The sequence below is a fragment of the Lytechinus pictus genome, chromosome 10 (genome assembly GCF_037042905.1).
Source record: "Lytechinus pictus isolate F3 Inbred chromosome 10, Lp3.0, whole genome shotgun sequence".
In the NCBI taxonomy this organism is placed as follows: domain Eukaryota; kingdom Metazoa; phylum Echinodermata; class Echinoidea; order Temnopleuroida; family Toxopneustidae; genus Lytechinus; species Lytechinus pictus.
In genome coordinates this window covers 13,514,331-13,586,419 of record NC_087254.1, presented here as the reverse complement: position 1 = coordinate 13,586,419, position 72,089 = coordinate 13,514,331, and the positions used below count along the sequence as shown (strand labels likewise).

The 72,089-nt window shown below is 36.3% G+C and overlaps 2 protein-coding genes across 2 annotated transcripts; one reads left to right on the top strand and one right to left on the bottom strand.

Annotated features, from left to right (window-relative positions):
* The first annotated feature begins 8,829 nt into the window (after positions 1-8,829).
* LOC129269869 (G-protein coupled receptor GRL101-like) lies at positions 8,830-27,062 on the top strand. Its single transcript, XM_054907327.2, has 14 exons — positions 8,830-9,094; positions 10,928-11,050; positions 14,091-14,201; positions 14,660-14,831; positions 15,893-15,964; positions 16,133-16,204; positions 18,428-18,499; positions 18,910-18,981; positions 19,706-19,777; positions 20,250-20,324; positions 20,695-20,766; positions 22,944-23,021; positions 23,571-24,375; positions 25,138-27,062. The coding sequence occupies exons 1-14, from the start codon at positions 8,875-8,877 to the stop codon at positions 25,426-25,428; spliced, it is 2,307 nt and encodes a 768-aa protein (XP_054763302.2). The 5' UTR covers positions 8,830-8,874; the 3' UTR covers positions 25,429-27,062.
* A 6,473-nt stretch (positions 27,063-33,535) lies between these two features.
* Positions 33,536-64,476, bottom strand: LOC129269868 (methyltransferase-like protein 27). The gene is made up of 6 exons (XM_064105366.1): positions 64,141-64,476; positions 56,296-56,424; positions 55,403-55,531; positions 46,309-46,447; positions 40,199-40,294; positions 33,536-37,139 (listed from the first exon to the last, which is right to left on the bottom strand). The coding sequence occupies exons 2-6, from the start codon at positions 56,392-56,394 to the stop codon at positions 36,934-36,936; spliced, it is 669 nt and encodes a 222-aa protein (XP_063961436.1). The 5' UTR covers positions 56,395-56,424; positions 64,141-64,476; the 3' UTR covers positions 33,536-36,933.
* Positions 64,477-72,089: the final 7,613 nt, after the last annotated feature.

Genomic DNA, 72,089 nt, shown 5'->3' with positions numbered 1-72,089 from the left:
CCTTCAGCCTAGGTTCGGATATATTCACTTATTTGTAAGTACAGTTATTTTATTATTTTCCTTCTCATTATGTTGTTGATAGAGGAAAGAGACTCTGTCTGGATGTGGTCATGCTGCATGGAATTCATTTTCATGGATTTGACCCGCGGTGCAGCTAGCAGCTGCATGCGTTAATTGGTAGCGAATCGGCTTGCAAGTTGAATTGTCCTACTCATCATCACCGGCGTAATTCCCTTAATTTACCACCATCCACGTCACTTTGTTTTTCTAGAGTTAGAAACTTTATCATCATTCTCTTCATCTGCATAATCATCAATTTGAAAATCCAAATCTAGATAAACTTCTGGGTTTTCTTTCATTTCATGATCGAAGTATTCAGTGTCAGTGTGGAGAAAACGTACCCTCGCAACAGGTTTTGCATGCAAGTGGAGCTTGACGTGGGAGAGCCAATCACGCCTCTCGTACAGACAGTGACGTCATCAAATTCGAGTCAATTCAGAGACCGATCGATGCGAGGCATATTTCGGAGAGGCATTTTAGCGCTTTTTAATTGGCGATTTCCACCTTATGTATTATTTTCGTTATTTTTGAATGACCTAATGGCTATCCTCACATCTTTACCTCTCCACTGATATATAATAAGGCCATATTCATAATCAATGTATTTCTCCTTTAAGTTTTTAAAATGTCGTCATAACTTCGAAAGTGTATGGACTTAGTTCATGAAACTTGGACATAAGGGTGATAGTGTATCATTGAAGATCCTGCTTAAGTTTCAGGTCACATGACCAAGGTCAAATGTCTCTTAGGGTCAACGAACTTTGACCATGTTGGGGGTAGTTGTGGAATCGTCATCATAACTTTAACATTTTATAGATTTAGTTCATGGAAACTTGGGACATAAGAGTAACCATGTATCCCTGAATATTTTGTGTGTGTTTCAGGTCACATGACCAAGGTCAAAGGTCATAGGGTCCACGAATTTTGATAATGTTGGGTTTTTTTGTGGAATTGTCATCATAACTTTAAAAGTTTATAAATCTAGTTCATGGAAACTTGGGACATATATGTAAAAGTAACCATGTATCCCTGAATATACTGTGCTTGTTTCAGGTCACATGAACAAAATAAAAGGTCATTTAGGGTCAATGAACTTTGGCCATGTTGGGGGTATTTGTTGAATTGGCATAACTTAAAAAGTTTATGGATCTACACATGTAGTTCATGAAACATAGACATAATGGTAATCGAGTTGTTTTGCACATGTCTGAGGTCACATGATCATGGTCAAAGGTCATGTTGGGTAAATGGACAGAGTATTTTATTATCATATGAGTGTTTTCTTTTATGAATAATTATTTAATAGTCTTTTCCAAAGTCAGCACTGCTGGTATATCAAATCGCGTAACGCAGGCGAGACTGCCAGAGGCGTTCCACTTGTTTATAAATTTTGCCCCTCACGCCACTGGCCCGTCATAATTTTTGGCTCATTATGCAACACTAGCCCCCTCCCCCCTCCAACAAAAAACCTCTCAGAGAACTAAGTTTGGTCGGTCACCCGCCCCCCCCCCCCCCCCATCACGTTCGACACACTTTTACATACCAATCGTGTTTGTGACTTTATTCAAATAATTCTCTTAATCAGGGATTCTCATATGGCGGCCCACTGAGCCTTGCGGAGTGGCGCGTTGGGAGCCGTTATGGAAAAAAAAAGGAAAACATGGCGAAATCAAAGTTTGATTTACTAATAACCTGGGATTAAGTTTTGATCATTTTATTACATACGGAAAACAAAAATTCGGCTATATTTGAAACTTTAATGCTAATTAATTTTCTTAGATTATGTTTGACTTCGCACTCTATAACACCAAAATGGAAGATCGATGGCGTTCTTCTTCTTATTTATCCTATGCTTGGTGTATTCATGTACGGCTGGTGCGACTACTAAGTACATTTGTGAACATGTATATTGTAAACAGTACCTTTAGTATGTAGGATTCATGGTAAGGTTTATTTACCCGGGCATTCACTTCATTAAGGAAAATTTTATGTATAGCAGCAGGCTGCGGAACGGTTTTGAAAGGGGGGGGGGGTGATCATGAAAAGAATTACAATCAGGATGTAATTCTTACGCTTTTGTACGCGGTTTTGGAAAAAAAAGTGGGGGCGGGGGCTCAAACTCACCCAGCCCCCAGTTTCGCGACCCTTGTGTATAACATTTTATGTTGTTACCACCCTTCTTCAATCTGAATGCTTTTCGCTAAGCAAGAGGGCAGAAGGTCCCATCTTTGTAAGTCTATAGGCAGTGGCGGACCGTGACCCGGAGAAGACATAGCATTGGAGGGGCACAGCGTTGTTCACAAACAATACAGTGCCCCTCCAATCAATTGTCTCCTCCTGGTGACGGTCCGCCACTGTCTAGTTATAGGTATGACTTGACCGGGGACTGGACCCACGACCTCCCGTTCATGACACGGACGCGCTACCATTGAGCCCCCGGAAGTCTAGCTTTCTTTTTAGACATTTATTTATTTATTTATTTATTTATTCAGTCTTATTTTAAAACAGGGTGATCCTTTCAGAGCCAAGAGGCCTGCTTTTCAAAAGAGCCCTGGTACATAAATATTACATACAAATGAGAACTTATAATGTACAAAACCATAGAGATAGAACTACACAAAATGATACAACACATATGTAATTAAACTAAATTGAACTAAAATAAACTAAACTAAACTAAAAATTTAGCTAAAAGCATAACAAAACAAGACATGAAAAAGGAAAAGGAAACCGGTAACCAGCACGACATAAAAAGTTTGGCTTCTATTAGTACGATTATAACAGAAAATGAACCAGGAATTTCCTGCATTATTTAAAAATGAAATATTATGGAGTGCCATCATTGTTCAATATAAGCGGAGCTATTGATTTCCCCATGAAAACGACGAGAAAACGGCGAATGTGAAGGACGAGGATCCTGTTAGAGGAATGAAGATACTGAAAGAAAACGGCTGATAAACGGAGAGAAAAGGGCGAGAAAACGGAGACAAAAGGGCGAATGGGGAGTAAGGCGCGCGTTGCATAAAACGGAGAGAAAAGGGCGAGAAAACAGAGACAAAAGGGCGAATGAGTAGTAAGAGGTGAGAGCATGAAATAGAAAAAAGGTTAGAAAAAAAGAAAAGGGCGAATGGGTAGTACGAAGTGCATTGCATAAATCAGAGAAAAGGGGCGAGAAAACTAAGACGAAATGGCGAATGAGTGAGAAGTGCATTGCATAAAATGGCAAAAAATTTGAAAATGTGTGATAGGCCTATGCATTGAGAAAAAGCGACTACAAAACGTAGAATATATATTTGCAATATTTCTACCAACTTAAGATTTTCTTAAGTACTCCTTTTGGAAATATTCTCTAGTTTTCATGGGTAATATCTAATAATAATTCTCATTTCATTCATGTAAAAAAAATTGTTATTTTACTTTCGGGGGGGGGGGGTACGCCTTCTTTCATAAATCTTATTTACATATTGTATAGGCCTACTACATTCATTGTTTTATTTCAACATTTTTTATACTTCATGTGGAATTTGATAAAATGTCAATCAGATGAAAATAAAATTTAATTGAATTGGATTGAAACTTCTTTGAATACTTTATTCTTTACTCTTATTTTCCCTTCTTCATGGGCGGGAACCCGAGGGGGACGCGTCCCTCACTTTTTGGAAAGGGGGGCATAATATCAAATCCCCCTCTACTATTTGTGGTCTCTTATGATGGAGAACAATAAATCATTCAAAGTCGAATGTAGTTAAAGAGCTAGAATTCGCCCTATTTACTAAAAAAATGCAAAATTTCTCGCGCCGAATATTGGCACGCAGGTTGTCAGGGACGTAATCTACAAAATTGTATCGTAATTTGTTTCATGCAAATCGCTATTAAGTAATTATGCTAATTCATGCGTAATTAGTATGCAAATTCATACTTTTCCCTCTAACTCCCTTTATAAAGCTCAGAATGTTCTATTTTTTGGTATAAGAACTCTTTGTCTACATGAACAAAATTGCGATATCAGATCAATTTCTTATGTCTTATTTTTTTTTGCAATTTCGTATGTATTTCTTTTGTTTTTTTACTTTTTGTTTTTCATTATTTTTTCAATTAAATTTGTTTGGGACTCTTCTGAGATCATAAACAGCATTACATCTAGACCAGCAAAACTAAAAGTAATCATACATTTATGTTTTTTGTTGAAAACACAATTTGCATTGACTTTGTACACGAAATCACATTTTTTAGCAATGTTTGTTCTGACATGCACTTACATAATGTTGCGCAAGACTTGAAAGTAAAAATTTAGCGAGCGGCGAAAATATTGCGCGAATTGTTGAACGGGGGAGGGGGCGGCCTAGATAGGATTAATGGATTATTATCTGATACCAATGACCAGTGGCGGACCGGGACCCGGAGGAGACAAAGCATTGGAGGGGCACAGCATTGTTCACAAACAATATAGTGCCCTCCAATGCTTTGTCTCCTCCGGGTCATGGTCCGCCACTGCCAATGACTTTTAAATGTATTACAAATTTAATCATGAACCAATAAAATCCTTCGAATAAACTGGCATGAAGTGATGGGGCACATCCAAGAATCTGTGTGGAAGTGGGCAGGGGCGGATCCAGGATTTTCCAAAAAGGGAAGAGGGGGGGGGGAATTTTTCGGGGGAAATTTTTGACAAGCCAAAAAAAAAAGTCTTCAATTCCAAAGGGGGGGGGGGCACATCTTGCTTTCAAATGGCATTTTTACTTTAAAAAATTTAATTGTCCTTATCAAGGGGGGGGGGGGGCACGTGTCCCCTGTGCCCCCCCCCCCCTGGATTCTCGCATGTAAGTGGGGGTATTTTGTACATATATATATAGCCATACCCTCGCAAGTTAAGTGTACGATGAGTTACTGATGACATTGACCAAATCAATGTCGTTAACAGGGTGACCAGATTTCACAAAATGAAATACGGGACAATCGACAAAAAAGATCAACAAAGAAGGCTACACAGTGTTAGACTTGTGAAAATAAAATATAAAGAATTGGAAAGGAGGGTGAACGAAAGAATGAAGGAGAGAAAGAAAATACGAAAAAAAAGAGATGAATTGAGAAGAAAGAAAGAAAAAATGAAGGGGGAAAAAAATTAAAGAAAACAATAAAAAAGAACAAAAGAAAGTTAATAAATAAAAGGAGGATGAAAGAAAGAATAAAAGAGATAAAAAGGGATTCCGTCATTCTTTGAATTGAATATAGAAAGAAAGAAAGGAAGGGAAGATGAATAAATGTGTGAAAGACAAAATAAAGGAGCAAAAGAAAAAAAGAGAAAGTAAGAAAAAAGGAGGAGGAAAGAAAGAATGAAGGAAAGAAAAATGTTTCCTTCATTCTTTGAAAGAAAGACAGAAAGAAACAAAGAAGAAAAACAGGAAAGGAGGAAGGATGGAGGGAAAAGGGAAAACTCAATAACTTGTTCCCCCGATTACATCTCCAAATCAGTAATCTGAGAACCCATAATATAATTATACAACTTTCCTGCCGATTTTGTGATTATTTTGGTATAGAAAACTGTTTATCATGTCATTGTTTGCACCATTGAGAATCTGCTCCGATCCTATACATGCCTAGCTAGTAGCCTGCCACACACAGGCAGGCCAGTTCGGTTTGCAATGTATTGGGTTAGCAAGAAAATCACCGCAGAACTTATTGTTGTCTCTGCTTCGTCATCTGTTGGTTATTTGATGAAAATTCATCACTTTTAAATGTATTAACTACATTTTGTTCAATATTCTGAAATATGGGACAAATAGGCGTCCCGGGAAGGGTTTGTCGGGACGCCGGGACAAAGGAGCAAAATACGGGACGATCCCGGGAAATACGGGACGTCTGGTCACCCTGGTCGTTAATTTTTCATTTCATTTATTGGTTTTTGCAACATTTTTCATAACAAAATTCTGGACAAGAAAATACATATCTGAAACTTGACATCAAGATAATGAACAATAGTTTTGTATATAAATCCTCAAACATATCTTACATAAATAAAAATCATTAAGTGGTATTTTCTGTTACACAATAAATAGGATGGTTGCAAGGGTCGTCACAAAAGCAAAGCTTGAAAACACAGAAATGAAACACAGAGGCAAATAAGGGCAGCAATATTAATTCCCACAATTCATTTCATCCGTTTATTATACTCAAAGGGCACTGTAAATCACATCCCATAATAAATATTACATTTATGAATTTGGCTCAGAATTTTGAATGTTGCATCTTTCTCCAGTGGTTCTCTATTGCGCTTTCTGTCCTTAATTTCATCTACGAACACACTGACCCCTCCTAAAAACTTCACCCCCGGTATGCACTTGCCTCCCACTTGGTATTTTGCCATTTTATATTAATTCAAATACTTGCATGATAATATGCAGAAAGGGACTTTTCATGGTTCGATCTCGTTGGTATATTGGTCAAAACTGTGTTTTATAGTGTTAAAGACCCCAATGCACTTGAGGAAAGATAACTCTTAAAATGTATAACAGAAGCTTTGGAGTGAATGCCCTAGCTGTTGCGACTTCAATGGGTCAATTAATTACACCGTCTCGCACGTTTTGTGAACAATGGAAGGTGTGAATGAAGGTGTGAAGATTGCCGTTAACACCTAACAATAGGAAGAATCTGTTTCAACTTAAGTTACGCAATGATCTCTTGTGATCTCTCGTTGTGTTTCTTCAACCCGGATGAATCCCCCAAACCACATTGTCCAATCACGGACCTACTACAGTCAGCGTTTGTGAAAACGGAAAGATAATCGAGGATGATAGTGTATTTGTGATGTAAATAATGATGGTGATGATAATGAAGGGGGATGAAGAGGAAGAAAAGGACGAGAATGATGGTAGTGGTAATGATTTTGATGGCGGTGATGATGATGACGATAACATAATTTTTTTTTCTTAATAAACATATGTGTGTAAAAAAAAAAAAAAAAAAGAGGAAATTTTCTTTTTAAGAATATGGATAAGGTGCATATTATATTATATTATATTATCTTTGTTTTGTTTTTTTCTGCTTTTGTGTTTGATTTGTCTCTATTGTTCTGATTACAATATGCATGTCTATATATCGTGATTTCGTTAATACCTTTGTTAATTCAACAAAACACATAAATAAATTATATATGATACAGTGATTATGTATGAGCGTTATGGTTAACGATTTTGCACAAGCTGGTTATAAAAATGACGCTAGACGATTTTGGTAATAAGACCCGCGTGGCTTTAGACGAATCGGCATATCATGTACAATGAATCAATTGTAGCTAACTCAATAAAGTATCCAGGCACATAGGGCTTAATGGGACAAAATAAAGTACTCAATAGATCTTTCATTAGAAAAACAAAATTGAGAAAAGATCAAAGTCGCGAGGTTATAGCTTTACTCAAATGACTGTCATGTAGACCTCTATATATAACTATAATGTATTTTATTGTTTTGAATCATCTCTAATCATTGCTTTGGTTTTTAATCAATTATTTTTTATGTTTACAAGCTGTATACTTTTTAATATGTTCGGTAATATGTTACTGAATAGCATATTCAATGAGTATTACGTCTTTATAATTATCATTATATAGTGGAAAAAAAACTGTGAGCTTTATTCAGCCATTTTTTAAAGCTTAATATTTAGTAGGTATTTGTGATTACTTTATGGTGGAAGTTTGATGAATTTTAAGAAAAGGTTTGATATGAATTATGATTGAAAAAACTGAAGATTGTTCGGTATTATCCACTACCATACATTATGGTAGTATGAATTTTATTCCAAGTTGTGTGGTACAACATTATTTGCTGATTTGTACTTGTTTAGTCCTATTTATTATTAGTTTTATTACTTTTGTGCCTTTCGTCATTTATTAGCAGTTTTGAAGGTTTTTTTTACCGATGGGGGTATTCACCCTTATATTAGCTGTTATGTAGCCATTTTCCACAAGGAAGGTATTCGCCATTTATTAGCCGTTTTGTAGCCATTTTCTCGAAGGAGGTATTCACTGTTTTATTCTGATGAAAATCATTGTTGCATACAGTTAGCTTTCCATAGTTGGTACACTTTTTTGTCGCCGTTTTTTAGCCCTTTTCTAGCCCTTTTCTAGCCGTTTCCTGTTGGGAAAAAGGGAGAAAAAACGGCGAATCACCCAAACCAGTCTGGCTCACTGTATACATTCAAAGTAGAATGCAACAAATACCTTCATAGAGTGTTCAATGGTTTGCTATTCTAGTCATCTCTATTCAATTTCTTCATCCTGCTATGTAAGGCATCCTTACGTAATTGCTTTGAAATCTGCCGACTAAGAAATGAAAGGCCATTTGACCAAAATTGTCCATGAAGTAACTACGAACTGGTTTATACTTTGCTTAAGCTTGTTTGTGTGTTGGATGGTGGAGTAATATGGAACTTCAACAAAGTAATTGAGAATGGCTGCTCCAAATGTCCCTTTTCAGGCCAGTGTATCGGACTGAAATTCCATTTTCATTAGATCCATTTAAAAACAACAATGCTTCCTTTAGCGACTGGTATTTTCCCACTAAGCCAAGTACAGCTAAGATCAGCATGCTATGCATTTAAAGTAGAAATAGACATTTGATGTGCTAGTCTAGTCACATGGTCTTTGCAATTTCTGCATCATATTAATTATATCAGAAATGTTTACGTAAAACCTTGCTTTGTTATTTACCTAACCTAATGAATGAAAGGAAAGGTGACCTGTACAAACTTTCCTGTATGGGGAAACTCTGAACTGGATTATTCATCAATTACTTCAAATTCTCTCGGAAATTACTCAGATGATTGTCTTCATAAACTACCTGGACATCGAGCACCCGTGGGACACTCTGACGTTAACCCATTCGGCTCCTGGTACCAATCTAACACACATCCCATTAGTGAGTGGAAATGTGATGTCGATTCGTCTACCGGGCGGAATCGTCACCATCTCCTTTTGCAGTGATCTTGTCCAACAGCAAGGCGGCTTTTCATTGGATTTCCGATTTTACGATGCGAATGGTACGTTTATAAAAAGAATACACGTCGATCTTGTCTCCAAAAATGTCTATCTTACGAACTGCTGAAATTATTAGAAAACAGGTGCGGTATTCTGTGAAAGCTCAATTAGCATTTTGGTATTATGAAAAGTCACTTAAGTGCCCCTTTCCTTATTTGGCAGGGTTGACAATGACAATGACATTAATTCCCATGACATTTATTCCAATAGTACGCGTTATGACCTCGCGAAGTCTTAATTGGTAGTTATGAGACTTGGTATTCTGAAAAGTCTCATAGCGCTCAATTAGCGGACTTTCCAATGGGAAAGATAATGGTGATAAGAGGTTCATTAAGTCTCATCATCTCTTGCTAATTGTGGCTTTCATTTCTTATAAATATCATCACAAAGGATTACTACTGTGACCAAAAGTAGGAGGAAGATAATTAAGGAGAAAGGTATAAAAAGGGAATAGAATAAAGGGAAAGGCGGTTTTATAGAAACAAGTATAGGCCTAAAATAAGGAATAGGGAATATATTTGGTAATAAAGAAATTATAAAAGAGGGAAAAAGCAAACAGAAAGTGTGTACATGGGGAAATATGACTATTTTTTTTCTATATTTTCTTTTATTATTAGCATCAAACAGTATTTCATTTTTGCAAATTATTTTGACAGTTTATAGAGATTGTCAAATTACGGTAGGTGCAGCAATGTTCAGGGATGAATCAAACTTTGTTTCTGACAATGGAAAAATAAGAATAGACACCTCTAGTATTTAAATGAATATTCTCTCATGGAATAAAATACCCCCCCCCCCCAAACAGAATTGTGAGAGATGCCATCGTTTTCCCCATCTATAAAATGTCATAACTTTTGTACATCCGATTTTGATAAAATTTCGGCTTAATTATGCTTGTCTGATTTTTAAATCTTTTTATTCAAATCAGCATTTTGCTGGAGAAGATTTCCCATATACTAAAATGAAAAGTTTATTATTTTTAAAATAAGCAGGAAAAATCCCCCTCCCTCGAGCAGGGCCTCGAGACAGAGGCAAATAAAATTTTGTTAAAGAAAAAAAACAAAGAAAGCTACAAATGGATTCAAATGGGTGGATGTGAAAATCAGAACGCGTTCGAAATTTAAAAAAAGAAAAGAAAAAAAAAATAAAGGTACAAGAAAAATGAGAGAGAAAGAAACAAGGCAACAGTTAACTTCAACAACATAACGAAGTCTAATCTCTGATGCAAAAACATTTAGCATTATTTTTCAGCAAAAATTCTAATCTCTGATGCAAAAACATTTAGCATTATTTTTCAGCAAAAATTCTTTGTATCAAGATCGTGACGCAGTGCACCTGCAAGCAGCTGGGCGCTGCGCTGCAAGCCAGCAAAGTGAAGAGACACTGCGCGCCAGTAGTAAATTTTCCGTTGTAAGAGCGCATATGATTGGCCAATTTGGCTCAGTAGGGGAGTGGCTTAAAGGGAGTTAACTGAGCGCTAATATAGTTTTCAGAATACGAACTTGGAGGTCTATTAGCGCTTCATTAAATGGGTAACTTATGAGGAAACTTATGAGACTTTTCAGAATACCCCCTCCCCAGGGATTTATTCCCAATTAAGTTTTATAGGACTAGCAAGCCGACAAATTCAAATTCAGGCCGAGGATGAGATGTGTTTACTTCGAAGCATGTCATATTTCTTAGTCATTACTTTTTTTCCTCAATTTATTTTCTATTCCTAGAAATTGAAATCTTAGGCTGCAATTAATAGCTGCTAATTATATTCAACCATACAGTATGATAACTAAATATATATTGTAAAAATGCACACGAAAAATATGTTTCTATTGTTACAGTCACAGACTATCTCAATGAGAATGCATTTGAATGCCATTCAGGGTTTGAGCTCATCCGCAACGAGGCCCGTTGCGATGGAGCCATCGACTGCCACGATTATTCAGACGAAATCAACTGTGGAGGTAATTCTTATTTAGCAGGTGTTTCTGCATTAATTTATTGATAATTTCGATAAATGAATCACAGTAATCATAACGCATATAAAAACACAAAAATAAATGATAAAATTACAAATTGTGACAATTACATAATGGTAATAGATAGATACTTTAGATAGAAATAATAATAATAATAATAATTGGCATTTATATAGCGCTTTATCAATCTACGACTGTTCAAAGCGCTTCACAATTATTATTACCCGGTCACTGGATTCATAGCATTTCAAGCAGCCTGTTAGGCGCACACCTGCTAAACCAACCACAATGACGTTTGTTTCCTACCGGTACCCAATTAGCACCTGGGTGAGAGTGGCGCTAGGCCATGGTGGGATTCGAACACACGACCTTTTGATTACAAGGCGAGAGTCAGAACCGCTACACCACGGCGCTTCCACATCGTACACATAATTTACATATACATAAACAATAACAAATAATTATAAAATGCAGTGGCCATCAGCTATCGTAAGCAAACTGCTTCTGAGAATAGCAGCCAGGGGAAGAGAGCTACATGAAAACCATAGGCCTAATTGTAAAAAAATCACGGGTGTATATTATAAGTGATGTGGAAGCGCCGTGGTGTAGCGGTTCTGACTCTCGCCTTGTAATCCCTAATCAGAGGGTCGTGTGTTCGAATCCCACCATTGCCTAGCGTCCTTTGGCAAGGCGTCAATCCACAATTTGCCACTCTCCACCCAGGTGTTAAATGGGTACCCGGTAGGATGCGAAAGCCTTTTAGTATGCCTAGCAATTGAGTCTTGGAACTCTTGTTGGAATGCTCCCCAGGGAGTGGAGAAGGTGCATACATTGTATGTGGGCATGCAAGGATCCGACGACCGGGGTAATAATATTTCTGTGAAGCGCTATATAAATGCGGAATATTATTATTATTATTGCATTATTTTAAATGTTAGAGCATCGAAATTCACATGATTCTTATTAATAATTAATCTAAATCAGTGAAGGTTTCTTCAAATTCTCTTGTAGTTCAAATAGATTCAGGGCCAAGTAACACAAAAGTTTATAGTGATCAATCGAATCGCTAAATGAAATGGCCTATCAAGATCATCGTTACATGTGCATTTTGCTCAGTAGACTGACTAAGAACCAATCAGAAATGTTCTTAGTTAAAGGTCATCGATTAATCGCTCACCTTTGTGTTACGGGGCTCTGGGAATGGAAGAGAAATATATGTTCAAAGAATGTTTCACGATTTATCCATGGAGAAATATCGGAGCATTATCTTATCTGCTTCTTATTTTCATAACATACATGTTTTTCATGTAATGTCAAACCGGATGCTTTATGGGTTCCATGACATTTGCTCCGGTGACAATTGCTCCGATGGAAAATCTACACATTAAGCAAAACATAAAACCTAACCTCCAAAACTAAATAAACCCTAATCATAATATTTACATTATTCTGAACCAAAAACTATATCACAATCCTAACTCTAATCCTATGCCTTCTGAGATATTAAGACCGGAGCAATTGTCGCAGGAGCAGATGTCGTGTCACCGCTTTATGACGTTCCAAACAAAGGAAAATTCATGAAGTGACACAGCAACGTACCTAAATCGTTGCATAATGTATTGTGTGCACTTTTCTTTGTGAATTATGTGGTTAACATGTTATGAAACCCTTCAGGCAGTGGCGTAACTACGGGGGGGCATGGGGGCACGTGCCCCCCCCCCCCCAATCGGCTGACCAAAAAAAAAAAAAAAAAAACGGGGAAAAGGAGAAAAAGAGGGAGAAAGGAAGAGAAACGAAGTGGGAAAGAAGACATTATTGTTCATTATAATGTTATATTATATCATAATTATGTTATGTTATATTACATAAGAAACATTTTTTTTTATAACTTTATGAAACATAATTATCTCAGGGCCTATGTCCTCATTGTTCCTGGTGCTCGCATTGTCTGTTTACCGAGATATATAATCTTGTTATACTAAAACCTCCCGTTTTCAAGTCAATATACACCAAACTGCCAAATATATTTCCTCGCACTTCGAGTTATTGTTTTATGTACAATAGTATGCTTCTTTTTCATGACTACTTAAAGTGATTGCCCCATTTTAAGGTCTTGATATAAAACATTTCCTGTCCGTGCTTACGTTCGCAGTAGTGGATTGGTGAAACATGTCTGCTCTCCATGGATTCCTAGAATCAGTCCTTAAATGTCCCTCTTTCTAATCTGAATATCAAAAATTTTCAGCTCGCGCTTCGCGCACGCATCATTTGGTTAGTGAACTACGTATGGTCTTCGTGAATTTCTACAAACAAGCCTTAAAATGCCCCTCTTCAGGTCTGAATTTCCTAAATTTTCAGCTCGCGCTTCGCGCTCGCAAGATTTGATTAGTGAGATGGGTATGTTAATCATGTTTACAAGTGCTTTATGTGCATGCTTAGATGTAATTCTAACAAAATCAGCAAGCGCTTATTGGCAATCGCATTAGATGACTATGGTGAGATGTGTATACTCTTAATGCATTCCTAAAATATAGTCCTTAAAATCTTCCTGTTTTGGGGTCAATATTTACAAATATTTCAGCTCGCGCTTCGCGCTCGTATTATTTAGCGAGACAGGTACATATCATGATTACAAGAGATTGATTATAATGTCCCTTTTTAGGTCTAAATATCAATTTTTTTAAGCTCGCGCTTCGCGTTCGCATTATTTGACCAGTGAGAGACATATCCGTTTAATGGCACTGTCCTTAAAATGTCTCTATTAGGTATACCTGGCAGCTGGGCGCGCTTCGCGCGCTCACTTAGTGACTCAAAACTTTTGCTGGTGCCCCCCCCAATGCCGTGACCCACGGTACGCCACTGCCTTCAGGTAACGAGTAAATTATTTTAGAGATAATTGGACCTGAATCATCGCATGTAATAGCCAACAAGTGCTTCAGTGCTATTGAAACCAAATAAAATATTTTTCTATAAATCATACATTTTCAAAATGTTTGTGACGCAAATTCAATTTCATTTTGTGAAGCTTGTGACTCAGAATCTTTCCTGTGCCGCGGAAGTGATATTTGTCTTTCAGGCAGTAGGCAATGCGATGGCTGGAGTGACTGTCCATTGGCCGATGATGAAGAACAATGTGGTAAGAAAACGAAAGAGATTTTTTTTGCAATAATAAGGTTTTAACAAGACGGGGAGGAGGTAGAAGAAAAAAAGTAAGGTCGAGGATGAGAAAAAGATAGAAATTGAATAGCAAAAATTGGGGGGGGGGGGGGAATAGTTTAAAACCCTTGTGCTAATTGCTTTATATGATATGCACGCATATTCAGCGCATATCGAGTGATCTATAATTGATTCTTGTATCTAATTACCAATGTTCACAGCTCAAAACGAAGACTTATGTATTCATAAAATAAATCTGAAATTAAAATGAATGATGTGTTGGACAATAGAAATCAACAAAAAGCATATGCGATAGCGAGGTTGGTTTCGATTTCTTTCATGATAGACACTTTGATTTTCCTGACGGTTGATTTTTTAAATGGAAGTCAACAATTATATCTTATAGCAAAATACGTTTCAAAATCTTTCATGATATAGACACCGAGAAATGTCCTGATGGTTATTCGTGTGGCGAGTCCCCATACAACAATAGGCATGGGCCAGTACCATCAGCCTGCACTGGGCCTGAGTGGGTCCCATTCTGGGTGAATGCATCAGAACCATGGAGCGGACGACCCTTGCAGAATGTTGCACCAAAGGCTACATTGCTGTGAGTACATGGCCAAAGACTGTGCTTCGTGGCCGCGAGTTTTAGTAACGACTACGCAGACACTATCTGGAACTTAGAAAATCTATTGTCAAATGCCCTTCATGACAATGACGTCTTTGTCGAGGGTCGGTGAATCGAAACAGCAGTTTCGTCCTTGACTCTGGGCAAAATGACGGTATATGCGATTTTTTTGTCATCTCTGAAACGTCGAACGAAACTGATTCACCGATCCTTGACAAAACTTCATTGATCTGACTTGCATTTTCAATGCATTTGCTGCAATGTACCCTGTAAAAACGCTGCTTAAAATTTTAAGCAGCGTTTTTAAGTGGGTCACTCTAACAACTATTGTTTGAACGTTTCAAACGAATGTTTAAACAGTGTGCTATTGTTGTTATTACTGTGTTTTCATTCCGCGTACATAGATAATATTTCTAAATTCCTGAATGCCAGAGATAAATAACATTCATGAAGAGAAATTTCTGCTAATATGTTTATATGTTTATTGTTATTAATTTTGACAAATAATTTTTGTTGGATATCAAAACATTGTCAAACATATGAAGCTTAATGAGTTTTATGCTTTGATGTATTAACCCAGCATGACTACTGAAAATAGTCTCGACAATAACTCGAAAAAATATTATGTGAAGCACCTTAGTATTTTTAATCATTTTAATTTATCAATTCTATTTTAATAATTCTTCATTCAACCCTTTCAAATACAAATTTGATATGGCATGCTTCTCGAGTGTAAAATAGGATCACTGTAAGCAATATTGAAAGCTAGATTTTGTGAAAGTTGCTATGATAAACATTTACACTTATATTCTTTTTACTTGTTGTTTGGTTTCTCCAAGATACCGTTCTTTATACCTTGATGTATGTATTCATTTTTACGAGTAAGGTTATTTATTCCAAAAGTCTTCATTTCTCGCATGTCACAAAGTAACCATACATAAAAGGAAACCACTCGTCTTATCTAATCCTTATTACCCTATCTGTATAAAACTGCACTGTACTGATGAAATTTCTCTATCAATTTCCTTGTACCATTCCAGAAATTTAAATGGTTTTCCAGTCAAAATGTTGAATCATAGTATATTTGACGGAACAACGAACCTTCATACTATGTAAGTATTCACAAAGTGTCTTTTTATACGTTTCCATTAACATTCTTTTGTGTTATTTTTGTATATTTCTATCAACGCTGATAAAATAAACATTTGAAACATACTCTTAATGAAATATGTAAAAACAAATGTATTTCATAAAATTGATTTTTTTTTTCACTTATATAGTGACGTTGCATCATGCCAATTAGAAAGCTTGCCAGCAGGAGTTTTTAGTAAACTCTCACGCCTGTGGAAAATGTGAGTATGGTCAAAGTTCTTAAGCACTGCGTGTTATTGGTATTCCCAGAAAACCCGTTTCTTGATGTCTTAAATTTGTTATGAGCTAAAGAGCACTCATCATATATTGTTTGAAACGCACTTGTGTCTTTGTATATCTAGGTAGTGCCTTTTAGGGTTGTCACTTAAGTTCATATTGTTCTACACGCATATTCAAACTTCATTTTATTGCATAAGTACTTGGATTATTATAACTATTGACATAATTATTCAAATATCAATTAGGATAAAGATTCAACTTCAAAGAAATACAAAGTGGGTCATTTGTGTTCTCCAAAAAAAATAACACGTACTGCAGCCTAATCTTTTGCTATTATTGTCGATTCTATGAAAAGAATTCAAATATTGATTCCTGATTACATTTTTTGTTAGAAGTGTTTATTCAATTTTGTAAAAGCTGTTGTGAATTGGTCAATGGCACTTTGTGTGAATAAACCTATTTCTTGAAATAAAGATAATCAATTTTATTTCATTAAACAAAGGTATGTGTTTTGTTTATCTTTTACACTCTTACAGTTCATAAGAGTTTTAAAAAATCTGAGGAGAAATATTCAAAAAACAATTTCCAACTTTGACGTGTGCATCACAAACACTTTCTTCGAAACTCCTTCTTTAGTGTTTTTTGTATATTAATACTCAAGTCGAAAAAGACCACTTCAAATACATACATCCCATTTTATTTGTACTTTTATAATCAGTTGCACAGTGCAGCCAGGATTAGAATGTTAGAAATATTTTCAGACATGTTTTTTTTTTCTCAACTTAAAAAGTCCCTTCTCATGACGGGAAATTGATTTTTTAAATTGTCATTAATATTATATAGCGTTATCTGTAATCAATTCATCCCTTTCTCAATATTTCTCCTGTTATCTCTTTAATAATCCATGTTAAAATCATTTAATGTATACATGAACTTGTATTGCATTGTTTGTAATCTTGTTCTTTATTTTTAAAGAATGTTGACATTGTCTTTTTCATATGTAACAATACATAAACATGTAAAAAAAAAGCAAGATAGATAGATGAAATAAAAGGAACGGTATTGGTAGTATACTACGCTCTTACTTTTCTCATTTGAACGTTATGGAATAAAGTGATGCATTCAACATGTTAGGCTATTTTCTTTCGCTTCTGTTCAATTACATTTTGGGAGGAGACACAATATATTTAATGGAATTATGTCCACGGGTTTGTCAGTTTATTTATTAGGAATCGTTTTAAAATATTACCAGCCCATAATGTAAAAAAAGATAACGACGAAGTTCAAAGTCCACCATAATATAATGTTAGGAATATGTTACATTGTATCGCTTTCTTCAATTATTCTCATCTCTGAAAAAAGTCTATGTCACATATTATATTTGTGGCTGCCTCTTTAGAGTATGTTTTTATTTCTTGAATGACACAATCCAGCTTGGTTTTATACCCTTTCAATTCTGTAAACACCCATATAAATATCTTATCACTCTTTAAATGCACGAGTTTATGAAAATGCATGTGTTATGTTCTCCATACACTACCATTTGGGAGTTTTCGCAACAGCTATGCCGACTCTTTCTGGAACGTAGAAAATCTATTGTCAGATGCCCTTCATGACTTTAAAGTTTTTTTCGAGGGTCGGTGAAGCGAAACAGCATTTTCGTCCTTACCTCTGGACAGACGACATATTTTGCAATTTTTCGTCAGTTCTGAAGCGTCGGACGAAAATTCTGTTCCGATTCACCGACCATCGACAAAGACTTCATTTATTTGACTTGGAATTTCAATGTATTTGCTGCGCGGTAGGATTGATGCTGCGTCGAAGTTCGAAAATTCCCTATTGAATATTTGTAATTTTCCCACACAGTAGCGTCCGCAGGGGGTGGTTACAAGGGATCAAACACCCCTTCACTTTTTTATACCCAACACCCCCCCCCCTCCCAAAAGAATTGAACCCCTCCCCCTGAAATTTTGTTGAATACCTTTTTTGGGGGGAGGGGCTTGTCAATTTTTGTTGGGGGGGGGGGTAGGAAACGATCTAGAACTGGTGAAGACCTTTTTTTTTTGGGGGGGTATAAAAATTTCATTCTGCTTGAAACCCCCACCCCCCTTTTAAAATCCTTCGTACGCAACTGTGCCCACATATAAGATATTATCATAAATAATTTCGACGATTGTTCTTTATTACCGTTTCCTTCCTTGCAGTGTTGCGACCAACAACAGTATTACCTATCTTGAGAATGGCACGTTTTCTGGACTGATAAACTTAAGATTGCTGTAAGTGAACACAATCGTTAAATTATCATCATCATTAAAGTGTTCTTTTCCCTTAATCGTGATAAAAAGAAACCAAATTAAAAAAATATGGATGATCAGTCATTTATCATTATCATCTTAAATTATGTAATAATTATTTCATCAGATTACATTGTTAAAATATAGGGGAAAATCTTCGAACAAAAATCATCTGAAGCATACATATTTCCAATTATTTCAGAATACGCAACAGAGTAAATAGCAAATTTGAATACTGCAAAATAAAATTCAGATATTCGTAATGTTATAATTGCACCTCTAAATAACAAGAGTTTACATTACAGCAAAAAGAAACGTATTCATTATCAAAATAAAGATTCATAGATGAAATAATTTCAAGATGTACCTTCGATTTTTTTTTCTTCAAATAGATACTTGGATTTTAACCAGATAATGCGTCTTGACGAGGGATGTTTTACAGATCTTGGACGTCTCTTTTTCATGTAAGCATATATCGGTAATGTCTAAACAACTTTAATAAAGGGGGAGGCATACAGTTCTTAACGTCCTTACGGACGACTTAATTTGATGAGATGTTTCATGGAGTTAATAATTTCTTAACTGAAAAAACTTACATCGCGAAATGAAGTAATGTGCTTGGTCATGGGGATTAATATGCCACCGGCCGTATTTGCCTCCTCTATACGAGCTAGAATATATGAATAAATAAATAATAATTAGTAGTAATGCATTGTTAATATCTAATAAAAGATCGCAGTGTGTAAAACAAATTATATCAACATATGTAAAGTATGATTTTTTAGAATCAAGGTAGACTTGCAATTAGTACAAAATATGGTTATAAGAATATAAAACATTCTTTCTGCGTGTTTTCAAGAACATCCAAAATATGGCGATGCTAAATCTCATGCCCGTTGAAAAAGGAGTGGTTCATTACGACTCTAATAATCCATCTTTAATTTATTGTTCGAAATTGAAATCTGAAACAGAAATACTCCGAAAATTCGTTTTGCCCAATTGATCGTGGGCCCGGCAGCCACTGTGCAGCGCCAAATCAACGTAGCTATATCCCTTCAATCGTTGAACATCAAACAGGGTAGCAGCAACTCCCATATTTTAACGTCTTTTGGTCTGATATATCTCCAACGTGCCCCAATTGAATTGATTATTACATTAAATACTAATTTTGCATTTGCTGTTTTCTAGTGATCTAGCTAATAACCAGCTGTCAGAGATTCGTCAAGGTGCATTTAAGGATTGCAGTTCTATGGAGAGACTGTAAGTATACATTCAATTCTCATATCAGAATGATTCTAAGAGACGTGCTCGTTGAGGCTTTCATTCAACGTTACCTGTTGCAAAAAAAAATGATAACGAAAAAGAAATGAAAAGAGCTTTATAGTATCTGTGCATCTGTTCCTATTATGGTTATACCCGTTAAATCGCATTCTCTACTTTCCATGATTGCTTTTTAAAACTTGCGCTGTAAAGGGCGTAATAAAGGTATTGATAAAAAGCTTTAGTCAAAGACAATAACTAATCTGTTGGTGAATATGTGTCTGACAAAAAAATGGTCAATATCAACCAGAATCCTGGTAGATTCTACCAATATGTCGGTTGATTATGATCATTTTCGCCAGAAGTGCACTTTACCCACATATAATTTTGGTTACTGTCACCGAACTAATTGAAGGGTATATAAAGTACTCTTACTTTCACAAATTGAAATTGATTTATTTTCTTTCCACAGAGTTTTACCCGAGAACAATATAACACAAGTGAACAGCTCTATATTTGAAGGAATCAAAGAACGTCTGAAGATAGTGTAAGTATATATTATATTAAAACACAACTTTCCTCCTTTGATTCGAGAGTACTTTACTATACAAAAATCATTGATGACATAAGTTTTTAATGATTTCACAATCCTACTGCTATACTAATAATCGAACGCATCCTCGAATGAATAATAAAATGCTACGCTTTGCAATCTGACATGAGAGTTGCTAGATTATGCAACAAACTCCACCAGTTCGAGTGTTTTCCCTATAACCTCGTATATACCTTTGTTCTATTTTTGAAACAATGAATATATTCAGCTAATAATATAGCTCTACTGTAGTTCGGACTCATCACAAACCAATTTATGATGTTGATTTGTCATTGTGTTTTCTCTTTCCCGCTCCTAATTGCAGCACTTTTCGAGATAATCCGCTCCACTCCATTGCCCCAGGTACTTTTCTCGGCCTCACTCGACTCGAAGACCTGTAAGTACATTTCCTGAATGTTTCCCACCATTGTCGTAATCTTGATAAGTTGACAGTACCGGCCTCAACCATTGTTTCATTGGAAGCTGCTCAAATTGCAGAAAATCCTTGAGAAAAAAAGATGCGTTTGTTAAGTGGGCTATTCCAACCCATTTGAAACTTAACCTTATTGTTTGTGGTAATGATACATTGTATTATCGTAATGTAAAAGAACATGTACTTTAAATTGATGTTTATTTTGACTTGGAAAGCTTTGACTAGAAGAATTGAAGACGTGTCTCAGAAAGCTTTTTATCAATCTTAAGTCGTCTTCTAGTGACTCCATTTAAAAAAGAGATGCAATCTGGCAGCCATGTTGGTTTTGGCTACCATTTTCTTTATCTGAGCGCTTAACACTCGAATCATTTTGTTTTTCTATAAACCCTTACCTTCAATTTCGTATCAAAATCAAAACTTGTAAATTAACCCATTTAAATCTTAACCATATTGTTTGTGGTAATGATACTTTGTATTATCGTAATGTAAAATAACATGTACTTTAAATTGATGTTTATTTTGACTTAAAAAGCTTTGACTAGAAGAATTGAAGACGTCTCAGAAAGCTTTTTATCAATCTTAAGTCGTCTTCTAGTGACTCCATTTAAAAAAGAGATGCAATCTGGCAGCCATGTTGGTTTTGGCTGCCATTTTTATTTTATCTGAGCGCTTAACACTCGAATCATTTTGTTTTTCTATAAAACCCTTACCTTAAATTTGGTATCAAAATCAAAACTTGTAAATTAATTCGAAGTGACTGAAGGCCGGCCGGGCGCCGGGCATCATAAAGGTTTATCATTTGATTTTTAGATGCCTCAATTCCCGGCTTGCTTCCAATTGTATGTATGCATGTATGTATGAATATATATATATATATATATATATATATATATATATATATATATCATTTTTCTCACCTCAATCCTATCATGTCTTGTATTCCAAAAAATCATTCTTTATAACTAGGATAGCTGATGCCAACCGTGATTTAATTCACATTTTGTACTGCATCTGTTCTTTTTTTAATGCGACACTGTAGAGAAATTTATATTATTTATATGAATGAATAGCCTTTATCTCTATGAGAAACACACAGACATTTAATAGTTTGTGCACTGTTATCATTTTCTTCGTTTCCAATGACTGATTTTTTAATAATTGAATTGCATTATTAAAAATCACAATTTTCGTCACTCCTTACGGTCTTTCCTCTTTTTGTATGGCAGGCCCAGCTCCTAAACATTGTTTACGTATTACAAAAATATTTTGCTTGGCCACCTGTCCGCGTTGAAAACACAAGTGCAGACCTGGTGATTTCAAGTTCAGTGTTGACCTTTTGGTGTTGGTGTTACGTCATTTTTTACACGATTAAAACACCAAACATAAAATGAAGATGGTCCCGAAAAGTCACTCACTGGTTGTTGAGATGTCAATAATGTGATCTGAATAAGTTTTGGAGCTAGGGGAAGCAATCCAAAATTCAACACCAACACCAAGGCCAACACTTGAAATCACCCATTAATACAGACTCCCACGAATTGAAATGGATGCGTGTGTGCGTGAGAGAGTGTGCGTGAGCGTGTGGGTGAGATAGATGGTGGGTGTGGATGGGTGTGTGTGTGTGTGCATACAAGTGTGGGTGTATTATTTGTAGGTGGATGTACAATTTAAGGAATACTATTACATTAAATATGAAAAAATCCCCTTTTGTTATGCATGCCGTCGAATAATAATAATAACAACGGTAAGCCACTTCAGTTCCGAAAACTGTTCTCCCAGCGGGCCCTGCTATTATTATTACCCCGGCTAAGCTAGGCCACCTATTCAGGTGCACACAGCTTTTTGAGGAATTACTCCCTGCCGGTACCCATTTACCCCACCTGGGCCGAGTGCAGCACACTGTGAATGAATTCCTTGCTGAAGAAAACTACGCCATGGCTGGGATTTGAACCCACGACCCTCTGTTTCAAAATCCGGAGACTATTCCACTGGGCCAAGAAGCTCGAAGGTTTCAAGCTCTTATAAGCTTCCTTATATTGATCTACTCCTATATAACGTATGTTTTAGGTGGGAAGACCTCGCACCGCCGGTGAAATACCACTAATCTCATCGTTGTATCTTTTCAATTTTCATTTATTCAGACACATCATGTCTGTCTCGTCGGAACACATTCAACTTTTCCCGGAAATATTCCAGGGACTGGAAAATCTGATTGCGCTGTAAGTAATCTCTTATATGTCTCTTATACTTATTCACTGGAGGGAACCTTCAAGCTTGCTTGCTAAAAGTTTATCCCATTTGATTTCATGATGTAGTATCTTAACTCGATTTACTTTGTAATCTTGTCGAAAACTGAAATTAAATAGATTCGTTATCAATCACTCAAACAATCAATTTCTGTGTGTTATGAGTATTCATGTTTTTGGTCTTATCATTGGCCCCGGGGGCACTGCCATTGACAATATCAAGGGGTATACTTTTCATCGCTCGCATGCCTGTAAAATTACAGAAAATTCGTGTTTGGTTTATGAAACCTTGGAAATTTCTTGTAATTACTTTTGTCTCTTTTTTTAATCGACCAGCCTGCTCTGTGAAATTAAAGAAAATATCCTTTACATCAATTTACAAAATGATTATGTATCTTTTCAATATTTCTTTTCTAACAGTGTAACAAATCGTATACCTATAAGAACATAATGTAAACCGATGATGAGGGAAAGACAGTGAATTATTAAAAGTAAAACGTACAATATTTGTTGTTTTCTCAGGGTAGTGTATGACTCCCGGTTTTGTTGCATCGCACCAGAGAGGGCCACGTGTGTTGAACGAGTTCCATCCCACCCACTCTTCACCTGCAGGAAGACCTTCCTCCAGAACCTTTTCATCAAAGTCTTCATATGGATACTTGGCATCAGCGCATTAGTAGGCAATGCTTTCGTCATACTGATGCGTCTGCAGCGGACGGAAGCTACGTCGGTGGGCACTATCCAGTCCATCTTTATCACCAGTCTAGCCCTCTCCGATTTTCTAATGGGTGCCTACATGATTATCCTAGCCACGATGGATCTCTATATAGGGGATTCGTACTTCTGGGAGGGTCGAGCGGAAGAGTGGAGATCAAGTAACGTCTGTCAGGTAGCCGGGTTCATCGCGTTCTTGAGCAGCGAGGCTTCCGTGTTCCTCCTGACTCTCATCACCGTTGATCGCTTCATTTGCATCCTCTTCCCATTCAGCATCGAGTACCACATCACCACCACCAAGGCACGTATCCTCAACGGTGCTATCTGGATGTTCTCTCTCTTTCTCGCTCTTGTTGCCATCTTCATCAACTACCTCTACCCCGATGCGTACAGCCTGAGTGACGTATGCGTTGGTCTTCCACTCATCCGCAAGTCCGTGGACCTGTACGCCAAACTTGACGTGAATACCCAATCCCGGTATGGTGTTGCGACCTTCAACACTGTTGCATCCTCCACAGTTTCTACCTGGCAGTTCTCCATCGCTGTCTTTCTGGGGATCAATCTCATTAGTTTCGTAGTAATTCTTTTCTCCTACATTGCCATCTTCATAACGGTAAGCCAGCATACCACTCTATCGTTTGTAGAGAAACCTATGTCACTTCCGGTGTCACTTCATGAAGAGACAATTCATATTTTGTGTTATCCAAATTCTTCACTTAAGTGGGTGTTATCCATTGCCAAATCATTCGTGCATTGTTAGAATAGAATTTGTTGTTGTTTGACCATTTCGTCACTTGTGACCAGCTTGTATTTGCATTATTAACATTCGATAGATTTTTTGATAGGACGGTTTGAAATCTCATCTTATGTGACACTAAACGCTTATTGAAAATACAATGGACAGTTATTTACTCCATTCTTGGTCATTCGCTTCACCCCATTAACGGTGAAAGGCCAAAAGCATTTTCCATTCACGCAAAAAGAAAGTCATATGATACTTTTGGTTTATTGTAGACTATATTACGCCTACATTAAGGAAATTGTTAACCATTTTCTTTACATACATTCCAATTGATTGAATAACTCAAAGCATTATTATTTTTATTATTATTATTATTATTACTATTATTATTATTATTATTATTACTATTATTAATTTGGTCATATTCCACGTCAACCTTGTGCCCAATGTGGATAAAAACTTGGTAATGGTGGGAGGAAATTTAAGTTAAAAAAAATGTGTAGTAACTGTTGATTAATGGCTCTGAGTGTTGCTATATAAGACTAGTTGACGCCGTATGCGTTCGTTTGATATAACGTCCCGGCGCCACTGTGGACTAAATTACATGGTTCCCTATTTCCCTTTAACGTCTAGGTGCGTTTTGCACGAGATCGAGTCGGTCGTAAAGATAGAGTGGCGAATGAGGTGAAGATGGCGCTGAAATTTTCCTTGATCGTAGCGACCGACTTCTTCTGTTGGATGCCCATCATCATCCTCGGGATCCTCGTTCAGACCAACCTCATTACTATCTCATCCGATGTCTACGCCTGGTTGGTGGTCTTCATTCTCCCGATCAATTCCTCCATCAATCCTTACTTGTACACCATCACCAAAGACGCATCTTCTAGGCCCAAGTTAACGAGAAGCACTAAAGAAACTAAGTGATCTTTAAGAGGTAGTATTAGAAACATACATATCCAAAAAAAAACAGAAAAATAAAAAATAAACAATAAATCGTGGAAGTGGTTTGCCGTTTGCGTTGATTCCTAGAAGGACTAAGGAAAGTGGAAGTTTAGGAGTGTGGATTGACGTAGAGGCGAAACGATAAGTCTTGCTCTGTAACTCCACTCGCCGACTCCAGACAATCTTTCATTTTTTTTGTCCAACTTACCAAGCCTCTCAACTGTTTCCTTTTCCGGTTTAAAGTCCTTTGAAGGACCGCACTTTATTTCAGAAAAGAATACTCTACATTCCAACTCCCACTTACACGTATATCTATTCACCTTTACCTCTATCCATTTCAGTCCTTCTAGGACTTACGGTGTGGGGTCCAGAGGAAGAGGCAAATGTGATGCTACTTGTTGATACAACGTGCATGTTTACTCATAACATTCCAATGTTAAGTTGATTTACATGTTAAAAGACAAATTAAACAAATATAATTCTTCAAAATGTAAAAGATGGATTCTTTTTCATATTCGCTTAAAAGAAGTGTGAGAAAGGGCGCTGTTCTTTTTATTGTTTAATTTATATCGTCTCCATTTTTTACGAATCTGGCGAAGATGAATTCAGAGGACAGAAACCAATGAAAGCGTTTAAATTTAACTCATGTTTTATAGTGATTTTGCAGGGCTAAAAGTTCGTTAATTCATGTTCTTTTATCATGCTAATACAGTATCTTTTATTGAAATGTATTTATTCAGGAAAACACAAGATCAGTATAAAAACGCTGTCTAACATCAAGGTTCTGAAAAGGTTAAAATATTACATCAAAATTCAAAAATAAAAACTGATATAAGAATACGACCAGCTGCATATGATGAGCTAAAAAAAATGACAATGACAGTCGGTATTTACGCAATTTATTAAAAATCATTATTTACAAGTTAAAATGAGAAAGAGAAGAGGAACCTGTCTAAAGGACCGAGACCATTGGCCCTGATCGCACTGGGCTCTAATCCGCTTCGACCTTTCGCGCGTTTATCTATATACAACGTGAGCCGCAGCGAAGTTTCAATTTTTTGTGTCGCGATGTCCATACAAGCACGAGCTACCAAACTTTCGTGAAATTTTGCACTTGCATGCAGGACTAAAACTGTTCAAAAATATGAGGACACATTCACGTATGTGGTCTGTTATCTAATAAAGCGAAAACTTTGATCATCTTTTATGCAATTGTGAACTTATCAATAGAAATCATATTGAATGTCATTATGGAGTAAGTAACAAAAAATGTAAATATGTGTTCGATTATTTTTTTTTCTTAAATAAGTGCGCACAGGAATGCGTATGGCTTAACCATTTGTTTTATAAAAGAGCACTGTCGATTAAAATACTTTGCGGGCAGAGGTGCCGCGGCCAGGGATCGAACCCCCATGATGGCCATAGTGATCATCTTGATCACTGCCAGCATCAGAACAATAACGCACATAACGGTACTGTTCGTAATTGCATCTGCTTCAAAAGTGTGACACATGCATATGCATATTGAATCAATGATCAGATTAGTTTCAAAGACATCAAGGTCAGTTCCGTTTTCAGGAAAAAGGCTCCTAGTAGATGTCAGAGAGACCCCCCCCAAAAAAAAAAAAAAAAAAAAAATCACAGATTTCAAAATCGAGACACGGCCATGATGAACTCAATAAATGACATGATGATTAAAAACACAGCAACATGACTTGGTTAAAATTTGAGATATCGTGTTGAAGAAATTTTAGGGGTAATGAGGAAAGCTCGAACAAAAACTGTCTATTCCGAGAGCCCACGTAATATTCAGCTTTTAAATAGCGCTTGATTCATTGAAACATTAATTGCCTCTACATCATAAACGCTAATGAAACAGAAAGATTTGACAATCATGACAAAGGGGCATCCAGTATCCCCTGCTGTTTCATCAACATTTTCATCCGACAAGTTGTCAGGTCTGACAACGTTCCTTGATTATGTTTGGCGGAGAGGCAATATATTGCTAATAGTAACTGTCGGATAAAACAGTACTTGTCGGATAAAGCGTCTGACAGGTCCTTTCATGAAACGCTCCCCGGGTCGATGTTGCAGGCATTGGCAAGGAGGAAAGCAGCTAGAGCACCATTAAGAAGATCCAATAAGGGATGGTAAACTTTCCCGAGATCTTAACAAAAAAGTAGACTCCAATTTGAGCAAACCTGCATACATTCTACCAGGATCAGAGATTATTATTGATATGAATTATTAGTTTCTATTAGTTTTCCGTAATTGTTGCTGACTGAGATTCTGACCATTGTATTGTTTTCGTTTTTTTATCATGTATATTGATTGTACTTTTGTTAATGTTTTGAATGTGTATATATTTATATATTTTTTGTTGCTTTTTTAGTTCTTATTCTCTTATCTCAAATCTTTATTTTCATCATGTACAATGTAACTTATATCTGTTCAAATGTTTGTACATGTATTTATTATTTTGTTCATGATTTATAATTTATTGTTTTATGTTTTTCAACTTTTATGTACGGACTTGCTGAAAAACAGCCTTGCGGCTGATAGCAGGTTTTTTTTTCCGTATTTAAATAAATAAAACATACATACATACATACATGAATGTTGTCGGAATTACCACTATAATTTTCATTGTCGCTGTTTTCGTTTGTAATATATTTGTTATCATCTCCATCGTGTCCATCGTAATGGAAGATCATTACTATTTTGTAAAACTATTGCTTACAGAATTGTATATTTCGCAAGAGTGTGAATCATTAATGTAATATGTGCGACTATGTCTGTTTGGTATGACAATTTATGATCAAATGTAAACTGCACTGGTATTACTGTAAAGCGACTATTCCAATTACCAAAATGTTTTTGTTCATATTTGATGTACTATTTCATGTAATGGTACCTGACAGTGAGATTTGTAAATAAAACTTCCTTTGCCCTAATTGGGAAGATATAAAATCACTTTGGAACTATTTTTTGGCTGGTGGAAGAATTAGGGCTATTTTACTGTTTCAGTTGATAAATTTGATCCCATCACAGTTATCTTCATAAATTGCGATTTATTTTTAAAATGAGCTGGCTACGATACTCTTCTCTGGTTAGATATGGAATGTCAGATGTGTATCCTATCAAATGGTAGTAAACATTCGACCGTCTAATTTCACGTTATTTTTTTATGAATTTGAAAGTGCCAATTAACACACAAGTCTATGGGGAATGTTTTACGCGCGTGACGCCTATATGTAATATAGGGGAATTCCCTAGTAGTGGATGGAATACCTGCCCAAACTCCTCAGTAGCAAGCGATTTCTCACTGATATCAATATGTTTAGTCATCAAGTGGTGCAAAAAATTGATTTATTGGCTTAGCAAGGCTATAAAGTTAGTAGGTCTGTGTATGTAAGCCTAGGAATGTATATAGACTGTTCAATGAGAGTCTAGGCCTCTTTATGTTCTGATTCACCATTGGTTTGTGTTAGTGTATGATCACCTACTTAATGTTGGAAAGGCATTTACAAATTGCTCATGTTAAAATTGTTCTTTGGAAGGGGGTAGAGAGGAGATAGAACTTTGAGAACTTTACTGAAGAGAAGAGTGGTACATTCAAGAAGGTATTTAGAAAAAGGCACAGAGTAAGGTAAGGTATCTAATAGTGCTCAACTAACGAGGGGGGTGGCTGTGTGCTCCAATCTTAGTCTAGCCCCCCCCCCCCTCTGTATAAGCCATGCTATCTATAAAACTATCTTTCTCTCTCTCTCTATCATCTATTTATGTATCTCTTCCTTCTTACATCTGATACTAATATGCAATAGCCCTAGGAAGATTTTGATATGAAGGTCATATGCAAATGTACTAAAGTAATATGTTCTCATTCTTTTATTGTTTCCTCATTCAATCTCATGTATATCTGGTAATTATGTTGGGGGCAGTTCTGGTATCCTGATATCTACACAAAATGTACATACACCTTTAAATTACAAGGAGAATAGGGGCCTATATTGTCATTGCATTCAATGTTGGGCTATATGCAGGTAGGATATGTGTACATTCATATAGTGAATATAAAATGTATGAGTAACACATTAAAATGGGTCATTGCATAGAAAATAGGCATTTTGTCAGGAAAGAAATTTAATTATAGAATGTTTCAGTTTAAACATGTGTTCAACATATTTTCTTGTCCAGGTTAGGGTTGTCTTGTAGACAAGCATGTACATATGTTTTGAATATTTTAAAAGCAAGCGTTGGAAACGTTTGATACCCCCCCCCCCCTTAGGGTACAAGTGTACCAGGTTGATGTCATATTTTGTACCGGTGCTAGAAATATTTCTTACTAGGTGTAGCATTTTCATACAGGTGTCATAAATAGCCAATACAGTGCTCTAGCATTTATGAATGTAATTGACAGATGCACAGGAAGTGTCTTTTATTAATAAGAATGTGTTGCTTTATGCACATGTGTAATTTGAAATTCTTTGAATTACTTTATAGAAATTTTACAGTTAGTCCTAGTAACGAAAGGGTATATTAGGAGGTTAGTTTCAGTAATTCAGGGAGAACCACCTAAGCTAGAATAGACTACAGATGTTAGTATAGGCAGTCAAAGTTAAAACTGAGGGACTACGTCGGTGACGAGATAACGACCCCAGCTGCCGCCGGTTCTCCACCGACATGGTTCGTCAAAACTCATGTCATCATTGGGGGCTCGATCTCGTCCACTAATTCGTTGAAGCCACGTCTCTCTGATCTGGGGGCTATTCATCAAGGGGCAACTGTCTGCCGAGGCCGAGTGGAAGAGACATCGCAAGCTGCGGAGGCCAGGAACTGGACCGACCACCAGGGCCGAGTGGGGCATGTCAAGCCAGAAGAGATGATGGGGGCTCTAGTCAACTATAGTTTAAGTTAAGTTATATTTTGTTATATCCATGTTTATTTCATGTATAATCATTGTAAAGGAAATCAAAAGGAAACCACAAAATGACAAAAGAGATTTGATTAAATCCTTTTACTAACTGTAATCCCCAGTTTTACGTATTTCTTATTTGGTGTCAAGCAGCAGTAGGTAAATAATATATAAAAAAGTCACTTCCCACGTGACACATTTGTAATGCATTTCTTTGTGCTAGTGTGAGTGTAGAGATATAAGAGAATAGCAAAGTAGCTACTTTTAAAAATAAAATTCATAGGTCATATAATATAGGTTCCATGAGCCTAATTACAACAGGAGGGCTAAAGATATTCGTTCGACCCAACCCATTCGAATTATTTTCAATTTGATATTGCTGTTTGACAAAAGTGTATAAATATAGTTGAAAATTTAACACTGATTTTAGAAATGGTATCCACTGAACTTCCTTTGCCCAAATTGGGAAGATATACAATGACTTTGGAACTATTTTTTGGCTGGCGGAAGAATTAGGGCTATTTTACTGTTTCAGTTGATAAATTTGATCCCATCATAGTTATCTTCATAAATGACCCTTCTCTGGTCATATATCCTATCCAATGGTAGTAAACATTCGACCGTCTAATTTCACGTTTATTTTTTTATGAATTTTTCATAAGTGCCAATTAACACACAAATCTATGGGGAATGTTTACGCGCGTGACGCCTATGGCATATTTTACTGGAAGTAAAAAGGCAACCAATGTGCGTGAAATTGATGGGATTTTTTTTACAAGATGAATTTGCATCAGTGATATTAAGTGAAGTTTGAGATCCCATTTCGTTTTTTGCAGGAATGTTTGGCCTGCTTTGATTTACACCTTTACGGCAGTATTCTTACGTCTTCAAGGCTGAGGCTGATTGCCAGAGTTAAGAGGTTTCAATCTACAGTTCAGAGATTGTGTAACTTTGTTCAACTAGAGTCAAGAGTGTGGTCCAGAGATTGTGAAAGTACTACGTACATTTTCATTAAAACTGAAGCAAATAGAGTTCCCAGCCGAATTCTGTAAAGGAACATGCTATCTCTACGTCAGTGCAGGTTTCTTCAGGTTATTAATCAGAGCAGCCATACATTCATTAATTTATGTCCAATAAAAATGGAAAGTTGCAAGAAGCTGTCCTTGACTTCTCACATATTCTTAACTTTCAGCAACTTCCCACTACGTAATTAAAGAGATTACGTCCGTACTTGCACCGTGACTGCTTTGTTTAGTAGTTTGTATAGCTTAATTGTATAGGTATATTGTTTGTCAAGTTCACTTTTGGCTCCGGTCTGGGTCTTTAATATGATATTATTTTATTGCATCTTTTTTACCCCACGCTTCTGGAACTCCTCCCTCCTTCACTCCGTGAAATTGACAACATTGAATTCTTCAAATCGTCTCTCAAAACTCACTTATTTCAGCAGATATGTAATAATCAGCTTAATTGGATGAGCATGCACCGGTGCATGTTTTAAAAGAAATATGGTGCGATATAAATGCTGTAGATCATCATCCATCATCGACTAAGTCATCAACATGTAAATGTCATTTTAAATCAGATTGTATGATATCTCCACGATACATCATGGAAGCATTTACTCAGTGGAGCAAACATTAATTACCACTTACAGTATGGACAACTGTATTGAAATCCTGGCATCTGATTGGATCAGAACAAATTGGTCAGTGTAAACAACTGACTACTCGTTTCATGAAAAAATCCGCTGATCAACAAAATATAGTTGTTTGAGTTGAATTTTACTTCCTATGTTTCATATTACAGACAGTATTTATGATAGGCAGAGTGGCAAAGTCAAATTTACCAAAATTATATTGCCTTAAACATTAGCATGTGATATTCATCAAATAAAGAATGTAATACCGAATGTCTTATCTAGAAGTCTCGATTTTGATATCTCAATTTCATATGATATTACTCAGGAGAAGGTCAGAAAAATATTTTGGAATTTTCGAGAAAGTACCAATTTATTATTATCTGAATATTTTAAATTGTGCATTGGCCCCTTTGGGAGAAGTTTCCCACTTGTTTCTCTTAGATTCTGTTGAAGCTGTCAGAAACACTTGAAAGAAAATAGAAATTAGTACGAGGTTGAACATTAACGTCACCATGAAAAGCGATTTAATGTACTAAAAAATCCTAATTCCAATAACCTCGTATCTCACAAGGTCGTTGAATATTAAAAAATATAATTGCATAAGATATGATAATATCCAGGGCTCCGTAACACAAAGGTTCGCAATCAATCGCTAAATACAAATGACCAATCAAGATCATCGTTGCATGCGCACTCTGTTTAAAATGATGACCGGGAACCAATCAGTGCGGTTCTTTCATATTTGCAATTCATCGCAAACCTTTATGTTACGGAAGCCATGCAGGTTTTTCGAGCATTCCCTCATCATACAGAGAAAATCTGATACAGACTTCGAGTTGATAATACAGAGTGAGTCATAAAAGGTCATATCAGCTTGCAGTCATATTGCATAAAGTATAACAATTTTATTTTATTGATTTATTGATACGCCCTGATAAAAGCGATTTTTACCCCAGTTTCTGGTCATGCTTACTGGATCTGTGTATGCATGGCATACAAGACAATTTTCGAAATTTTCTAATTGCGCCTAGTGGCTGCATGGGTAAAGAATAAACACATTTTGAAAGAAGTCGTAACTTCTGCTTAAGCGGAAAATTTACCTCATTCCACATACCCTCTCGCACACACACATACACACACATCAAATCATCTCTAATAAATAATAATAATGTTTGGATTTTATGTAGCCCAATACCAATCTGTGACTGCTCAAACCGCTTCACAATAATTATTGCCCGGTCACTGGATTCAGAGCCTTTTTTTCGAGGCCTGTTTTAGGGGCACACTTGCTATAAACCAACCATAATGATGCCCCCCCCCCCTCCGGTACACAATTAGTACCTGGGTGAGAGAGGAAAAGCCTGGATTATCACATCGCCAAAGGCGAGGATCGGAACCGCTACACCACTACGCTCCCACCTCGATCCCCCCCCCCCCCAAAAAAAAAAAAAAAAAAAAAAAAAACACACACACACACACACACACAAACACACTCGTAAGCACCAAGAGAACAGTAGAGGCTGTAAATTTCTGGAATATATATTTATTTTGGTTGGCAAAAGGAGGCCAAAACTTGTCATGATTTGTTTATGTCGACAGAAGCGTCACCTTTTTCTTTGGAAATTTGTAGTTGTCTCGAGAGGGAGCCCTATTTTTCGGACATGATGATGTGGCACGAATTTTGAATAAGTCAATTTCACAGACATGCCGTATTTCTCTGTTTTGATGAGCCCAATGTTGTAAGTACAGAATACATCATTTATCATTGTATTTAATGTTTCAATAATTATATGTATCAATAACTTCGAAATATGTTGGCTCTATGTTTTTTTTTTTAATATCACCTTTATTCAAAACAATTAAAACAAAGGGAAGTTACAAACAATGAAAATAAGTCCAGGTTACTCGTTTTTTTAGGACGAAGTACAGGACTAATAAAATATTAAGAGTAGAAATGGTACGTTTAATTTTGAAATCAATTTGTGCAGGTGTGGGTTATGTATGGTACGTGTATTGCTGTACTGTAGTGGAGATGTGTAGACGTGTACATGTACCAAAGCGATGATAGGTGTAAAGACGTAGATGGAGAAATATGATTTATGTGATGAACATTTATGAGCCAGCATGTTATATGCTGAAGCTGAATGAATGAATAGCTTCAGTTTGGTTGCAAAATAGATTGAAGTTGAGGATTAATGTGTTTGCATTGCCTATAGGCACTAGCTCACTGCAACCATCCTGCCTGTGGGGAATCTACAGGTAGGACTATGGTATGCCAATGCTGTACAGAGCACATACTTTAAAAAATCATTAAAATATCACTTGTGTGACCAAAATTACTAATTTCCATACAGTTGCAATTTATTTTTCATTAGTAACTTGGGAAAAAAATTTATTCACCAGAGCGCTTAAAAAATTGAATTTTTGGCATATTTTTGTGTACGCCCTCTATTGGTGGAAAGTAATATGGCAAGAAAATTTTCATTTTTCAATCTCTATTTTTGATTAAGAAAAAAATAATTTAAAGAATCAAATTTACTTAAGAGCCAAGTTATATGATGAATAGCTGTAATGAAAACTCAGTGTAAAAAAAATAAAGCATTTGTCCCAAAGAAAAAGAGAAAATAAGCCAAACATTGCCACCCTTATTTTGCCACACAAGGAGATATAACAGAGAACAAGCTTATATCATAACCTAATTGTTCATTGAATGAGTGCCTATAGGTTGAGTGCACAAGTTACGATTACAGTGCGCATATTTAATTAGGTCAGCACCTTTTCTTGTGTATGATTGTATTGCCAAGCAAAGGGTAATTAATAGGATGGTAAAATTGTTGATGTATTTGTTTGTTTGCTCATGTTTTGGGGAAAATTGCGAATATTTATCGGTGACATATAATATAGCTACATAATAAGGAATTATCATAGACAAATCATATTGATAGTATATAATTTCTTTAACAACTGTTGTTTGCATTCATTGAGGCATAAACAAGAAACTAAGGTGAAACAGGATAGATCGTTGAGAGTTATGTTGTTTATACCTGTGATTTATATAGTACATGGATGTTATTCTTTCTTGGGCATATGTTGGTCCTGAAAAGGACCACCCAATCTCGACGTTTCGACAAGTGTGTTCTTGTCGTCCTCAGGAGAATTCTCCTGAGGACGACAAGAACACACTTGTCGAAACGTCGAGATTGGGTGGTCCTTTTCAGGACCAACATATGCCCAAGAAAGAATACATGGTGTACCGTGAAACCTACTACACTATTCTTCTTCGCCATGGAAACCTTCAGAAATTATACATGGATGTTATTGAGAAGGATGTTGCCATGTTCGTATATCAGATTCTGTATGATTTCATTGTTTCATTGAATTGCAGGTTGAACCTTGCTATTGCCATTTTAACGCCGCATGATCTCTCAATCGGGCTGATTTGTGTGTCACGGTATTCTGTGGAATTAGAAGTTCTAACGTCACTTACAGAGGCCACTCGGTTTTACTTATAAGCAGAAGAATTCCTTACAAAAAGTCACAGTTTAATTGGATTGGTCGAGTTGGAAGTAGAACGCCAATTGGACCTAGCTTATTTTGTTTGGCCAGACTGTTGACGGGGCCCCGAACATTACACACAGGTTAGCGATTGATCGCTATAAACCTTTGTGTTATGAGCCCAAATCGTTCCTATTCCTCTGGACCAGACCAGATGCATAGATTCGCGCGCCAACGCAACAGAACAGTATACACGTATGGTAGGCACATGATGGTGCCCCAGCGCACAGGCGAAGGATTGTCAATGCATGCTGACAGCCAGCAACAGCTCTTTGGAAACAGAGCGATAGCACTGAACCTTAAAAAAAGTTGAGTGGCCCTGGCATGGCCAGATCGCACTCCTGTTATATGTTTGTGGGTGTACTTGAAAGCAAAGATCTTCAATAGGCCAACTGCAAATATTAAGGCGCTTCATCGTGGAAAAGAAATACCTATGTACATGTTGCGCCAAACTGGCGGGAGCCGAGTACACCGAGTTTCTCGAGAAAATCGCCACTTATATATGTACACCAATGTACAATTTTATGGAGGCCACATCGAGAATTGAGGGCAGGGGACTTGGGAGATATAGGAGAAACATATGGAAAATACCTTTTTTTATGTTATTTTTAATGCTCACAGTTTATTTGTGTGTGCGTGAGTGGATGTGCATGTAAGGTGGTGGTGGTTGGGTGTGTGTGTGTGTGTGTGTGTGAGAGGGAGGGAGGGTGTGTGTGTGTGGAATATACCAAAATACTCGGGGAGGATAACAAATTGAAGATTAATGTTCATACTTAAGCCTCTGTATTCAGCTCCAAATTCCTTCTCCTCTACGCTGGCCGGATCGTGTCCGGGTCAGCGTCAAAATTGCACTTCACTGGTTCACATCTGCAATACTTCTCCAGTTCATTCTCAAAGCATTAGCCACTGGACTATTCAGAGTTTTTTCATTCTTTTGTAATAAGATTTCTTACGTTTCTCATTGACTGATCTTGGGATATACCATTTTTATCATGACCTCTGGTAGGCCCATGTTTATATTTCAGACAACACAACTCTATAGCTGATGGGACATCTTTCTGGCTCTGTAGAATAGCTTTGAATCTTCGTTGTTTTGGAATTTGTCAAACAGATTCACTGAAAGTTTATGTATGTGCACATATAATAATGGGATATTCTGTTGATGACATGTGATAATTTTTTATCTATATTTATAATGTGTGGTGGTCGGAGGTATATACTAGTAATTAGGCTTACCAAATGTGAGCTTTCCACAATATAAAATATCATTCAGCTCTACTGTGATCAGATGCACTATTTATGTATTATCTATTTAATATTGTTGTAGATATAAAAGTCAATAAAGCCTTTCTTTTGCCAACGGTCACTTGGTATTTTACTCTTTCTGTGCTGGTAGTAAAACGTATGACAATATGACGCCAGGAATGTCGATGTTAATTTCTGTCGTGTATCTTATCACATCGTGCGACAGTTTCGCCAGAACGCCCTCTTCGACAAGATGTGGTAAGGTGCTTTTAAGTTTAAGGCCTCCAAGCTCTTCTTCAAAAGCTTTCTGTCGAGTCGCAATCACCATGTATCCACCTATTGCATGTAAATGCAGAAAGGATATATATGAAGAAGTGAAAAAACAACTTCGTTTAATGTTTCATTTTCTGTAGCTATTGCTGTTTCTGATGATCAATGATATGGTAAATTGCCAATTTGTCTACTGGAAACTCGTCCACTCAGCACATGGTCTACTTTCATTTAGTCTAATGCTATTCCGTCCATCAACACTTCGTCTAACAACCATTTGGTCCATTAACCATTTGATCCATTCATCACTTTGCCTAATCACCGTTTCGTCTATGACCATTTCGTCTCAGTTGGTCTAATATCAATTTCATTCTCATTCATTTTGCACAATTAACACTTAGACATTGCACAATTAGACCAAATGGCATATGGACTAAATGGCTATTGGACCGACTGGTTATTAGACGGAATGGCATTAGACTGAATGAAAGTAGACCATGTGGTGAGTGGACGAACTGATGGTAGACCAGAATAGTAGACGAGTTGACATTTGGACGAAATGGCATTAGACGAATTGGAAATAAACCAATGATATACCAGTAGCTATTGATCCCTCTCCATAGCTACTGGGGAACTCGGGATTTTACAAGTAGATCTATATCAATACTTCACTGATTTTACTTTCCTTGGTGAGTAAGCAAAATAGATCTAGAAAAAAGATCATTTTAGTTGGGTCATTTTGAACACTTTCGTGATCGTCGATCATTTATTATCTGAAAGTGTGACCAATTATCATAGGGTGTTCCCATGAGGCTGGAGATTACGATTGTCGACAGTAGAATTATCTTCTGTTAGCCACATTGTATAAAACTTGCTTGTTGCACCACAAATTGTTGCCCCTGCACAAATTGTCGCCGACAATTTGTGCAAAATTTGACACCGCAAATTGTCACCCCTGCACAAATTATTGTCGCCTCGTGCCGATCTCAATTTTTAAGCATATTGTGCCAATTTGTGTCGGCAAAAAGAAACCTAGAACCACAAATTGTCGCCTATCATAAATTGTCATCAACCACCAGTCTGTTGTGTGGTGTATGTGCGTCGGGGTGTGTGTCGTTGTTTGTGGTAAAGTGTTGAGCTTTGTGTTAGAGGTGAGTTTTGTGTTAGTGTGTGTGTGTGAGGGTTTGTATGTGTGTGTATTATAATTTTTTATTATTAGTTTCTTTTGGGGGTTATATCCACTTGGTCTAGCAATAGCAGTTGGTCGAACTCTCTGATCGCCTAATACCATACGAGCGAAACCCATTTGCTCTAGTTACCGTTTTGTCTAACTTCCACTTGGTGTAATGTATAGGACTTGGTCGAATATAATTGGTCGGTATAATCGCCGAATCGTCGAATAGCCAATTGGTCTAATGGCATTTTCGTCTAAATCCCAAATAAATATTTCCAGTCTGTTACAAGACTTGACCAAGTGGTGTTAGACAAATTTTATGTTAGATACTATACCAAATAGATATTAGACCAAATGGAAATTAGACGGAATGGTTAATAGGCAAAATTACAATTAGACCAAAAGGCAATTTACATTTGGGGAGGCTAATAGAAAAGCAGCAGAGCCAGTGGAAAATTTGGTTTTATCCACTTGGTCTAACAACACTCGGACTTATTCTAGGTTTGTCTAATAACACATGGGCTTAACCCATTGGCCCGTATTCTGAAGTCGGGTTTAACTTAAACTCAGGTTTAAAGTTGTGGTTTAAGTATGGATAGCCACTTGTTTCATAAATCACTAACAGTAGAGATATCATATTTCAGCTCATTTGGCTCTCAAATCATTCATAATTGTCTAGGATTAGGAAGTATAAATAGATGATTGTCTTCACCATCGATGAATCAGGAAAGAGCACAGTAAACATAAGATAAGAAACATACAACTTGATAAAAATTTTGACACTTTTGGCTTTCCATAACTTTAGCACAGAGTTAGACCATGGTCTAAGTTAAACCTGACTTCAGAATACGGGCCATTAGGTCTAATTTGCAATTGGTCTAATATATACTTGGATATTTGCTCTAATGGCCAATTAGTCTAATAGCCAAATGGTTTTATTGAATTTGCAACTCTACAACTTGACCTATTTTGTTTGTTTGTTTGTTAAGTGTTGAGTGAAATGTGGCGATAATTTGTGGCGTCCCCTCCTCCACAAATTGTCGCCTAAATTAGGCAACAATTACAGGGTGACAATTAGTGGTCTCAAATTTTCCACAAATTGTCGCGGGGAGACAATATGTGGTGCAACACTAGCTTTCATTTTCTTAACAGATGACTTTAGATTAAATGTAGCAATATTTTACGAAGCAATGGTGAATATACTCTTCGAACCAATGATCCAGCATATTTTTAAATTCTTGGATCTGGAAAATTACATAATTTTGCTATTGTAAAATGAAATATGTGGAAAGGTGATAATAGCTAGGTTGTGAATGCAAATTTATCATCATAATTACACACAGAACTCTTTCAGCGATGAGGATGCGATGTTTCATCTTTTTTTTTTTTTTGCTCGTTCAGTCTTACTGTATTCATTCAAACCTACACATTTTCACTTTCCCATACTTTTTGGTAATCATGTTACCTAAAAGCCATGTTTTTGTTAAACGAGTTATTTAATACCTACGATGTTATTTAAGGGACTCTGCACTTCAAAAATAATATCTTTCTGCTTGGTTCCTACTACTTATTGTTATTATCAATGTAACATATTCTATTTCTATCATATGCATGGTGAAAATAAAATAAACAAACGAACAACCAGTATAAGTAAATTAGGGTCAAATCAAATGTGTTACTAAAACCACTGGGCATTGGGAAATCTCCGAATATTCTAGCTAATGTGAGGTGCTCACGGTAGCAGGGGGGGGGGGGGGTTGTGAAATGCAAACTACGTTGAATTTTATTGAATTCCACCCACGCATCTAAATTCTAACATATATTATTTTCGATTAACTTTGCGTTAACTGATAACCTAAAGTTGTTGAAAGCACTTTCATTTTTTTTTGTATGTGTGTTGTAAGAATTGCATTTCGTTTAGGCCCTTGATATATTAATTCATCAACCTTACCGGGTTTTAGGAGGCGAAATATCTCTGGGAGACATGTCTGGTTCAAATGCGCACCGGGGACGAATGTTCCACAGGACATGACTACATCAAAATAGCCTGAATAGAAAAAAAATTAAGAATTCAACTTTGTGAATCGAAAAGAGGAGAAAGATAAAGCAACGGCGATTACATTAAAATATGGTTTCAATAAAATGTTGCAAGTAATTGAAATTGTGATATCATTTTCACTATATTGGGAACAGGAGGTAGCTACTATATTTTTGTTTTTTAACGCGCTCATATTGTCGGATAACATGGCAATTTTCATTTATAGAAGTTGCAAAATTATATAAATTCCTATGCACTAGATCCAACCCCATACAAGGGCTGGTTTTTGACAGTTTTAGATAATAGATTTTGCAAGTATTGCATCCGGAAAATACTATTAATCCTTTTGAAATAAAATATTTAAATCAAAACATTATAATCTCACTAATAAAGAAATACTGGGAAGGAAATAGGGGGAGGAGCTTATGTCGACTCTCTCGAGAGATATGTGTGAAGGCAATCGTTGACACATTAGAAAATACAGCAAGAGAGAAAAATACATCGTATTTTGATGTATTGTTTACCAAACGAATTTGACAGGAAGTAGAAAATCCATAGTGACCCTGACCATTTGGATATTGGACAGAAATCAGTATCTGTCTACTTTACCTATATTTACCATGTCATAGGGGTTGGTTTCTTGAGCTTTTTGGTCCAACGAGGGGGGGATGACCCTCACCCATAGCCCCTGTACAAAATGTGAAAATGGAAGGGAGTGGAATGCCACCCAACCCCACCCCGGGATCATCGCCGCCTATGCTACCCTGCAGGCATATTTTCAAAATCATTCGAGTTGTAGTCCTGTATATTACCTCCATCATTATACAGTATAGCACATATATTCACTTTGATTAGGTGCTCAAGTCGTTCCTATATCATCCTGGCTAAGCCGGTCTATCGACTCCGGCACCCACAGTTTTTTGATGAATTACTTCCTTCCAGTACCCATTTACCTCTCATGGGTTGAGTATTTATTCAATTCAATTCGTATTTATTTTTCACTCATAAAAAGAAATCAACAAAGTACAAACATATAAACAGATAAGATAGATGACACGAATATACATTAAAATCCAGTTAACATGAGTGAGGGCAGTGGCAAAAAAGGACGAACCTTATAAACGCCAACCCAAGATACTTAATGAAATAAATTGAAATAACACAATTATACTAAAAATTAAGAAAACAAAATACCGTACAGACCCTAGACAAAAACAAAACTACGATACTAGAGCCTACAATATTAATGCAAATGATAATGATCCAGTAAAAAAGTCTTATATTTCTTTTTGAAAACATTTAGAGATTTACTGTTACGAATTTGGCAAGGAATGGAATTCCAAATGACAGGACCCTGATAAAATATTGATTGTTTATACAAAGAGGTTTTAAAAAATGGCAAGTGAAAGTTTGATGCATTCCTAGTCATATGCATGTGTATGGAACTATTTGTACAGAAATATTGCAACAGTGTCTTCGGTAAAACATTATTATGGCAAGAGTACATGAAAATTGCAATGTTGAACTTAAATATATCTTGAAGTTTTAGTACTCTCAAATGACAAAATATTGGTTGAGTATGGGCAAGGTATGGGACATGATCTATTATTCGTATTGCTCTTTTTTGTAAAAGAAATAATCTGTTGATATGACATTTGAAAGAATTTCCCCAGACTGGGTTGCAATAATTTAAATAAGGTAAAATTAAAATATTATATAAAAGAATTAAAATCTCTCTAGGAAAGCTGCATAATTTGTATAATACACCAACATTTTTTCAATCTTGTTACAGATGACACCAACATGTTCACCCCAAGTAAGCTTATTATCAACGGTTACACCCAAGAATGTTAACGAAGACACCTCTTGAATCTGAATGTTGTTTAATTAAATATTTATATCAATATTATTTCTTTTTTTTATTTGAAAAAATCATAAAATGTGTTTTGGAGATATTCAAAGTTAACTTGTTTATTAAGAACCAGTTGGATATGTTGTGTAGTTCTTTATTGAATACACTTTGTAAAAAAAATCATGATTTTTATGGGACATGAACATGCTGGTGTCACCTGCAAATAAAATACATTTGATAACACTTGATACGTTAGGCAAGTCATTGATATATAGAGTGAATAGAAGTGGTCCTTAAATTGACCCTTGGGGAACCCCACAAGTGATTTGTTGAAGTGAAGATTTATTGTTGGCAAGAGTGACATACTGTTTACGATTACAAAAATAACTTTCAAATAACTTAAGAACATTACCACGAATTCCATTATGAAACAATTTACGTAATAGTGTTATGTGATCCAACGTATCAAAAGCTTTGCTCAGGTCAAGGAAAAGACCTATCATTGTTTCCTTATTATCAAGAGCATTTACTACCTTGTGAATAAAATATATTAATGCTGAAGCAGTGGAGTGATTTTTCCTAAAGCCATATTGATTGTCATTTAAAATATTGCACTCAGAAATAAAATTTAATAAACGGTTGTATATACATCTTTCAAAAACCTTAGAGAAAATTGGTAAAACAGAAATTGGACGATAGTTTTTTTAAATTTCACGGGCTCCATTCTTAAACACAGGTACAACCTTGGCTATTTTAAGTTGATCTGGGAAGACTCCCATGGCAAGACAAGCATTAAATATAGAACATAGTGGTATGCAAATAATATGAACAACTCTCTTAAGAATTTTGATTGTTATTTCATCATATCCAGGACTTGTGTTATTCTTAAACCCACTGACAATTTCTATAATCTCTTTTGGTGTAATAGGCTGAAAAAATAAACTTTTGTCGTTCTTTTTTACATAATCCAAAACATCAACACTATTTTCGCACTGCCCCAGCTAAGAAACAAGGTTTGGACCTATATTGACAAAATACGTGTTAAAACATGCACTCATTGCGATAGCATCTGTAACTTCCTCATTATCATTTAGAAGTGACTTGATGACTTTTCGTTTATTTCGCTGACCTAGTGCTTTATTAATTATTTTCCATGTATGACGTGAATTACCAGTAGCAGTTTGAAACTTACATTTGTGGTAAGATAATTTTGCAAATTTTATCATATTTGTCACCTTATTTCTTATGGTTTTATAAACGCTCTTTCTATATTCAGTAGGATTTTTTAGGTACTTAACATACATTTTATATTTCTTTTTACAAAGTTTATGCAATTCCTTGGTAATCCATGGTTTGTAATTCTGATTAATTTTTGCCTTACATGATTTTACAGGAAAACAATTATTATATACATTTAAAAAGGATTCTAAAAAAATATCATAACTGACACAAGGACTGGAATCATCATATACCCAGGAGACGTGCTGGAGAGCTTGACTGAATCGAATAACATTTCTTTCACTATAGTCCCTTATATTGCTGTTTACACATTCACTGGTTTTAACATGTATATTACTGATGGAAAAAATTGGAAAGTGGTCACTTACATCCGACAGCATGAGACCAGATAAAATGATGTTATCATCATCGTTTGTTATTATGTTATCTAAAACTGTGGCAGATCGTCCTGTAACACGAGTGGGTTTAAAAATTAATGGATGTAAAGAGTATGACAGAACAGTGTCAATAAATGTATTTACATAGTTAACTTTATCAAAACTTAACAAATCTATATTAAAATCGCCCAACAAATAAATAGTTTTCTTTTCATTGCACAACGTTTCAAGTATTGTTCTAAGTGAATTTAAAAACATAGCAACATATATGTCGACTTTTATATTCAATGTCATTTCTAATAAAAAAGCCTACACCACCTCCCCTTTTGCACGTTCTCCCTTGACCAATAAAAGTATAACCATTAAAATTATATATTGCAGTGAGAGCATTATCTTGTAACCAGGTTTCAGATAGGCCAATGACTGGGAATTTCAGATCCAAGCAGCTTAAAAATGATATTACATTGTCATAATTTCCTACTAAACTTCTACAATTAATGTGCATACATGAAAATAAATCTTTTAAAACAGTATCACTAAAGTTCCGGTTCAAATTCACATTAAAATCATTAGGTGTAAAATATGATTGATTACAGCTGTTAGTGTTACTATTTGCTGGAGTCAAAATCTCTGACAGAGTATTTACAGAATCATTATCAAAATTTTGAAACAGGCTTGAGACAGATAAAGACATAAAGATGTACACTACACAAACAGCAACACAATATACACAGCTAAAATGTAAAAATCTTACTCTACCGATCTAAAAACACATAAAAATACAAAGTAAACATATTACACATCAGAAAGCATTAAGCTGCCAGGTTTTAGAATATCTTAAATACACACTATTATTTTTATTGCCTTCCAAAGATGAGGAAGAAGGAGAAGAGAAAGAAGGAGGAGAAAAAGAAGGAAAAGAAAGAAGATGAAGAAGAAGAAGAAAAAAGAAGACGAAGACAAAAAGATAACAATAAGAAAAAAAGCTAACATGCTGTTAAGTTATTCATTATGTCATTTTACAATTTCCCAAGATCCTCAACACACGTGATCATTTTATTTGTGATTTGACCTCCTGAGTTCTTGACACCAGCAAAAATCCTTCCATCCGCAGTCCATGCTCGCAAGACCTTCTTGTGATGGCGTACATTATAGAAGATGCTCTGGTTGGTTTTTGTCAGGTCCTCGTTGATGAAAGTACCTGTATCCTTCAGCTTGATCCTTGCTTTGATGAATTTTGATCTCGTGCGATACGAACAAAATTTGACGATGATTGGACGGGGCTCTTTCCTTTCTCCATTTCTAGCCGATGAGACTCTGTGTGAACGATCTATATCATTGACATCTAGTTCAATTCCAAGCTTTTCCGTGGCTAAGTTACAGATGATTTGATCAGTGTTTTCAGTAGAGCTCTCACGAATACCATGGACACGGACGCTGTTTCTTCATGTGTACTGTTCCAGCAAATCAATCTTCCTATTCAGACCCAAGGTGCCATCCGATCTCTCCTCTTCTGAAGTTTTCATCCGAGCTAGCTCAGTTGATTTTCACTTTCGTCTCCAGCTCCAACAACTTTCCCTCCTGCTCCTCGAGTCTTTTCACAATTCCAGAAATTTCTTCACCAACTGCCTCTTTAACAGCCCTCCTCAGAATTTTCTGGAACTCCTCACTGTGCCCCAGTTCGCTGATGACATTCTTTGCGATCTCTGTAGATGACAACCTAGTATTAGGCATTTTCAATGTCACACATGAACAAATGATGTTACGTAATGGATAACAATAGAATGCGAATAGCGAACGGTGGACGTCTACACACGCATATACACAAAAAATTACTCACACCAGAGTGCATACATGGGACTGTTTAAATAAAACTGTCATTAAGTCCACACTAATGTAATGGAAGGCAAGAAAGTTGACTAAAAACCTGGCAGGTACTGTCTTCCAACTCCAACTAGACCATGCCTAGAGTCCCAGCTACAAATAAATAATGTCCTCTCCTGAGTAGAAACGTTAAGATATTGCGAAATATTCCAAAAAGCAAATTTAGGGGCAGACACGGAGACACAGACGTTGGCGACACATCATATTCAAGGATTATTGCAGGTATATTTATTGCTGGAGGAAATTGCCCCCAGAGCTTTCTGTTTCTTAGTCCGAAGACTAATCCACTGTCCCACAACGGTCCAAGAATAAGAAATATTTCTTGAAAACAGCATGAATTACAACACCTATAGCTACTCGATACGTACGGAGGCGTCGTGATTTAGGTTATGACTCTCATCTTTCAATCTGAAGGACGTGGGTTCGATTACTATATAGCCATGGCTTGTTTTCTATCAGGGAGAAATTTACTTACATTGTGCTGCACTCAACCCCATGTGAGGCGAATGCGGTAGGAAGACATCCCTCGAATGCCATAGAGTCTGTAGGTGGCACGGCTTATTTTGCCTAGGTAATAGTATAATATTATTGTAATGCGCAGTTGAAGGTATATACAATGTAGAAGTTGCATAACATAAATATAAAATTAATAGCATTATTAATATGCTTACCATCAACGTACTCTAGAGGTTCGCTTGGATCAAACTTAGCCCGAACCAGCTTTGAGAAGACATTCTTCTTCTCACAAATTTTCAGCATACCAGCAGACATGTCCACTCCGTGGATATTCCTGTATCCTTCTTTAAATAGCTATGAAACAAAAGGAATGGAAAAGATGGATCAGCGTATCCTTAATCTTGAACTGCATATATAGATGTATATGAAAGAAAGAGCATGTAATGAGGCTAAGGAAAGAAAGAAAATATTTGATTTGATTTGATGATTTGATTTGATTTATTTATTTCCGTTTTACAATTGTACATAATATGATGAACATAACATAGCAAGGTCAAAAATACTACCAGACAAAATATAATTTATTTAACATATTCATAAATTTAAGGAACATAATTCAGTAAATAAAGATATCTCAAATGACATTTGTATTTAAAGTAAAACGGAGGGACTTGCCGAAAAAAGCAAAGCTTGTACAAGAGGCAAGCCCCTTTCTTAGTTCCATTACAAAATTACAACAAATAAATATTGGGTCTAAATAATAACTTTGTTTAAAAATAAATACAAACAATTTTATGCACTTGACAAAAACGTAACTGATGGATTGTGTGAGAAAATATTAAGTTTTACAATATTATAAGAGAGGGGGAGAGGACAGGAGGGAAAGAGGGGTGCAGTACACTAAGTAGAAAGGAAGAAGAAGGCGGGCAGCAGGAGCAGGTACTTTGGCTAATTGCAATTTTAAAAAGAAAAAATAAAACAAATAATATACATGACTTGTGTACATAATATGGGCGCATGTACACAAAAGTCGAGTATAATTAAATTAGTTATTCACAGCTTGACCTGTTTGCAACGAGTATTGCAGAATTAACATTTTTTTCAGTTTGCGTTTGAAAATATTTACGTTGGGGGATTCTTTGAAATCTTGAGGCAGAGAGTTCCAGTAGGCAGGCCCGGAGAAGACAAATGAATTCTTTGCAAATAGAGTTCTTGTTAAAGGAAGATGATAATATTGTCGTTGCCTTGTTGGGTAGCAGTGTATGGATGCATTTTTACGGAACATATTAGAGAAAATGGCGGGGAGGTCGTCCTTGCTTAATTTGAACATAAATTGACTAAGTTCGAAAAGATATATGTCACTTACTTTAAGAATGTTATTTTCAAAAAATAAGATATCAGTATGTGATCTAAAGTGTGTTTGAAAAATTATTCTTAGAGCTTTTTTCTGGAGAAGTAATATTCTATTTAGTTGTGTTTGTATTGCACATCCCCAGGCAATAATTCCATAATTAATATATGGTAGAATAAGGGTGTAATATAATGTTAACAAAGTGCGGGAAGGGAGAAAATGTTTGAGTTTATTAATAATTCCAATGTTTCTAGAAATTGTTTTACATATACTATTGATATGAGGCTTCCAGGATAATTTGTCGTCAATAAGGACACCCAAGAATCTTGTAGTGGAAACATTATTAAGAACGAAATTATCAAAGAAAATACTGTCAGGTAGAGTATTGATTTTATTACTGAAAAGCATGTAGTTTGTCTTCTGGTGATTAAGCGAAAGTTTGTTGGCCTTGATCCAATCTGTAACATTTGTTAGTTCAAAATTTACGATTCTAACGAGTTGGTTGATATCATCATGGGAAAAGAAAATATTGGAGTCATCAGCAAAAAGTATAAATGAAAGTAAATTTGATGTATTTTTAATATCATTGATGTAAGTAATGAAGAGAAGTGGGCCTAGCAGGCTACCCTGGGGGACACCACACGTAATTGGTAGAGTAGTCGAATTGCTATTATTCACTGATACGAACTGTGTCCTATCAGTGAGGTAACTCCTGAACCACTCCAAGGCCTTCCCTCTAACTCCATAATGACACAGTTTATGAAGGAGAATTTCATGATTTATAGTGTCGAAGGCCTTGGAGAAGTCCAGGAAAATACCGACAGTATGACAACTATTATCGATGGAAGTGGTGACTTTATTAATAAATGACAAAATTGCATGGGAAGTACTATGGTTTTTACGGAATCCAAATTGGAAGTTTGAAAAAATGTTGTGTAATTTGAAAAAATCACTTGTTCTGATATGGACAAGTTTTTCTAAAATTTTAGATAATGAAGTTAGTAAGGATATTGGACGATAGTTGGAAACGAGTTGGCTATCACCTTTTTTGAAAAGTGGGATGACTTTGGAGATTTTCATTTTATTGGGGACCCGTCCAGTGCTAAGAGAGATATTAAAGATATGTACTAATGGATTATGGATCAACGATGGCTGTAATGATTTTTTTTAGAAGAAAGTTGGGTATACCGTCATAACCCGGGCTTTTCTTATTTTGTAGATTGCTAACAATATTTATGATTTCCATCGAATTAGTAGGATTAAAAAACATGGAATTGGGGTTGGGGTCATCAAGGAAATCAGAAAAGGATTTGTTAGTTCGAGGTATATTTTTAGCCAAGTTGTTGCCAACATTTGAAAAATATGAATTGAACTCTCCTGTGATTATATTAGTGTCGTCTGTAATAGTATTGTTTGATTTTATTTTTGTGATTGTAGAGCTTTTTTTCGTTTTGTTCAGTACATTATTAATAATCTTCCAAGTATTTTTCATATCATTTTTGTAAATGTTTAATTGGGATGTGTAGTATTCCTTTTTGGCTATACGTAATAAAGTGGTAAGGGTGTTTTTATAACAAGTGTACTTAGAACGAGAGTTTTCGCTTGGTTTAGAAATGTATTTATAATAAAGATTATTTTTACGGTTAATAGATCGTAAGATAGATTTAGTAATCCACGGATGTATTGGGATTTTTTTATAATTTGACTTTCGGTTGATGATAAGAGGGACGTGGGTGTCTAGAGAATATGTTAATTTGGTAATAAAAGAGTCGTAAGCTACATCAACCTCTGTGGAGTCAAAAATGGTCGACCAGTCTGTATTGTCTAAATCATTAATTAAATAGGAAATGTTATCATCGGTTATTTTACGACAGGAAGTATTATATGATTCATTCTTAAGTATTTTACTTTTAGACAACTTCGCAAAAATTGAAAAGTGATCAGAAATATCGCTAAGGACTATACCAGCTTGGGGGTAGGATATGTTACATTACTAAAAATATTATCTATAATAGTTGCAGAAGTGTTAGTTACTCTCGTTGGTTTAGTAATTAGTGGTAGGAAGGAATTAGTCAGAAACGTTTCGAGAAACTCTTGCGAGATATTGTTAGTGTTGCAATTCATTAAATTGATGTTGAAATCCCCCATAAAAAAACAATCTTTGTTTTTTAGAAAAGGATTGAGTAAAAAGTCATTGAGGGTTTCCAGAAAATGTTGAGTATTTGAATTTGGAGGTCGGTATAAAACTCCCAGTATCAGATTTTTTCCTTTTGGATTGATGATTTCAACAAAGAGTGATTCTAGAGCGCCATTGGATAGAGTCATATTACTTATAAGATTATATTCGTATTGCTGGGGTATATAAAGTGCAACACCGCCACCGGGTCTAAGAGTTCTGTTATTAACAACTAGATTAAAATCAGAGAGTTCAAAAAGAGAACAAGGATTTTCCGCGAACCACGTTTCAGTTAATCCAATGATTGAATGTTTCGGAAACTGATTATTATCAAGAAATAATTTTAACTTATCGAAATTTTTCTTGGCACTACGAATATTTAGATGGAGAAGAAAAATATCTTCTTCAAGACTGCTAGAATTAATTAAAGATTTAAAATGTTGTTCTGTAAAATACTGTGAAGTAATAAGCTGTCCACATGGGTCATTTGGGTCAAAGTTTGAGTTAAGATCAGCGGTATTATCATTCAGGTAGTTTTTTATGTAAGTGTCAAAATAGGGGTTTTCTGACGAAGCGCCGTGTTGCGATGAAAGGGACAACAGGTCATCGTTGCATAACGAGCTGAATGGAAAATAGATGAAAATGAAAATAGATCATGTGTATCTACGAAATTGATAAATGAATAAATTAGATTTGATTAATAAATCACAACAATATTGACAATATTTACATTTACAAATGAATCCAGAAAGAATGATCGAAAGAAGAAAGAAAGATAGGTTTTATCCCAGAAGTAAACATAAATGTATAATTCAATTAAAATTCAATTCAATAACGGTTTATTAAAAACATGTGTACAATTTACAACAATAGAATAATACTCAAATACAAACATGAAATGATATAAAATTAATAGTACTTCTTATTATAATACAAGGAAATAAATTGTTGAAAGTAAATAAAATCATACATTGTATTGAACATAATAAATATTAAGTACGCAAATTCTAACCACTACAATGAGGCACATTGTTCATGCATTAATGAAAAGTATTAAAAAAGAAAAGATGGGAAAGGATGAAGACGGCATAGGGAGACAGACAGAGAGAAAGTGAGTAAGGGGAAAGGGTATTAAAAGGAGATATAGGTAGAAAGTACAGAGAGAGGATTGGGCCAGAAAGATGAAGAAAGTAGTGGCGAAGATTGAAAACAAACAAAAGTATGAATGTATGACAACAAATTAAGTACAGAGTACACTGAGTGAGGCAAGGCGGTATAGTATGAGAATGACTATCCAAACAAATAAAAAAAACTATATCTATCATATCTTCCGGGGGGGTCAACAAATGTATCTAGTTCTCGTTTAGTAAGTCTATGAAGTAGGGGATGGGACTATTTCGGAATCGGCTGGTTTTGCATTTGAATTGATTGTACTTAGGGATTTTCCTTAGCGAAATGTCTAGCCTTTTGGGAGGAGGGAGCCAAGTTTTGCGGTGTGGATTGATTGTAAGAAATTTAGCAAATTTTTGAGCAAGAATTTTCCGTCTACAATCCAAAGTTTCAAGGTTGATTGTTTGGCAAGCATCTTCATACGACGAGTAGTTACGTCCTAATATAATTTTGCAGACTCGTTTCTGTACTCTTTCTAGGTCAGCGATCTGTTGTTTGGTCAAAGCCCCATTGAAAACCGGTGTGCAATATTCTAATAAGGGACGGATGTATCCAACAAAGACAGTTTTTAGGTCTTCAACGGGCATTCCATATTGCTTGAGTGATCTGAACATATAAAGTTTCTTATTACACTTCTTAAGAATTTCACCTACATATTCATCCCATTTTGAATTTGACTGTATTGTTACACCCAGTATCTTAGCGGAAGTGACGAATGCTAGTACAGATTCACCAATGTGTAGGTCATTACGAATAGGGGGTGTTTTTATGAAAGTTACATTCATACCAAAGCACTTGGAGGGATTCAATTTCATATGGTTATTTGTCGACCAATTTTGAAATTTATTGAGACATTCTTGTATTTTGGGGGTGGTGATATATTACTCTACTTTTCTGCCAAAGTTAGATCATCAACATATTTAAAGTAAGGAATAATCATAATCAGAAATAGTAACGGACACAGTTTTTTACCTTGCGGTACTCCTGCATTATTTTCCAAACATTGAGATATTTTACCCTGATACTTAACACACTGTTGACGACATTCTAGGAAATCAACAACCCACTGAATTAAGCATGGTCGTACATCAAGATCAATCATTTTACGGATAAGGATGGTATGGTCAAGCATGTCAAAGGCTTTACTAAAATCAGTTCACGCAATGGTAGAAATCGATTTACTTTTTTCTGCATTTTCAAAAAGACAATGAAGAAGCTGTACCAAATAGTGAGTAGTGGAAAGTCCAGTCCTATTACCAAACTGACGTGAATCAATGTGTTTTTCAATGTCTTGCAAAAGCCATTTTGCCACAAAACATTCAGCTATTTTGGCAAAGTTACTTGTGAGGGCGATTGGTCGAATGTTGTCGATAGACGCGGGCAGGGCCTTAGGTATCGGGGTAATCTACGTAATTAAGTACATTTATATAGATTTTGGACATGAAATTGCAAAAGAAAGAATCCCATGAACATCATTGCGTTCAGTGGAAGAGAAACTCGCTCACATGCAAGTCCCCAGAGTTCATTCGAATGAAATGAAAAAAAAATCCAACAAGCATAACACTGAAAATTTCATCAAAATCGGTGGTATAATAAAAAAGTTATGACACTTTTTAAGTTTCGCTTAAAGTACTTACATGCACATCCTGGACCCCGTCTTAAAAAGAGTTGCGATTTATCCCCGGGATTTATCTGATCAACCTCAACTATGGAAAGCCAGCAAAGCCCACAATTAAAGTTCATGTTTATTCAAAAAGATTTCTAGATATTATGTATAGTCAAACATTCATCGTTTTCTTGACAATTTGGTGTGTTTGCATTTGTTAACAAAGGACATTTTTTCAAATTTCCTGTAGAAAATATTATGACACTGATGGATTTCCATACATTTACAATTGATTGGATCAATCGTAACGGGGCACTGCACTGCAAAAACTCCGGTGTTGATTTAACACCAGCCCGGAATATATATATGTCCACACCAGAGAAGTATTGAAACAACACCAGTTTGGAATCAAACCGATGCAGTTTTAATACTAATTGGTGTTGTATAAACACCTATCTGGTGTTAGACCAAAACGAAACTGGTGTTGTTTAACACTTCTCTGGTGTGGACATATATAGATTCCAGGCTGGTGTTAAATCAACACCGGAGTTTTTGCAGTGTGGTCGGTAAGTGAGGGGACTGATGGCGTCACCCACTATTTCGTTTGTATTATGAAATATAACTTTCCACTCATTTTCTTGTGAAACAAAGTTTTATTCCCCCCTGACCATGTGGTATTATATACAATTGTTTTAATATTTTATATAGTTTAGTCAATTTGATCATTATTGTCGAATTTGTAAAAATTTAAATATTGTAGCATAATTCAAACAATAAAAAACATAATTAATAGTGAGTGAGGGCATCATCGACTGCCTAATTTGCATGTCACTGAGTTATGCATGTAACTGTCTTATGAAAACTAAGATAAACTTTAAAATGCCATAACTTTCTTATTTTACATCCGATTTTGATGAAAGTTTCAGTGCCATGCTTGTTTCATTAATTTTTATCTATTGATTCAAATCAACATTTTTTGGGTGGAACTTGTATCTATATATTACAAAGAAATACACGTCAAATAAATTGTGTTTCATAAATTACGTTTCATACTATCTGAAACATAATTTATGCCCGCATTAATAGACAAATATTTTCATTATATTGTCATTGAGTAAACGGAGTAGACATTCTTTTCATTAACCTTAACAATACTTTACAATTTTCCTGGACTGATATTCATCACTTTCTTGTCACCTTTTACCGTTAACATGACCGAAAAAAGGTAAGGTCATTGTTAGGTCAACAATCAATTCAATTCATTTAATTGACATCCTTACAACATATACAAACATATGTACAATTATAATATGATACAACAACAAAAGAGTAAAAGAATTTAAGCAATAAGAAATGGTAGAACTATAAAATAAATGAAAAGGAAATGTAGCGGACACGGCGGATGTAGGAACTCAGAAAGGCCATTGACCTGCCAAAGCCGACTCCCTTGATTAGTTGATTACTACATTATGGTATGATTAAAAACACAAATAGAATAGTGGCAAAAATAATAACAGACACGAACATATCGACATCAAACCCCCCCCCCCCCCCCCTTAGAGTTAGAATTATATCTTAACTTTAAGTAGACAGTTGGTTTTGTTTCAATCTATGTTTTACTGATGAGAATGAAACAGACAATTTCAAAGTATCGGGTTAATTATTCCACATGTATGGTCCTTTATAACGAATTGTAGATTTAGAAAGTGTATAACGAAAGGATGAAATGTATCATTTGTTTGAATTTCTCGATACATAATTATTTATACTGCTATTAAATCTAACATAAATTTTGAAACAAGTTGGAAAATTAGAATTTAGATTGAAATATTTGTACATAAACAAAATAATTTGCGATAAAGTTCATTTAGTTTTTAAATTTTGAGCTTAAAAATAAAATCTGTGTATGAGCTCTTAAAAGATTTTGAATCATGGGCCTTTATATATATATATATATATATTATCAACTTGGTATGGGATTGGTGGAGGTTTCCAAAAGTGCTCAATGCCGGGGCAGAGCAATATATATTTTCATATCTTGGTCAGTTCGGTCTACTACCGTCGGTTTCACGCTTTCGGCGATCTTCAGGCAGATTGATGATTTGACGACCCATCGCAGCACGCAGACACAACCAAGTCGTCAAATCATAGTAGACCGAACTGACCAAGGTATGAATATATATATATATATATTATATATTACCCCCTCTTTTGTTATTTGTAATCCTTCTGTTTTGTACCCTTTGTTTACTTTGTTGTTATTACAATTTGATTTTTATGGTTTTGTTCAATTTTTTTGTTTATATACATATAGGCCTGATGAAATCCCTACTGGCCGAAAGCTAGCATTGAATGAAATACCTTGAAAGCTACGTCTAGCGTCAATGCCTGGATTATTTTACGCCTATATATATATATATATATGACTTTTAAAGTGGAAATTCACCTTATTGTGAAATCTATAGAAACAGCAAAGACAGTTGCACTGGGAAGCAGGGGTGCTAGGAGTGCCGAAGCACCCCCAAGATTTAGCTTGGGGGTGTTGCGTGTCTTATTCACCACATGCAGGCAGCACCCCCCTGGAAATATGGTATGCATGCTAAATAGCAGAAATTTAACCCAAGTCACCCTCCTTTTTTAGCAAACGCCCTTTTAATTGCCAAATTTTTCATGGAGCACGGTCACTTCAGTTTGTAGCCAAACCTTGTTTTGTAGTTTTGTTTTGTTTTTTTTTTGCTTCTAAAATTCAAACCAGCACCCCTGTTAAGATATAGTTCCTAGGGCCCTGAGCAAAGAACCATCGAAATAACATGTCCAATAACCGCCAATTATTTTGATCAAAACTTGTCCCATTGAAACTTCTCATAATAAGCTTATTTAGCTAGCTTTGTGAAGTGAAGAACGAACTTTTAAAGAGGCAGTCGAAGATACGAATTTACTCCTTTCTCACGAGAGATTCTTCATATGCCTATGTATATGACAGGGTCTGTTTATAAAACTAGTTACCTCTTCCTCAATAAGTCCTGTACCGCATCCAACATCAAGTATCTTGACATTTCGATTCGGCTCAAGCTGGATGACCGCCCTGGCTGTTTCATAAGGAGCGTTGTATAAGAACTGTGGATCATGCATTCCCTGAGGAAAGAAGCAAAATCAAAACAAAAGAAGTTGAAAGGCGAAAACGGAGATAAGAGAATTTTGTCTTTGAAATGGCAAATGTAGCCTCTAAAATCAAAGGTTCATTTAGTCCTCAATGATCTTCAAGTTTTGTATGTTTTATATTGTTTTGAACAGAATATGCCAATAACGCCGGGCAATAACGTTCCAATAAATTAAATTCATATTTCAGGCCATATTTATGGTTAGGGCCTCCATAATAACAAACCAGTGGATACCCAACCCCCCCCCCCTGCGGCATAAAATACGCAAACATTAAATATTGAAATATCCCCTAACTTTTATGTTTGAAACAGGTGTAAATTTGGGCCATATTTTTAGCACCCATTTTTTTATATTTGACTCAAATTACTTTGCCCCAAATTGAAGAATTTTAAAAGAAAATAATGTTACACTGTATGCAGAAAACCCATGCAGACCTCCGATTGTTATCGGGCTTCATATAATAGATATTTAGAATGGAACACCCTCCCCCCCCCCCCCCGGATCCCTGTTAACCCCGTGCAGAAATATTGGAAGGCAAGGGAGATTAGCCCACCCTAGAACTGAAATATTTTTTTTCATGAAAAAAAACAACAACGTTATGCTCGATATCGAATGAGGATTGTCAATAGGTTGTTTCCGCTTCCCCAGTTTCTGTGTTTACTCATCATACAGAGCGCCTATGGTCGAGCAGTTTTTATTACGACAAATAAAAAAAGATACTCATAATTCTGTTTTACCTCATCGTAATACTCGCATATCTCGTCGTACTTTTTTTCAAGTTCATCTACATCTTTGGTGTCTCGCAAACCTTTTGCTTTCTCACTCCAGGTAGACATGATGTTTCCTCTTCCAACTGATTTGTATTTCTATTAATGATAAAAATTATATATTGTAAACCGTTTACTACTATTCTACTACTACTACTACTACTACTTCTACTACTAATACTAATACTACTACCACTAGTGCTGCTGCTGCTACTATTACTACTAGCATTAGCGTATCATCACCGTTATTTTTAGTTGCCTGTATTATGAAGTCCTGTTGAGACTACATTTAACATGTTAAATGCAACTCCATTTAATAGGGAACTACTCCTCCTCCTCTCTCTACTTCTACTGCTGCTACTAGTATTACTACTACAGTAGCAGCAGCACTAGTAGTAGTAGTAGTAGAAGTAGTAGTTGTTGTTGTAGTACACTCGAAAATATTGGGTAAAAATGCTCTATTAGGGTAATTATGTGTCCAACCAACATTGGTATTTCTTTTGGGCATTTTTATTTGTCCAGCGTGAAGAAAATTTTGCCTATTATTTATTTTTTTATCTTATTGGACAATATAATAATAATATAATAATATAGGGTATTTATATTGCGCACATATCCACCTTGTTAGGTGCTCAAGGCGCTCCTATATTACCAATAATATAATAATATGCTTCCCGCATTGTATAAAATACTGCCCCAAATTGGTTGGACATAATAATTACCCTCGTGTTTGTTAAAATTTTACCCAATTTTTTACAGTGTATTTCATTCGGTGTTAATATAGTACTGACGCACTTGCTGCAGGTCATTACATGTGATGATTCAGGTCCAACTCTGAAACAATTTTCTCGTTACTTGAAGAGTTTCATACCATGTTAACTAAAAACTCCTGGTTTGTGCAGTTACCAAAATGTGCCGTAACACAGTTAACAGCACATTTTGGTGATTTACAAAACTGTGCAATTTCCCAAAATGTGCCGTAACAGGGTCTCCAGACGAATCCATGACACATGCTCCGGGACGATTGCTCCGGTGACAAATGCTCCCCAAAATGCTACATTTGCTCAGCGACATTTGCTCCGCGACAATTGCTCCGCCGATATTTGCTCCGCCGATATTTGCTCCGGCGACAGTTGCTCCGCCGACATTTGCTCCGCCGATATTTGCTCCGCCGATTGTTGCTCCGCCGACAGTTGCTCCGCCGACAATTGCTCCGCCGACAGTTGCTCCGCCGACAATTGCTCCGCCGACAGTTGCTCCACCGAAAAATTATTGTTCTTTTTGTAAAAATAACAACGCTTCTTCTCCAAAGCTGTGTGGTCATTATTATTATTCTATATATTTTTTATATTCCTAATTGAATTGCTCAGTGGAAAGAAATAGCTTTGCTCAATATTTCTCCCTTTCTTTCCTTAAAAACCACCTTCTCCCCCGTCCCTTTCTCCTCCTGTTTAAAAATTTCTCTCTCTCTCTCTCTGCATTCCCAGTAACTTCTGTTCCTATTCCTTTTACACCCTCTCCCTTCTCCTATCTCTTTCTTCTCGCTCTAATGCTATTTCGGTCTGTTTTCACTGTTAATTCTTTTAATTTTTCCTACCCCTCTAATGGAATTGAAAACTAATAAAGTTTTACAATCTTGTTAGATAGGTGTTTCCTGACACTTTCACTCCATTTTCTTTTATCATTTTTTCCCTTCAATCGCGTGCAGTGTGAAAAAAAACTCTCCTCTTAAAAATTAGTTTTTACAGACTTGCTGAGCACGTGCCTTGGAGCCATTCAAAGAATAGGCATTGTTTTATCACGTTGAACTAACCTCAAACTGCAACAAAATAATCTGTTCAAATATAATCATGCATAAAGGTTGAGAACTACATACAAAAACAAATGACAATGAACGACTTTTTAAAAGAAAAAAAACTTTTCATTTTCTTTAACAAAGTTATTTTTCCGACATTATGGCAAAACCTAGCCAACACAGTTTATAAAAACAAAATAGAAAACTAGGTCGAAAATCATTTACAATATGACAAAGTAAAAAAAATAGAAAGCATATACAGCTAAAACAGGAACTCATCACGCTATGCCAAATGCTTGTCAAAATTCTTGTAAAAACCAAAAACAATGAAGTGTAAGTACATTAGTATAAAACTATACCAAAAATAAATTTCGCATATAAAATGTAAAAGTACAGCGTTTAAAAAAAGTGAATAATCTTAACAAAATATAAGCTGGGTTTTTATCACTAATAACAATATATACGTGAAATAAACTAAGATGAGTAAATACATTGCATGTATGAGGCTTATATCTTTAAAAAATAAAATAAAAGAATAGAATGCAAAAATATCATTATGGTATACATAATTTTGCATCCATGGAACCGGGGGATATGAAATCATTCAAATATCAAGATATAGGTAAATATAAGTATAGCTTAAGATAGGTTAAGGAATCGTTAAGTTGTTTTTAATTAGGATTTTGAAGATCATAGGAATGTCTGTTTCAGTCATAATGGAGGGCATGTCTGAACAACTATTTAAATAATTCTAAACCCGGATTTGGTAAAACTACATTGAGGGAATTTGCCTTTCTAGTATTAAAAATGTGACGAAAAAAAATCCACTTTCGTGACATTGATGTACATGTGTAAGACAGTCAATACATTAAAACATTAGGGTGGTTAAAAATAATATAGTCTAACTGATACTCGGCCAAGAAAAACAAATCTGCAGTAGGTTTCTTCCTCTACTTGTCTCATAATAAAAAATACCAGAGACAATTATTCGTGCAGATCTTTTTTATTTGCAATCTCTAAAATTTTCTTTTAGAAACATCTAAGGCAGTTTCCCCGTACTGCACATAGCAAGGGTGAATGATAGATTTGTAATGTTTGTACGATGTATTCAAAATAGCTATTGAAAGCTACCCAGCTAGCACAAAAACATTCTAAAAAATATCATAATAGTGTTAGGTAAAGGTTACGAAAACATTTTTAAAATGTCAAAATATATGTATGGTTAGGTAAACATTTTTATATAACGTTTAGCAATAATATTTTAAAAATGTTATTAAAACGTTTTTTGCATTTTTTTTGAAAAGTTATAATGACGTTTCAAAAACATTATTTTCTTTCAGCATAAGAACATTTTGGTTAGAAAATTATCAAAATGTTAAACGCGATGAATAAAATGTTGTATTAATGTTATAGAAAAAATCTTACAAAACATTATTTGGAAAACACAAGTGAGACCTTTTCGAAATGTTATTAAAACATTATGTGCTACCAGGGTATAGATCTGCACGTATTATTTGTATATACACGCCAAGTAAAATAGGTTCAACTTTACACCTTTAATATCATTATTTTCATTAATATAAAAGGTGCAGACCAATGTCACACTAAGAGCATCTTTCAAGGTGCATTTTTGTACCTACTTTGCACCTTCAGATGTTTAGTTTTGAACCCTTCTTCTGAAAGGTGCTAAGTTGCAGCTTTAAATGTGCTCCAGGTGTAACATCGGTAAACATGCATAGTTTAACCTATTTTTATTAGAGTGTATATTCTATTTCGACTTGTCATCTATTATAAGACCTAGGTATTTCATTGTTTAATCTGTTATAACTTTTTCCTTTCATTGCAAAATTAAGTTCATCCAACAATGACTGATGACGTTTAAAATCTGCCTGGTGATAGCCTGGAAGAAATTTGTTTTGGTTAAAATTCTTGTTTGGTTTGGTCATGCATGAATTACTTTTGGAGTTAGAAATTAATATCACCAGCATTTAAACAGAATGCTTGCATCGCAAACTATGCCACGTTGATGACAGTTCTTGCTATAGCTAACGCTGAATAAAAAAGGGCTTATTATCAATTGATATACAAGCATTTTTAACCCTCTCGGTCTACTATCAATTTGATAACTGCCGGTCAGTCTTATTTCTCATTTTATCAAATGACAAAAAAAGGTTGATGAGTAAATCATTTAATCATCTGATCATATTGACCAAGTAATATTAGACCACGTGGATATTAGACGGAATTGGTTTAGCCTGACTGGCAATTAGACGAAATGGTCATTAGACGAACTGACTGTAGACGAACTTGAATTAGACAGTGTGAAATTAGAGCAGTAGCAAAAAGTCGTTGCAGATCAAGTGAAAATTCATTCAAAGAGATTTCATTTTCTCTAATCATACACCAAGATCGTCAATTTTCATTCAATTTTGACCAAGATGTTTAAATGTTATGCCTCATTTTATGAAGCAATGCATGCCCGAATTTGCTACTCCACAGCTCAGAATTCTTGCGGGGGGGGGGGGGGAGTAATCAGTGAGCAGTACAATAATGGGTGGCCAATAGTAACGGGTTTTGACAGCATATAGTAATTTTTTCCATTATGTTTTTTTTTCATTGGGTTCGTCTATGTTCGGATATGGAATCAATAAAATAAACTAGAAACTTGAAACATGGGTGTGATTTCTATTATGGGTGGGGGATGACTGATGGTGAATCAGGGGGCGCGGAACGGTTTTCAAAGGGGACGGGGGCAGAGCCATAAGGGGGGAGACTGACCATGCAAAAAATCATTTTTACGTTTTTGTACACGGTTTTGGGAAAAAGTGGGGGGGGGGGGGCTGAATCCCTCGCTTCCGCGACCCCTGTGAATATAGCACAGAAGAGAGGGAACAACACAGAGGAAATTCAAGGCTTTCCAGCTATTAAAAACGAACGAAAAATAATAAGCAGATCTAGTATATCCAAATCGCCTCGGAAGCGATGATTATTTAGATGAATTTTGCCATGACAGTTAAGGCTTAATCGAATTCATAGTAGGCCTACATGTACTTGCAAACTTCGCTCAAAATATGCAATGCAGAGGTTGTGGTTTCTTTTCAAGACCAAAGAGGGATAGATTGGTGTAAATTTGCAATCGGTACGCCAGTTTTAACTTCATCCTCCTAAATGGATTTTTAGTTCAAAAGAGTCTGCCTAGAGGACTAGGGACCAAGAAGCAAATAGCTAGTTTCTCTGTTTCTTACATTGGTCTACGATACCAGCTGATTCAAGTATAACTCCATAAACATTAGACTACTTTCGTAGGGTATATACAAATTTATGCATGCAACTTACGAGCACTTGAAGACAAGCTATTTTATTCTATCGAAGAGCCGAGCCGTAAGAACCGAGCTAGATGTTTTGATATTTTTGTATTAAAATTAACATTGTCAGCCGATATATATGCCTATATAGGGTATAAAGTGGCACAACAACATGAATGGTAAAACAAAACAATACAAAAAAGTATGTAACACAAAAGGATGTAACTAATATTTTCGTCAGAGCAAGTGTCTTGACTTCCTTTAGGCCTAGTAACTGTCGGTGAGCAATCGTGAGCAGAGCAATTGTTATTTGAGGAGCATTTGTCGCAGGTATTTTATTTAGGTCTTATATTTATTTTTTTAAAGCAACATGCCGAGAAACTGTCGATGGAGCCATTGTGGACGGAGCAATTATCGGCGGACCATTTGTCACTACATGTGGAGCAATTGTCGGTGGAGCAACTGTCGGCGGAGCAATTGTCGACGGAGCAATTGTCGCCGGAGCATGTGTCGTTCGGGTAGCATTTGTCGCCGGAGCATTTGTCGCTTAATGTGGAGCAATTGTCGGTGGAGCAACTGTCGGCGGAGCAAATGTCGGCGGAGCAACTGTCGGCGGAGCAACTGTCGGCGGAGCTACAATCGGCGGAGCGAATGTCGAGGAGCAAATTTCGCGGAGCAAATGTCACATTTTGGGGAGCATTTGTCACCGGATCAATCGTCGCCGGAGCATGTGTCGGGTTACCCTCCAGGCAGATGTTCTTATCGCCAGACCCTGAAAATTATTGCATATGCAGCGCTACACATATATATATTATATGTAAATAGTTTTTGTTGTTCTGCTCTAAAGCGCCTTGAGCATCTAATCAAGATGGAAAGTGCGCTATACAATTCTCATGTATTATTATTATTATTATCATTATATCCACAGCTAGGGAAATAATATACAATACTGAGGGGAGATAATGCTGCTGGTCCTAAAATATTGAATTATCTTCTTGGCCGGGAAACGCACTCCGTGACACAAATGGGGCCATTATACCAACGCGTAACAAACAACACGTACGCCAAGCAATAGAAAAAAAGTGTTGAACTCTGACTTGACCTTTTAGAGTACTAAGTGTTTCGGTATAGTACGTGTCAAAGAACGCGTTGAATTGAATATAAATCATTGCCAGTTATAAGGAAATTCATTTCAGGTTTGCAAATAACAATTGCATATATACACTGGCCTGCATCGAGTGACATAATCATACAATACTGATGAGAGTACAAGCACATACTACTACTACTACTACTAGGGCCTACTACTACTACTACTACTATTACTGCTATTACTAGCAGTAGTGTTAGTGGCAACAGCAGTAGCAGCAGTAGTAGAAGTAGGAGTAGTAGTAGTAGTATACACTGTAAAAAATGACGTGCTAATTTAGCACTCGTAGTGTATAGTCACTATACAAGCACTGTAAGTGCTAAATTAGCACTACATTTTTTTACAGTGTAGTAGTAGTAGTAGTAGCAGTAGTAGTAGTAGTCGTAGTAGTAGAAGTAGTCGTAGTAGTAGTAGTATAGCAGTAGTAGTAGTAGTAGCAGTAGTAGAAGCAGTAGTAGTAGTAGTAATAGTAGTAGTGGTGGTAGTAGATGAATAACATTCTTTCCAGTTAATGTTGCTCATATCTTCTTTAAATGTGTCAAAATCAAAATGTTTGAACGAACGAAATTTGCTATCTTTGGAGAAAAAGGTTGATATTTACATTTAATGACAGTAAATATTACATAGTGATCACTTAAACCTGTTGTTTGTAATAATGAAACTTTTACTAAGTGAGTCAGAAATACAAATTAAAGCAATAAGTGATTGACTGTTAGGCGTAACTCTCGTGGGTTCAGATAACCTGTGTCATCTGCTTGGTCATACATGGATTTTTTTTTTTTTTCTTTTTTGACAGATTAATATCAGTTAACATGTTACGGTTATAAAATCATCTTGAGACTTACAACTTTACATTAAATGCAACTCAATTTAACAAGGTACGAGTTGCCTTGAGTCTGATTCCTGTTAAAGATGGATGGTTGTAGGTCTACTTTAACTCTTTTCACTTTGAAATTTCAAAAAAAAAATTGGGGGGGATAATAATGACAAGTTTTCGTGTTTTTTCTTTTTATCAAAATTTCTATATTAACCAATTATACTGATGATTATTAAATAGATTTTTCCCTCGAGCTTTTACCATTTTCTATAGCTTCTCTAATATAGAAAAGTAATTATTACGATTGTTAGATTATTTGAACGGATGTACGAAATTGCAACAACAGCGTGAAATGGTTTTTAAAAAACGAATGATAGTTTGAACTGTTTTGAAGTCGAAATTAGATATATGCTATCACAGAAAAGAGATACAGATAGTGCTCGCCCTCGGATTCTAATTCACAGAATTACTGTAACAGATGCTATTCGAATGCGTATATAGATTGATAAAACAGTATAGGTTTATGTTTATATAAGATTACTTTTAACATCTCCGAAAGTAGTGCGTCAAACAGATTTACATGTATAGAATATAAAACAGCAGGCTCATTCATACCAAGGAGAAGTAGTCAATACAGTGTGTCATGGGAGCAATAACCATATTCAAAGTGAACAAAAGACAGGATAGTGTTTACTGTCAAGAATATTACGATATTTTTTAAAGTTTTGTTAATTAAGCCCAAACTCACCGGGTTTTTTTTTCCAGACGTAAGCGAAGGCCTCCAGACAAACGTTCAGACAGACGTTCAAATTATTGTAGAACTGAAAACTGAAAAGAAATCCTAAAATTATTGCAGAACTCGCTACACGTATATAGCCTATACCACAACTAGGAAAATAAAATGCGATACTGAGGGGATCGAAGGTAATGCTGGTCCTGGCATGTTGAACGATCTTCATGGCTATATTATACGGTATTCATTATCTCTGTGCAATAGCTGTTGCAACCTTTTCATATCAAATTCATAGCTAGATCTTTTGTTAGCGAAGGCACATATAGTAAACATAGCTACAAAGCGACTAGTGAATAGTCTTGACACATCGCTAGCTATATGTATTACGCGTATGCGAGAGAGAGAGAGAGAGAAAGACCCCCGGGGGGGGGGGGGCCACTTACATTGACGAGTGGATACCATGCGCGACCAAAAAAACACGTAAAAAGGATGTCTTTTTCATGATAGGGCACGTTACGTACGTAACGTGATAAGGGTGTCAAAAACACAAAAATAATGAAAAAAGGGTATCTATTTGGTTCCATGACAATTGCTCCGCCGACATTTGCTCCGCCGACAATTGCTACGCAAAATACGACAACTGCTCCGCCGACAATTGCTCCGGACAGTTGCTCCGCCGACAGTTGCTCCGTCGACACTTGCTCCGCCGATATGTGCTCCGTCGACACTTGCTCCGCCGATATTTGCTCCGCCGATATTTGCTCCGCCGACATCTGCTCCGCCGACATCTGCTCCGCCGAAAATTGCTCCGCCGACAATTGCTCCGCCGATAATTGCTCCGCCGACATCTGCTCCGATTATACGACAATTGCTCCGCCGATATTTGCTCCGCCGAAAATTGCTCCGATTATACGACAATTGCTCCGCGACAATTGCTCCGGCGATATTTGCTCCACCGACATCTGCTACGATTATACGACAATTGCTCCGCCGATAATTGCTCCGCCGACATCTGCTCCGCCGTAAATTGCTCCGATAATGCGACAATTATTTATTTATTTTTTTATTCGTACTTTCATACGCATAACAATTTTAGCACAGGCTGAAGGCGTCAATTTACAAAGTAAACTTAAACTATGCTTGCATGATATCAGGGGCGGAAATCTTTCCCAAAAGGTAGGGGGGACACAGGGGCGGATCCAGCCTTCGCCAATAGGGGAGGGGGGGCGGAAATTTGTTTCAGCCATATTTTCCCCGATCGGCAGCTCAAAGATGATTTGTGTTTGTTTCTTTGAAGGGGTAGTCGTCATCAGTCACTTCTAAGCTTTATTCTTATAAATTCATATATAATATCATAATCCTTAATTATATGATGCGAGCGCGAAGTGCGAGCTAATATTTTGGAAATTTTCATGTATTTTGACTTAAAATTTGAACATTCTGGGCAATGTTTGTTATCCTGAAAAAAATCTGTATGCAACTTAATAATTACTACGAACGCAAAGCGCGAGCAAAAATGAACTGATGGAAAAGATACCTTATAAAGACTGCGTGCAGTTAGCATTTAACAATCAAATAATGCGAGCGCGAGCTGAGTTTTTTGACATTTTCACCTAAAGAATGGAAATTCTAAGCACTTTTTGTAACTCAAGCAGAATAGGTATATAAGAAGACAATTGATGCGAGCGCGAAGCGCGAGCGGAAAATTTCGAGATTTAGTCCTTTAATATTTACTGAACGAGACACTCTATTCATGTTTTGTAAATCATGAAAAGGATGAGTATTAGTCATGCGAGCGCATAGCGCGAGCAGAAAATTTTTATATACGTACCTGTTGAAAAGGTACCTGTTAAGGACTACTTGCACTTAGCCATGAAGGCGTTACATATTTCAACAATCAAAAAATGCGAGCGCGAAGCGCGAGCGAAAATGTTATATGTTGGCACGAAAGATTCTTTTTATTTTCCAAGTTTTCCCCTCATCTTATTTCATGCTCTTGTCCTTTTCTTTTTCTCCTCTCTTTTTCCCTCCTTTTTTCCTTTTTCCTTCTTTCTTTCCCTTTTTTTCTTTTTTTGCTCCGCCAATAGGGGGGGGGGGGCGTCGGACAAGCTTAGGGGCGGGAAAATTTGACAAGCAAAAAAAAGGTTATCATCCCAAAAGTACGGTCATCTCGTCCCAACTCGTCCCAAAATACATGTTTTATTTCGATTTAGAATGATGTATTTCTTACCATCATAAAAGACAAAAAATAGTAGGGGGGACATTTGATATTGTGTCCCCCCTACTCTTTTGAGTAGGGGGGACACGTCCCCCCTGTCCCCCTGGGATTTCCGCCCATGCATGATATATTAAATGTCATACACAGGGGCCGCGGAACGGTTTTCAAAGTGAGGGCTGAGTCAAAAGTGGGGGCTGTCCATGCTAAAAATCACAATCATTATGGTCATTCTTACGTTTTTTGTACACGGCTTTGGAAAATTTGGGGGCTAAAGCCCCCGGCTCCGCGGCCCCTGATACATGCATATAGAAAAAAATAGAAAAAAAGGGGTAAGCACAAAGGAGGGATAGATATTCTTAATGCTTATTCATGGTGGGGGGGGAGCATTTGTGTAAGTTTTATTACGTGCCTGGCGATTAAAATGAAAGAAAAAAAACGCGTTTTCATGTAATTATTATAACCATATAGCTCCATGTTATAACAGTAGAAACAAATTAGACATACCCCATTCTTAGCGTCAAAATCGCTCAGACTGGCGAAATATGCTCCGAAGTGGAGACATTATTTTGCTCCAGGTGAAATACAACGGTATACCCCACCTTATTTTGTCGAAAACCTGTACTGTAGTCACGCAAAATGTTTACTGTCGGCAAATTTTGTGCCATACAAACATGACCAAGACATTCAGTAAGTAAAAATTAATATTCAAGAAAATACCAACATGTGAAAGGCTACATGTCGTGTCACCTTCTCGGCACACCCCTCCACTCTGGTTTCCATATCCTCTCGTACACACAGTGCTCTCAGTCTGGTCTCCACATCCACATCATGTCATACAAACCGTAGGTTTTTAGATTATGATAATACTGTATATAATAGTGAGTTGCTTTTTTGTTTTATGTTGATCATGATTGTTTTCTTCACTGATAGAAAAAGGATAATTTTTTTTTTTAATAATCCAATAATAAAATCCATATGTTCTGTTTTATATAGTTATTAGTCAAGGTTACTTTAGTTCGCATTAGTTCTCACTGTTTATAATTCTTATGCATTATACCGATTGATATTGTACTTTAAATTTGACTATGTATTGTTACTTTGATTTTGTTGTGCTTTGTGAACGGAAAATGAATAAATCTTAATCTAAATCTAAATATGGTCCGCCAATAGTCGAATTATATTCATTATGATGTTATATTCATTATGATGTTATAATGTAAGTAACAATTTGTTGTTGATGGGGGATATAATTTTACACGTAGTTTCAAAAAATAGAAAAAATCAATCAAACAAGATTTTCTTCTATAAATGATATACCTTCATGTGTATATGGCCGCCTATGTATTTTCCAAGAATGAACTATATGAGAAGGGAACGTGTGTTCATGTACTTATTATCATTATCATTGTACCACCATTATCATCATCAGAATCATTATCAGCATCTTCATCATCACCATCATTATCATTGTCGTCGTCGTTTTGCTTATGCGGAAATCAAACAAAAATGATTGTGAAAAGGGTTATGGAGGGAAAGAGAGAGAGAGAAAGAGGGGGAGTGAGTGAGAGCTTGAGGAAAAAAAGAGGTGTATGACTTATTATTTCTGAATATCGCGATTTCTGTTTATTCATGGGATTGAAATAGAAGGATAAACTTAACAAGTTCTTGTCATTATAATTTTTTATTTGATTTACTGATCAGAACATGAGATAAATGAAATCATGAAGACTGTACGTTCTCGACAGTTTTATTAACGTTTTCCAACCAAAACTACACTTTAATGACTGCAAACACCTTCATTTTCACACACTCGCAACTATGGACACAGTATACATGTAATTGAGAGTAGTGTCATTTTCAAAACCTTTCTTAGCTGCAAGGAATACTGAATCTCATTTCCACAATGTGCATCTGAATGCACAATGCCTGTGTTTCTAACATGTACCCAAATTACCCAATTTAAAGAACACATGTTAAGATCTAATGAATCAGCAAAATAATCCACATTCTATCATGATCAGCAGGCATAACAGCCTATATACTCTTCAATACTTCAATTACAGTTTGTCGAAAGAAATAACACAAAGAAAAAGAAATATATAGAATTGTAACTCTGGTAAATATATCCAAAATATTAAATTAACGCATCGTGCTCTCATTTCTTTTACGAGATATCCCCCCCCCCCGAGATATGCTTCATGTTTACAATTTAAAAAAGGCGTATAAATGTCCCCTTTCCATGTCAATAACAGCTCGTGCTTTGTGCTCGCATTATAAATTCAGTGAGATGCGTATTGGGTTTCATGAATTTGTAACTATATTATTGCTGGTATATATATTATTGTCTTTTAAAAATAACATTATTTGTTTAGACGTAATGAGAGAGATACATACATATATTCATTTATTATAATATATTTATATTGTCGCTTTGCACAGAATAGAACAAAAATACAACCGAAGTCTAGTTTTATAGTAACTCACCAGTAGCGTAATGAGCCAACAACAAAAAATGGAGGGGGGCCGCGGGGGCGAGACAAGGATGACATTTATTTTCCTTTCCTTTATTCTTTTTTTTCATTGGTAGGGAGAATGGGGGATCCGTGACCCCTAGCACGCCCCTCCCCCATCTGTACGCCAGTGATGATCATACTTTCGTTTGAAACAAATTGAAGGAAAAAAAGTGCAAGGGTAGATAAGGCCGAAGACGTAAATAAAAATTATTGATACAAATATTACTAATTATAATACTGATAAATATACAATAAATCAAGCGGTCACCAATAAAAATAAACAACGTGAAAGAACAAAACGAGAAAGAGAGAGAGAGAGAGCCCGCGCGAATGTATGGTGTATAAGTTGCTGGAAAGCAGAAGAGATATTTGGCCCGAATTCACAAAGGTGGTTTTTAAAACCCACGGTTGAGTACATGGTTTATGCAGATTTCCTGTATAATTACGCTTATTTTACCGCGTATATTAAAAAATGTCCAATGCTGATGCGCGCTTTTCTCTGAGTGCGCGAAATTGACGCCTGTTGCCATGGTTATCTACGCTATTTTATTCATGAGTCCACTGTTTGAAAAGTGGACTCATGAATAAAATCAGTGGACTCATGAATAAAATAGCGTAGATAACCATGGCAACAGGCGTCAATTTCGCGCACTCTGAGAAAAGCGCGCATCAGCATTGGACATTTTTTAATATACGCGGTAAAATAAGCGTAATTATACAGGAAATCTGCATAAACCATGGACTCAACCGTGGGTTTTAAAAACCACCTTTGTGAATTCGGGCCATTGTGTCCAGCACCCCCCCCCCCAAAAAAAAAAAATTCTCTCCCCGCTCAAGACCGGAGTGAAACCAATGATAATAATATATGAACAAAATCCAGATTCACAATTTCAATGGGGAGTGTGTCATTCCCCTTCTCCGTTACAATTTGTCAAGTGGCAGCGGCAGGGAGAACAATTTGTTTTGTTTTTTAAGCAGAAAGCTGTGATGATAGGGGGAGAATAAAATAAATAAAACATTAACGAATAAAAAGAACAAAACAACGACAAAACAATTTGTGCAGAAAGCTGCGATGATAGGGGGAGAATAAAATAAATAAAACATTAACGAATAACAAGAACAAAACAACGACAAAACAATTTGTATCAGGATGAATTTCTTATCATTTAACATAGACCAACTTGGAGAAATAAGATGTTCATGCAATTGTCGTATAATCGGAGCAGATGTCGGCGGAGCAAATATCGGCGGAGCAATTGTCGTATAATCGGAGCAATTTTCGGCGGAGCAAATATCGGCGGAGCAATTGTCGCGGAGCAATTGTCGTATAATCGGAGCAATTTTCGGCGGAGCAAATATCGGCGGAGCAATTGTCGTATAATCGGAGCAGATGTCGGCGGAGCAATTGTCGGCGGAGCAATTTTCGGCGGAGCAGATGTCGGCGGAGCACATGTCGGCGGAGCAAATATCGGCGGAGCAAATATCGGCGGAGCAAGTGTCGACGGAGCACATATCGGCGGAGCAAGTGTCGACGGAGCAACTGTCGGCGGAGCAATTGTCGGCGGAGCAATTTTCGGCGGAGCAGATGTCGGCGGAGCACATGTCGGCGGAGCAAATATCGGCGGAGCAAATATCGGCGGAGCAAGTGTCGACGGAGCACATATCGGCGGAGCAAGCTTAAGTGTCGACGGAGCAACTGTCGGCGGAGCAATTGTCCGGAGCAATTGTCGGCGGAGCAACTGTCTTATTTTGCGTAGCACTTGTCGGCGGAGCAGATGTCGGCGGAGCAATTGTCGGGTCACCATCTATTTTGCTAGGAAAGCTACGTGTTTAGGGTCATATTTGCGGGGATGATAAAACAAAATTAAAATATTTTATAAAGGATGTCCTTTTTGCCCCAGCACTACGTGTTTAGAGTCCGATTTGCGCGAGGTGTAGAAGGTGCATGGGGCCGTACTAAACCAAATGGTGTGTATTAAAAGGTACCGACGACCGACGGACCCATCACTGTACTTGTTTAGGGGTTCATTTCAGGGAATACTTGCCAAGAGTATCGTTTTGTTTCCAATACTTGATAAGGGTAGGGTTTCAGACGCCAATACTTATTAAGAGGTGCATTTTCAGAATTTGGAAAATACGTGTTTAGGGTGCTTTTCGAGACCCCGTGGTCGCGCATGGTATCCACTCGTCAATGGAAGTGGCCCCCCCGGGTAAGAAATACATCATTCAAAATCGAAATAAAACATGTATTTTGGAATGATAATCTTGCAATGGGGCTGGGGGATAAAGAAAAAAGGGCCACCTTTTCTTTCAAATGCACAAATTTTTCGCTTGGGGGGGGGGCAGCGCGTGTTAATTTTTTTTGGAAAAAAACCTAGAGTGAGGGAGCAAAAAGGTGATGACCGAGCACTTATGAGGCATTATTTCGAGGCACTTTTGTTAAGTGAAATTGATGGATTTTGTGCATACTTTTAGTGAACTTTGTGAAAATCTGCAGTAAAAAATGTGAGTTTTCAAAATTTCGCCCCCCCCCCCCGCTGCCAATGACCATGGTCTCAGTAAAAAAAAAATGAAAAATGACTTATCTCCCCCACTTACGACGGCATGAAACTTAAGGCATGTAGGACTATTATTACAATTTTTTTCATTTATTATCAGCGGCACTTAATTGCAGAATTAGGAAGCAGAACGGCGCTAAATAAAGAAATCGGGCGATCATTGGACACGAAGACTGCATGGTTTTTCAGGACAACTTATCTGATAAGAAGAACAGGCACCTATGAGAAGGAAAAGGGGCACTCGATAGCACATAAAACAGGTTCTTCATCTCAGGTGAAAGGGGCATATAGGACATGTTCGTGAGGGGCATTTTTCTAATTGGGTAAAAAGGGGCATACACTGATTCGAGAAAGGACACTTACAAGAAGGCAAGGGAGCACTTGCTCAGACATAAAACGGATGAGTGTTTCATCAACATTTTCATCCGACAAGTTGTCAGATCTGACATCTTTCTCTGATGTTGATTGGCTGAGAGGTACTGTTACTATGGTAACTGTCGGATAAAATGGGACTTGTCGGATAAAACGTCCGACAAGTCCTTTCGTGAAACGCCCCCCGGGTCCTTCTTGGGTGAAAGGGTACAGAACACGTTCGCGAGGGTCACTTTCTTGGGTAAAAATTAAGGGGCACTGATCCGAGAAGGGGCACCTATAAGATGGCGCAAATGCTGGGCA

Bases quoted from the DNA above. Each gene is read 5' to 3' on its own strand.
- LOC129269869 (XM_054907327.2), top strand. From the start codon at position 8,875: ATGATTGTCTTCATAAACTACCTGGACATCGAGCACCCGTGGGACACT. The intron at 15,965-16,132 runs GTAAGTATTCAC...TCACTTATATAG, and splicing joins ACAACGAACCTTCATACTAT to TGACGTTGCATCATGCCAAT. The intron at 24,376-25,137 runs GTAAGCCAGCAT...TTTAACGTCTAG, and splicing joins ACATTGCCATCTTCATAACG to GTGCGTTTTGCACGAGATCG.
- LOC129269868 (XM_064105366.1), bottom strand. From the start codon at position 56,394: ATGTCTACCTGGAGTGAGAAAGCAAAAGGTTTGCGAGACACCAAAGAT. The intron at 40,295-46,308 runs GTAAGCATATTA...TTTTCTATTCAG, and splicing joins ACCTCTAGAGTACGTTGATG to GCTATTTTGATGTAGTCATG. The intron at 37,140-40,198 runs GTAAGGTTGATG...TACATGCAATAG, and splicing joins ATTTCGCCTCCTAAAACCCG to GTGGATACATGGTGATTGCG.